This window comes from Hippoglossus stenolepis, chromosome 16 (genome assembly GCF_022539355.2).
Source record: "Hippoglossus stenolepis isolate QCI-W04-F060 chromosome 16, HSTE1.2, whole genome shotgun sequence".
NCBI classification, from domain to species: domain Eukaryota; kingdom Metazoa; phylum Chordata; class Actinopteri; order Pleuronectiformes; family Pleuronectidae; genus Hippoglossus; species Hippoglossus stenolepis.
In genome coordinates this window covers 6,597,641-6,669,729 of record NC_061498.1, presented here as the reverse complement: position 1 = coordinate 6,669,729, position 72,089 = coordinate 6,597,641, and the positions used below count along the sequence as shown (strand labels likewise).

The following is a 72,089-nucleotide window of genomic DNA, read 5'->3' as shown; positions in this document are numbered from 1 at the left end:
GTGTGAAAGGTAACATTTCCTACAGAACGCACACAAATCCGCGACATGTGTTTTGTCAATGCAGAACAGACAAATGACATGTCACATATTAATTTCTCATATTAACCTCCACCCAGGTTGGACCTTGTAATTGCAAAATCATTGTGGCTCAGAAGGTCGAGCCAGAAGGTTGATGGATTGATCCCCCGGCTCCTCCAGTCGGCATTCTGAAGTGTCCTTGGGCAAGATACCAAACCCCGGGGGAGAGTGGACGCCCTACATACAGAGGCTTGACTCCTCCTGCAGTGGCCGCGGGTTTGGTTTCGACCCGGACCTTCGCTTTGTGTCTTCCCCCCGTTCTCTGTCCCCATCTCATTAATATACTGTCCTGTCAATACAGGCGAAATGCAGAGCAAATACCCCAAATCACGGCATATAGAAGCACTGTACGTGAATTGGTGAATGCAACTTGTACTGTAAAACGCTTGGAGTGGTCAATACTGGAATAATTATATATACAGGTCAATTACCAGTGAACACATCAATGATCTTTACCAAAGATCTTAACCCTGCACATTCTTTAAGATCTCAGCAGTCGTGTGTAATGTTGTCAGCTTTGACATTAAGGCAAAGCAACACTTTTAAAAATTACCCTATAAACAAAGTTGCTTTCCCAGCAAGTCCATTGTCAAATTCTGCAGCCACATAGTGTATACACAGTCGCTGTGTGGTTTGCTAGCAGTCTTGCAAGGAAATGAAAAAACAACGAGGGGAAGATGGGCTTTGAGTGACTCTGCAGTGGGAGAAGAGATGAAGTGAAAAGCAAGAGGTAGAAAGGAAGGAGGTGAGATAGACCCAAAGAAAAACAGAATGACAATGGAACAGAGATTGCCCATCACTTCTTTCCTGCCTCTATACCCTTCTGTTATTACTTTGTTATACTGTGCACATTTTCTGCTGCTGTAGCAGGAGATGAAGCAGAAGGAAATGGTTGTAACACACGATGATATCTTGAACACACATCAGCACCTCACAGACACTCTCACTTGGAAACCCATTCAACAAAAGCCTGAAAATGTATCTCCCAGAAAGAGAAAATACAAAGAGACTAAATCGGTGTGAGGAGTTCATTCATTTATAAAGCAATAACATGTAAATCTTTAATTTCATCAGTCACATTTCACTGCATATTACTCCAGGCACCAGTCCTGCCATTTACAGCTCCGTGGCTTCCACTAAAAGCATTTTAGGACTTGTTTGCCCAGCACTTAACCTGTTAAATTTGACTCAACCACATGAGTTGGCTGTAAATGTATAGAAAGTGCATCCACCATATTCAAAATGCAGTATGAAAAAGTTAAGTATGGAAAAGGCTTTTGATTGTAACTGCAGCCCTGATTTCTGGCTGGATTCTGTAACCTGCAGGTTAAAGTTTCTCTTCGCACGGTCTCATTAATTTTCGACTACAAGACGTCACAGTTTTTATTCTCTTAACTTTACATTTTCAACACCAACCATCACTCTTTTCAATCGTCCTCCTAAAACACTCGGGCAGGTAGGAACCAAAAGCGAGGGAAATGCAAATAAGGAACTTAATTGCACTTAAATACACAAATTGATATATATATAAAATTATTTAAAACAAACTTTGTTCGCAGTAACTAAGGTCACATTACTATTAATACCAAAACTCCATATGCCATAGTAAAATGGTCAGTGTTTGATGAATTGTGTCGCTTATTCATTATATGGTTTTGCAAATTAATTAGAGAATGTGTATTAGTAGCCAAATTACTGAATGACATAAACCTTAGAAATTAATAATATTTTACTTTAACTGCTTCTAAGGAGTTTTAATCTGTCATCCCCACTTTGAACTTTAAATCTGTATTATAATTTACTTTTAACATTGTGTAGTTTTTATGCAACTTTTCAGTAATGGTGTGCTTCACATGAACTTGAGATTGGCTGGAAGTTAGTTGGCGTATCTGACACATTTCAATGAACACAGTGAGACAATTTGTTTTTAGGCGCCCACAGTTTGAACACAGTGTTCTCACATTTCATATCAACATGTTCAGGCACGCCCGCTGCCACTCACAGCACATTCTCTTTCAATTGTCCACAGCAATTATTTTGCACTAAGCTCTTGAATTACGCCTGAACACAATTTTCTTTGGAAAATCTGTCGCATTCTCGTGGCAATGAAAGACTTTTTTCTTGTGTTTATCACAAAAACAGTGATGTTTTTCCATAAAATATGAATTTGTGATTAAAAATGTAATTAATTATGTTTAATGACAGACAGTGTGATTAATCACAATTCAAAACAATTTGACAGCAGTAGATGAATTATGTGACTCAAAATGTTAAGCATGAGTAATTGCTCATCAGAGAATCAGAGCACAACACCCAACGCACTGACAACACGACTGCAGAGATAGTTTCTAAGGCATAAACACACTCTGCATCAGCGCTGAGTTTGGGTGCATATTGAAATGCAAATTTCCGTACATGTACACCAGCCCTGAGTGCGTTTGTGTGTGTCTGTGAACAGGTGAGAAAATGTGTGTGGTGCACTAAAGGCAAATCGGAGCTCTGCTGAGGGGAATCTAACCATGGTGTGTTAAATAATTAATCATCCTGGTTACTCCAATGTTTCTCCCTCCTGATCGTGCTCAAGACGCAAAGATATGTTAAAGGACTCGGGAGGTTTGACTGTGTTAATCACCAAGTCAACAAAAATGTTCCAATCTAATCCAACAGCAGGTCCACTGCTCCTGACACTTGGCGAACATGTATTGGTCCATCGCATCTATCCATATTCTGACGCTTATGTGAGATTGAATCGCGGAATTTAAACAGGATTTTCCAGACATCCCTCTCAGTCACGCTTTCCAGCTCCTGATGGGAGATCCTGAGGCGTTTCCAGGCCAGATGGGATATTTAGTCCCTCCAGCCAGTTGTGGGTCAACCCCTGGGTCTCCTCAAGATGAGTGTACCTCAACTGGCCCATGTCGACACGAGGGAGCAGCAGCTCGACTCCAAACTTCCTCCAGATTCCCTTACTCCTCATCCTATCTCTAAGGCTGAGCCCAGTCACCTGCTTGTGTTTGCATTCCTGTTTCTCTTTGGTCACAACCCAGAGCTCATGACCACAGGAGAGATACAAATGTATTCAAATGTATGTTACGATTATTTCGGCAAACAATTTATTGATTAATTAAGCTTTAAGAAAAAGGTTATCTATGTAATAATTGGCAATATGGAAAATAAAATTTCCTTGAATCTTCTTGGAAAAAAAACTAATTATAAACCTTTAACTTTAACAAAATGGACAAATCCATCTTCTACCTATAAATGCCACATGTCTTTGCCACTGAGGGAATGTTCTGGTTTTGCTTGGCTGGACTTTAATTTGACTTGACGTGTCTGCCTTCGGTGTCGAGGTTATATTGGTGTTAATGTGGTGAGCAGGTGGGGCACAAGAGTCCTGTTGGCAACAAATTGACTTTAATACCCCCATCTGCCCCCCCAATCCCCTATGTGAATTTTAAACCATGATATTCACATGCACTAAATTATTTATATTCCTCTCAAACCAACGCATGGTTTTCCCTTCCCTTCATTCAGCTCTTACTGAACTCTTCCTCTCACATCATTTCACTCTGTCTCTCTCCTTCCCTGATCTTTTAAAGTCTTCTTCATCTTTTCCTGCTTTTCAGTTAAGAATCTACTGAATAGGAAATTCCCTGGAATCAGTTCTGTGTGTGTGTCTAACTCAGCTCCAGTCTTAAAAACGTCCAGGCTCATTACTCAGCCTATTAATCATGATTAATACCTTTAATAGTCGTTGCTTTATGAAGTAATAATCTTTACACCTCCTCGTTCTAATGGTTTCTCCATTGACTCACAAAACAAAGTAGTTCTATTTGAGTGTCACTCTATATTTTTCATAGAGTATGTATCCTAGCAACAGCTTGTTCCACACCCTAAGTACGTTTTTCACACCTGAATGTCCGGACCAAGGGCCAAACCAAGGTCAATGTCTTTGTTCCATTGTTTTCATTTGTTCCAGTTTAGTATAGTCTTGTTTTCACGTTGTGATTTAGTAAGCAGGCTAAAACGTTTGTTTGACATACGTATGTTCTGTCTTCCATCACCTGAATGGGCTGTGTTTAACTATACTTGATATTGGTTGGCTTGTAGACGGGTGAGCATCTGACATCAGTGTGTTATCAGCTCAGCACGTAAGTAGTCTTTGCGTTTGAATAGAAATAATAAATGGAAATTTTGTTTTTTGGTATTATAACCAGCATCAACGACTTCAGGAGCAGGACTCAACACTAGTTTGAATGCGTTTGGTCCATTGGTCCTGACCGTGGTCCAAGGCACCTTTCACACCAGCTAGTTTGGTTTGAACTGAAATGAAAAGTGTGACGGACAGGACCAAACAAGGGAAGTGTGGAAGTGCCCTAAGACCATTCAACGAGGGTTTTCTAGATGAAATAATGGTATCACTTCTCAATCAGGTATTTATCTGTAGCTGAATGTAACTAGAATTAAATTTGGGATCCCTCTGTCTCGCCATGCAAGCCGCTGACAATGATGAACAAAATATCCTCATCTCTGCCCGCGGATGAAACGTTGCATTAACTTGCTAATGAGCGAAAGCCGATAAATCAGCTAAAATGCTAATCCCACTAAATCCACAGTGTTGTTTTCTCTTTCAGGCTCCCGTGTAGGTGGGCAGCAGGAGGTTCAGGCCTTCCAGGGGAAGACTGAGGGTCAAACTGAGGTAAAGGAAGAAAGAGGGAACGACTGAAGAGAGATGCAGATGAGGGATCCCAAGGACTCACGAGAGAGCGCGATCAAAGAGAGTGGGCCACATCGTGGAGTGAAGGAATACTCTAGACGAAAGGAGTTTGTGAAAGCACTGAAGGAGCGTGGAGGGTGCACATCTTGAGACACGGCGAGAGGACGTTTGAGACTTCAAAAGATAAAAGCTGATACATCGATTCAATTTATGGCCATGACACTTGCACTGTGAGCCGAACCCCTTACACTGCCCATTACTATCCTCAGCCTTTGATTTAAACAGACTTTATGTGTAGTACCAGATTAGGAGTCCATTTATTAGCACTCACGAGGTTCATACAATGAAAAAAGGCGTCCATGCTTACATCAACTCTGTAAAAGAGTTTGTGTTATTTGATATCTTGGTTGCATTGCTCGGTTGTTAGTCATTTAGTATCACTCCATCTTTAATTTGGATTAAAAATTCAAGATAGTCGTGAATCGTAATTGCAAGGCGTCCCCTCCAGGAGCACATGGGATATTTTTATAGTCGAGACCCTTATTTCTTTGTCTATAGGGCAATTTCTGGTGTTATTATTACGTGTCAACTATGAATTTCATCCGTTCCCCTGAACTACTCATAATGGCACCTAACTTTTACTAAGCCTTGATACAAGTCAGGCTCTTTCATGCTCAGGTGCTCATTTAGATGAATCATCCTTGTCCCACTTGCTCTGTGTGTGTCTGTTTGTGTGTGCGTGTGTGTGTGTGTGTGTGTGTGTTACATAACTTCAGTAACAGAGAGGATGCTGTGGATATTCAAATAGCAGGAATCAAAGTGAGATTCTCAGTGATTCTCTGCAGTGTCAATGAGCCAAACACAATTATTATTATTATTCCAGCTGATGGCGTTGCAGTTGACCGAGAGACAACGTGCAGTACTGTGCAAGACACAAAGGAGCAAACCACTAACCACTGCTTCACGTTCATCAAACATGGTGTCAAAGCTAAATCTTAGATTGTTTTATTTAAAATTAAGCAATTCTCATTATGATAGCAGTCATAAGATACTCTGAAATATGGGGAAGGAAACACACATGCAGTATTTTGCGATTACAGATGTTCATTCCTTGTTTTTTGACTTGAATAAAACCTTTTGGCTCGGTCTCTACAGTCGTACACTGTTATGAAGTAGGACTAATAGGACGAATAAAAAACAGCGTAACATTACTAGCTTAGTTTACTTATCGGTCGAGAGGGCATGCAATAGGTCAAGCTGACAGTGATCGCCCTCTGCTGGATCCGAAGAAAAACTGCCTCAGATTGTCTGATGATGTCTTACAGGTCGAACACGCATGTTCAAATTCTGAATAAAAACTGACGGTCTTACTCATGATTCAGATGATCTGTGTTTTATTTTGTCAGTTTTAACGCTGGTGTTATACTGTTGTTTACTTTTACTCCTATTCCATTCATTTCTGAGAGGAGAGGAGAACAGAGAGAGGCAGAGCGGGTGACAGGAACAACGAGAGGAGAACTAGAAAGGAGAGTTTAAAGAAGTCAAGGAAATGACAGACAGAGGGAAAGTTAGAAAGAGGGAGGGAGACGAACTGAGAGAAATAAAAGGGAGAGAGAGAAAGGCTGAGATATTGTGACGGCGGGCAGAGAGGCTGTTCCACACTGTCAGGCATCAGCTCCCTCGGGAGTGGTTAAACGCATTAGGGCTGTCCACCGGGAAGCAGTGAAGTGATTAGCTGTGCTTCAGCTTCAGGACGGAAACTAGTCAAGATTCAGGGCACACAGACGCACACAGACGCACACAGACACACACGTGGTTGTGCTAATTAGACTGAATTAGTTAATAAACTGATAACAAAGCCTTTCACATTCCAGACAATTAGGAATTCATGTACAGTAAAAGACACATTGAAATTAGTTCTAAATACGATGAGATTGTGTTATGACAGCCACCTAATAGTTTGAGCTACATGGTTATTAGCACTAGAAGATGTAGTTAAGGCTAAGTAGTTGGAAAGTGGCATTCAGGCAGCGCAGCAGATTTTTTTTCTCATTACAGCTTTGAAAGAAAAAGCGAGGAAAGGTTGCACGTAAATAGTTGGGAGTCAAACATGTTCTATGCAATATAGACTGGATGTAAAGATGGACGACGTGTCACCACTTCCTGCCACTATCCACAAATGGAGTGAAAATATCGAATGGTTGCCCTTGTGGTGAACGGGGGATGAAGCCGTGGTTGCAAGGTCCTGTCGATACACGTGCTCGACCAATCATGAGTCAGCCTAATCTGTCAATTATGGCATTTTAACAAATTAAAACCAAACTTACCAGAGAAATGATCTCTTATCAGTGTGAAAAGAACTAAAATGTATTCGATGTATACTTACACTTTATGGTTTGGGCACTGTCCCATTAAAATAAAATGGAAGAGGTGAGATTTTTTTTTACTTATACTGCAGCCAGCCACCAGGTAGCGATCAAGGTCAATTCCACTTCACTTATGTGATTTCGTCCATCTTTCTATACAGTCAATGATCTGTGCTCAAATGTTGCTTCAATCCGCTCAACCTCGGACGACACAAACAATCTCCGATATAAATCTCTGAAGACAAATGAAACACATGTGTATCTGGCTACAAAAAAATTGAGAACATGGATTTATCCAAAAGTGAGTAAAGCAAAGACAGGAGTAAAGAGTTCAGAGCTCTCAGCATCAGAACCACATCATCATATGTCATTTGTTATCGATCATCTCCGTATTTGTATCAGCAAGCGCTCAGTTCACATGGTGGTCTGGGGAACCTGGGCGTGTGCTCTGGGGAACCTGGGCGTGTGCTCTGGGGAACATGGGCGTGTGCTCTGGGGAACCTGGGCATGTGCTCTGCGTGCCCTGTAAGTAATCCATGGATGGCTGTCGGCAAAATAGCATCCGAAATTCAATTACCCCGGACTTGGCTGGGAAATCTGTTGAGCAATGACCTTACATAAATGTCAAACTAAATGTATGCAGTTTAATTTTACATAATATTGAAATCTCCCACAAGACCAAATTCATCATGACTTGTCAAAGAGCCAATGCTACCTAAGTGGACTGAGGTTGCACGCTGTGCATGCGATGTGTTGAGATGACATATTGCATGTCCTCGCACTGAATCGTTTCAGTGACCGCTAGTTTATGAACGTACTATATCACAATCTGAAAGTAATCCCTAATTTAATATATATTCAATATTCTGCTGATGAAGGTTTGGAAGTAAAAACCTAAGCGCGAGAAGAGATTATCACATTAGTTCCCTAACAAGATGCTGTGACTGAAGTGCTACAGACAAACGATAGAGTGCATCTCAGTTGGAGTTTCTAAAGAGTTTTGGCGAGTTGATGCTTTGGCCTGCAGCCGAGCTCTGTAACCCCGAGCTATCAACTCCTGTCAACCACGAAATGCTGCCAGTGATGGCTGCAGCGTCTGCTCCACTGATTACTGAAGGTGTGGGGCCCATTCCAACAGCCCCCACGTCAAAGTAGATTTGACCAGATAGGCAGCCACGTGTGACAGGAGGATATGTGTCTATACATGTCAAAAGAAATTCTGTAAATGCACACAAACTCACACGTAATCCAGCACGACCGTGTCAAATCATCCACAAAGAGCAGGGCTGAAACCCCCTCTGAAGTCCCCCAGAGGCACAGATTAGGCCCCTATATGTCACGCAGCTCTTTGACATATGAGCCATCACCATGGCTGCATCACATGCAAAGGAACAGTGACGTCCGGTGACACATGCACTGCACACACGTACACAACACGCCGAACGTACGTCTTCCCCGTTGTATTAAATCCGACAAGTGGTTTCAATTTAATGTTGCGCTTGCATAACACGTGTTTGTAAGTTCCTGTGGTGTTGCTCATGTGTGATCAGTTATTCAGAAGAGTCTTTGATTTGTGTTTATATCAGAACCCTTGCAGCCCCCAGCACCTGGTGATAATGTGCCCTGTGTTACAAATGGGCGAAGGAGACGCACACATGCAAGAACACCGTGTACCAACGCACAAACAAACACGCAAACACCGTTGCACCACAATGAACAGACGACGCCCTCATCAAAGGGAAGGTTCACCTGCTGATCTTCAAAGGTCTCCCCCTCATTTCAATGAACCAACCCCCCCCACCTCTGATTTCATCTGTCATTTCTGATGCTTCTCTCTTCCCCTGTCTCACAATCAATCCGGATCTCTTTTTTCCTTTGTCTTTCGCGTTGCCACTCGAGCTTGATTGCTTTTTGCATCTGGTGTTGGTTTGATGTTCAACACGCGGAAAACGTGATGTTGCCAGCGATGGCTGATTCAGGCGAGAGGTACTTTTTTTCCAGCCTCTCTGTGCTTGTGGTTTAAAGTTAAAGAAACCTTCCTGCTGCACCTTCCTGCTGCACCGTACTTTCCTGCTGTCTCTGTCACTCTTCTCTGTAGCCTGTTATTTTCCCTGGCTCACTTCTCCATGCACTGCTTTAAAATAAAAAACATTTCTTTAGGCAGACTTTTCCATAAAAATAGAATTGAACATGGGTTTTGGATGTTAGCATGTGGAAGATTGACTCTTACATTTGAAATAGGAATGATTCAAATGATGTTATTTTTTAGTTGTTTATTTATTATTACGGATGCTACAATTAAACATATAACTGAATGAAATGACTATACTATCAATCAAAGGCTTTAGGAATCCCAATTTTATTTATTTATTGAGAGCTGAAGAGTTTAAGTCTAGTGAATAACCTTGGATGGTACAAGGGTCATTGGTAAAATAATGTAAATTTCATAAAGAACTTAAAGCCATTAAACAATACTTCGTGCAATAAATTAAGTATATATATATATATTCTCAATGTGTATTGGTGACTTACAAACCCTGTGTGTAGCTGCACCTTCTGAATATACCGCACTGCAAGAAGTGGTACTGTGTATTTCTATCAGAATGGTAAGAAGAGTAACAGACAGAACAGGTCAGTTGTTCATGCTACAGAAAGACAACGGCAGAGAACTGTGGAACAAAACAACCAGATGAGGTTTCACATGATGGAGGAGCAGCCCAGTCTTCAGACGTAAACCCCACAGAACAGAACAGAGCTACAGTGTTTGCTTTCCATTGTAGAAAGAATGTCACAAGTGTGTTTGGCTGCTGGATGAGTCCAAATTTTGATTAAATATTGATCATCCTTGTTTTTTTAAAATCTCAGCTCTATGCTTTAATTTGCAGAACTGAGAAAGTGTGAAAGTCACTCGCAGCCACGAATTATCCCTCAGCGTTTTTCGATCTTCACTCAGTTTTAGTGTTTCGGTTTATTGTCACTGCTCTTACAGCATCAACAGGAGCAGGAGGCTATTTTTAGACAAAGAGCCCGAAAAACAGGCACTGACTCACTTACCTGTTGCTAAGTTAATCTGTTGCTTTCACTCGGGATTTTAAGCCATTTTACTGATGGTTTTATTAAGCTTCTGCATTTTTACAGACTTTTCACTTTTGGACAGACTTATTTACCTGATTCAAAGTAGGTCTGTCACCTTCAAGTGGGATTTTTAGCAATTTTACAACAGGGATTTCATGTAGAAAGATTCAAACTTGAATGTGATCCCGATACCTTCTAAACACCCCCACTACATAAGAATGAACTACTTTTTTTAGACGTCTCACACCGGGGCTAGCATATCTTCATTGGTTGCCGATAACGTTGAGGAGAGATTGTAAAATTCTCGTATTTGTTCTAAAACCCCAAAGTGGCCTGGAACCATCTTATCTTGTCACTGTATTCTGAACGTAACTCACACAAACTGCAAAGAAATATGGTAAAGAAGATTTGTAATCGTGCATCAAAGTTTTAAAATAATCTCCCACTACAGATAGAAATGCATCTTCCATCGTAACATTACAAAAAAAAACAACTGCTGGAACTGATTTTGCTTTTAATTAATGCAAATGACATTTTCTTGATGAAAATCTTGATATTGCTTTCACCCTTTCAAAGATTTTATCGTTTCAACATCTTTTATTATTTGTATCTGTTCTTTCATCTTTTATCTTATGAATTGACAAGTGATGTATAATAAAGTTTGATATTATTTATTATTAGACACAGCTAAGGCCTACACACAGCTTTCAATCACCTCAGTAACAGTGCACTTCAAGTTTGACTCATTTTCTACTCCCCCGTTTCCCTTTTTCTCGACCTCTGTGAACGTGTGAACGTGTGTGTGTGTGTGTGTGTGTGTGAGTGTGTTCCCTCTGAAGTTTCCCCCTCTCTTCCTGTCACACTCCCCCCTCACCTCCTCTGCAGTTCTCCCTAACAAGCGGCGCAGACTAAAAGGCAAAGAACTTACCAGTCACAAATCACCCTGTTTTCTGTGAAGCAAAGGGGGCTAAAAATACTAATGTCTCTCTGCTCCTCCTCATTACTGTCTGGGTTTCTTGATACAAGCACACACACACACACACACACACACACACACACACACACACACACACACACACACACACACACACACACACACACACACACACACACACCACACCCACACACACACGGGCTGAGCACCAGAACCTTGGTTCTGACCTTTGTCTTAAGAGTAAACGTTTTCATGAAGAGACGATGCACTGTCTGTATTTCTGTGAGATTACTTTACATGTCAGTATATTTTTTTTGCCTTGGGCACTTTCATACATTATGCAAATATACATTCTTTTTGGAAGGAAGTCAATTTTTCCAACTTTTTCACTGCAAACAAAAGCATCACTCAAACACTGCATTATTGTAGTTAAGGCTATTCTGCAACTGACCTCGGACAGACTGACTGACACAGTTCTGGGTCAACAGAATCTTGTTATGGTCCTCTGCCTCCGCAGATGAGGCACTTGTATCCCTAGTGGGACCTCAGACGTCTCCACTGACAACCTATATGTCTGGAACTGAAGCCGTGGTCCATCTCCAGCTCCTCTAACAGACGGTGGAACTCTCCCTCGCTCTCTGATGTGACGTTCATCATCACTGGATGCATATAAAAGCTATCGTTATTTCTGAAGAATGACCTGGTGTGACTGAATTCCAATATTGAAAAAATTATTGCAACTGTCACAACTTTGCATCAATGTGTGAAGGATTTTTCATTTCCGTGGCATTTATTCATCACGTCCATGGTGTAAAGGCCCTGAAGGCCCAAGTCAAAACACATTAACACCTCCTCATCACCACATGCACCCACACACACACACACACGTCGCTGTAAGTCAAAGGCTGCCTCAATCGAGACTCGTTTTCGTGTGAGAGCCTTGGATGATCTTAGGTGCATTCGGAGACATTACTTGTGTTTAAGCATCTCAATGACCGCTCATGTCTGTGTCCACCATGTCCAGCATTGCCTGGTATAGAAGATCCCTCAAGGGGAGGATGACTTATGTAAGTGAGTGTGCATTCCTGTGTGTTTCTGTATTTATCGTCTTGCATTTTTCAATTTGTGTTAGTCTGGGATAGACTCTGATCTGTTTGGCTGCTGACCACTGCTTTTTTGGGAATAAAGAAAAATCCAAACACATTTCACTTGAACATGCTCCCAAAGCACCTCCACGTGTAGACACCCCCCCTTGCGTATTTGTATGTCCTCGAACGACCTTGTATATAGCCTCCCACCTCTGTAAGTCAAGTGCCAGTGTGTTTGTGTGTGTCTGTGTGTGTGTGTGTGTGGGCGGAGTGATGCCCCAGGATGCTCGCTGCCTCTCCAGGGATGAGAGGTGTCGTCAAAAATAGAGAGCTTTCATGGTCTAGTTCACTGCTCGTGTCTGCATCCACAACAGATTAAACCGTCGTCGCTAATTGCTTGCTCCAGTTCTTACTAATAAGAATAGTTTAGAAACATTACATGACGCTTTCTCCATTATTGGGACACTGCCTGTTATTTGGAACATCTATCTCTCCATCTATCCATCTATCTATCATTTCATCCATCCAGTCCATTCCAAGTGTTTCCTTTGTATTTTTTAAGTGGTCCGGGCCTTTCCTCTGTTAGTGTGTGTGTGTGTGTGTGTGTGTGTGTGTGTGTGTGTGTGTGTGTGTGTAAGCCAGATGGTCTCTGGTCACAGTCCCGGTGGAATATGAACTCTACAGATGTTGCCACTGAGGTGTCTGCACCTTGTGTTCATTTTTCCCACGTTTCCTCAAGACATCAAACATTATGTAAAAATGATTGTCCCTGATGAACTTTATGGCCCCGAGAAAACTATCAAACACTTATTGTCTCACTTACACCCAGTTGTATCCATCCCAATAGAGGTGGTTAAATCAAACTATGCAACAGTAGGTGGAGTAATGTCTGTCTGTATTTCAATTCTCTCAACAACCACTCATCCAATCAACTCCACACTTGCCGGGTGTGTTGATATGGACCTGAGAAGTGTTTTGGATGAGCGAGTCATTACAATGCTTTATAAACGTCATGATTCCAGACCTGTGTGTTGCACGAGGGGAAGAAAAAAGTGGAACTCGCATGCCAGGATTTTAAGCACGTCGCCAAATGGCACTTTCTATTCCTGTTCAGTTTTCTTCTGCATTGTGCTCAGTCATGATGGGAGCTGTCGGGTTTCTCTCCACAATTTTCTATGGTCTTGACCTTACTGAGATAATGTAAGCTGCAATTTAGTGCCATATAAATGAATCAAGCATATCATTTATCGCCGCAATTCTTTACCTAATCAACCACAGTAATTTGACCAAAATGCCTGTGTGGATTCAGGTGCAGCAGAGCTTTTATCACTGGAGAAAGCCAAGGGGTGAGATGTCAGCACCAATCAGTGTCACTCAGAGAACAGCGTGTGGATTTTGATGTTTTCTTCCTCAGTCTGCCCTCATACCTCAGGGTGCGCAGCCACATGCAGACATTCTCGACACGCTCACCTCCATGCAGCCCACCCGTCCGTGAACTGAGCACTTAATATGCGGCTCGACTCGAATGCTTCACCGAGACCTTTCCTCTTCCCCTCCGTCTCGTCCTGGCATTACCAGGGGCCGACTTAATAGAATTCATAAAACAAAGAAGGGATTGATTGGTAAATGAGGCGTGTGAGGGGGGCCAGCGTAGAAATTAATTATTAGAGCAGCACAGTCCCGACTTGTGATCAACAAGCGTGGACCTGTGGAGCCTTCTCTCTGTGTGTGTGTGTGTGTGTGTGTGTGTGTGTGTGTGTGTGTGTGTGTGTGTGTGTGTTTTTCCAATTAAACGCAAGGAAATTGAGAGACTTGGCCTGTAGGAATCTAATTACCAGAATCCTTGGGGGGAAAGAGGACAGAGTGCCTTCAATGTGTCAGCACTTCTTGCATTGAGTGAGTGTGTGTGTGCAGAGGCGATGATATATGTTTATGTATTTGTGCAGGTGTGAGTGTGTATAAATTCATGAAAAATAATTTCTGCATCGATGATTGTGTATTTTATTAGTGTTGCATTTGGTGAAGTTGCGTGTTTCCTTGCGTACGGTGCATTCATTTAGTCACGTGTGCGTTTATGCTCTATAGGTTTATGAGCAGCCAGGGGTAATGAATTGGGGAGGGGCTCAAAGGAACCGCAGCGTCATCACCATCAACAACCACAATGGCTCCATACATCTGTCAGCCCCCCGCTCTGGTCCTTAGAAAACACAGCTGGCATAAAACAGAGAGATCAGACAGGTGAGAGAAGGAGACAGGAAGCCATAGAGGGAGAGATGAGAGGCAATGAAGGAGGTCGACGCTCAATTCAGACCTGTGACGTCACATTACGGACATGAAAGCTGTTTAATGTTTAATCCAACAGTGGTTGAGCCATTTCAAACTACAAATTTGAATCTCATGAAAAGCATAGAAGGACGACACGTCTCCACTTCCTCCCACCATCCAGAGATTAAGACAGAATATCCCGGGTATCTTTGCGAATTTGGAGTGAGAGTCTGTGTAGTAGCGATCAGGTGATAGAGCTGAGGCGATGAGGTCCCATAGATACACACACTGAACCAATGGTGAGTCCATCTAAGCTGTTTATCATGACGTTTCACTCCTTTCCTATAGCATAAAATAACTAATTAATGTAAATGAGTGCTTGGACATACATCCATGTGATAAGAACTAGCAAAAATTTAATATTTATTTATTTAAAAGGTACTTTTCACTTTGGCCCATCCACTAACATGGAGGAGGTGAGATGTATGACCTACACTGCATCGAACCGCCAGAGCAGTCATGTCGTAAATCTTTATACAAAGATGAGAAAACGTACGACCCGCGACTGACGTATTGTCACATGCCAGTGACACTTGAGAAGAGGGAGCAGGATTCAGACGTCACAGGAGGAATTACATTGTTTCCTTGTGATCAGGCTCAGGTGTGTGACTGGACAAGTTGTTAATCAAGGAATACGTTGCTCTGTGATTGGTGGGAAGTTGGAAATAACTTGAAAATAGCCAATATACAAAATAAGCACCATGGGGATATTTCTATTGGTCTGAAATTAATGACACCAAAACACTGTTTGTCACTCAGCTTGAATGAGTATAAGTCTGTGTTTGTGCTGTAATTCTCTCGCTCTCTCTCACACACACACACACACACACACACACACACACACACACACACACAACACACACACACACACACACACACGGAGAGTCCATGATCAATCAAATTTATCAACAAATAGCCAGTGAGTGGGAGCTGACATTTACAGCCCTGCAGCTCTCAGATTTATTTGTGTATGTGTGTGTGTGTGTGTGTGTGTGCAATGACTATAAAAACAGTATTTGTAGTGATAACTAAATGACGCTGCTGATGAAAATGTCTATGGTTCTACAAAGCTACTGTTTTGAAGCGTTGTGACCTTGAGGGTGCTCAAGAGATTAAGTGAATGAAGAAAGTCGTACGTGGCCACCACCTCTTCTCATATGTGAAAGATGAGAGGAGAACGGAGTTGGATGAGTTTAACGGCTCGACTGAAGAGGAGGGGAGGAGGAGGGGAGGAGGAGGGGAGGGAGCGATGTGGAGCAAAAGGAGAGAGAGTATAACGAGTTTCCAGCCCAAAGCAAGTTTGTTTTGTGCTCACCTCGTCTCAGATACATTTCTCATCTACACACACACACACACACACCCTCTGGCAATAGTTGACGTTAATCCATTTAATTTACAACCAACTAATAGAAAACATTAGCCACAGAGAATAGAGGATGTGTGTGCGTGTGTGTGTGTGTGTGTGTGTGTGTGTGTGTGTGTGTGTGTGTATGTGTGTGTGTGTGTGTGTGTGTGTGTGTGTCCACATTTGTACAGCTTGACTGATCACCTAACAAAGATCAAATCTGATTTTCATTCCACTGCAGAATGCGCTGCCGTATTCATCAGTTCAGTCACCGCGGTCGACAAAAGATCAATGTCGAGTCTGATCAGAAATATACACGCTGGTTTCAATCAACTATTTAATCTGTGAGTGGAAAACAAAAGGAATCGCTGGAATTTAAACTGCCACAGATTTGTCGGAGTTTGAAGTTTGCTTCAAACTTGTGAAAGATGCTGCATTCTAGATGGAATAGGAATTTGGTTTTATTTGTTTTTGATAAAAATCCTGTACAAACATCTTCATTCAGGTCTGACAATGGTTTTAGAGCGACATTTAATGCCTCTTTTAGGACTTAACAAAATACTGCCACTTTGTTTTAAACTCTGAAACCAAATTATTGCTAACTTTTGCTCTGTTTGGCTTCTGCCTCCTGGATCTGTTGCAGAATAATGCAGGGCAAGAGCCCAAGAGCCCAAGAGATAGAGACAGATAGAGCAGAGAGCTGTTTTTCACAGATAACTTGTATTATCCAGTCAAATGTCTCCTAAAATGATTAGGCTGAGATTCTATAAAATTGTTTGGCGTTTGTCCTGGTGACTAAATTGGCAGAGAAATATATAGAAAGAATGGATATCCACATTTATATTTTACAATTTAACGATGGAAATGTCAGAAGTTTCCTGATTATTCAATGTGAGTTATGTAAGGAGAGTCTGCACTGTTTTGTACAGGTGCTACTTTAAAAAACACTCCCAACATGCAGCTCATCATTTCATGGCTCGTTATTGTCGCTGATGCAAGTTCTGAGTTTCACAGTTTTGTCAACAATACAAAAATTACCATAATGCACAACTACAGTCGCTGTCAATCATTTTGCACGAACACCAGAAGGATCTAAAAGTCGAATCCCTCTTGCCACAGCATTACCTTGCGTTACCTCGCGAGTGATTAATGAACCGTTAATCATGCAGTCGGCCACGCAGAACGTCACCAGGCACTAATGCTGAGGAAGTGACACCCCCGAATCCAAAAGGTCACAAATCTTCGCGGCAGGGGAGCCGTTTGTTCACATCAGCGAGCAGCGAGCGGAGTGGGTTTGAACAGCAGGATGTGGTCTCCGTCAAAATGACTTAGTGACGGTGGAGTAGGCCGGTGATGCCCTTCTCCGCTGGTGTCAGACCTGACAGGTGACAAAACAGCTGCGGAAGAGGCACGCCACGGGACCACATGTGTGTCGGTGTGTGTCGGAGGGAGCAAGAGAGAATAGTGTCTGCGTGGGAGAGACACACATCACTGTATCACAACATGGTACAGTGTGTAGTTCAGCACCACAATAGATATGTGGCAATATTGTTTTTCTGGCACATTTTAGGCAATAACTTTAAATACCATGTAAATCTCACCAGGAAGGTGAGATTTACATGTTGGTCCGAGGAAACGGGTTCAAATTAAGAATGAAGGAAGTTTGGATGCAAATAAAAAATGGTGCCGTGGGATAAATGTGTGTTAGGTTTAGTGTCAGGGTGATGTAGCTGATCATTAATGTGGAGAGCAGGTGGGAGGGTGGATGTTTCTGGGGCAACAGAACAGAAGAGAGGGGCCTTCTGGGGGCGTTGTGGTCCACATTCAACCAAACACCTGTGAGGGGGGTTGCACTCACTCTCAAGACCTCAACAGTAGATCCTGTGTCGTGTTTAACTTCTGCTTGTTTAACAGAAGAGCAACAACAACTTGTGACCCACATAGCAAAATTGTTTTGGTCCAGATTTGGTGCTAATCCCACATCTGGCCCACATACTTCATGGAATGATGGCACTGGGGCAGTCCACTCCTGTTTGCTAGATCTGGGCCACAAGTAAACCATAGCAAAACCACATGTCAACCAAAGGTGCCAAAGGCGGCCCGAATTTGTTATATTTATATTCACCATTTACCACATGGGCCACTTTAGGTTCACATCCGGATTACACCTTGCAGAGTGCACCGCATGTTTACCAAAAAAGGCCCACATTTGATTTGGGCTATTTGGAACACTTCTGCTGTTTGACAAGGGCTCACATCCATTTGGTCCAGGCCACGAGAAAAACCGGAGGTGCCACATCCGTATGCTATCTGGCGACCATTTCAAAACTGATGACAATTAATCACAATTATCTGCAGAACTTCAGCTGCCTTTGCTCCAAGCAGCTAGTTTGCTTCTCTGAGCATACAAATTGAAAATGGGGAAACAGCTAGCATGGCTCTGTCTGAACGCACCTGCCTAACAACACCTTTGAAACTTACTAAATCACACATCAAGTTGTACAAAACCAAAATGTCATATTGAGAAGTTGGAGAACAGGAGTTGAATGTTTGCTGCTGTCCCCTGTTTTTATATTTTTGTGCTAAACTAAGCTAATAGCCAGCAGAAGATCATAGTCAATAAACAAAGATGACAACGCATCTCTACCTCATCCCACAATCCAGGAAGGAAGCCAAAGATATCCTGGATACAAACACTGACATCTCAGGGATGGAGCCACTGTAGCGGGGTTCTGCTAACGTGCTAAACCAATGGTGAGCCAGTCTCAGCTGTCAATCACGAAGTCACAAACCATTTTCATAGCATCAATAACGAATAAATAGGCAAACTGACCAAAAATATGAGCACTTGAACAAACATCCATGGACCATGTCCCATCCAGTAACGGGTAATGGAGGAGGCAGGATTTATGACCTATACTGCAGCCAGCCACCAGGTGTCATCAAGACGCTTTGGCTTCACTTTTAAGGAGCAGTCATGTCGTCCATCTTTATATAAAGTCTGATTATTACAAACTGCTGAGTATGTCAGTGCAGTAAATTTGGTCATTTTAAATGTCTTAATTATATAATTTGATTTTGAAGCTAATGGCTGATCGAGTACCAACCGATGAAGGAAAGTACAGTATGGATGAATGTAAATATTCAGTCCACTTTTATATAACGTCAGGACAAATCTGAATTACAAATCAGCCACTTTAACCTTTGCTTCCTGATCCAGGTGCAAATTTCATTTACAAGCTGATCTGCAGCTTCACCGGCGACTTTGTGCTGTCACGAGGAAGCTCAATAATCCCTGACATGACAAACACATCAATATAGATACATACAAGTCCAGTTACCATAAATCCACACCCTCACATGCTGCGCAGCACAATAATTGGGATGTTGTGTGACGGGGCAACGGCTGCCTGTCAACAGAGATTAGCTGCAGATGCGTGAGCGTATATGCGGGTCTGCAGCCATTGTTGCACCTGAGCACCTGGTTTAAATGTGATACTGTGAATGCACTTACACAAATGAAAGTCTCTGTAAACATAAAACAAATCCATAAAATAAAATGATGTAAAATATAAATCACCAGAATTTAATGTCAGGTTATTATATCAGCGCTTCAGAATGTTTTTGTCGTTTTTCCAGATGAGGAGTGATTCACTTTTTCCTAGACCAGGCACGACAGCACCTTTGTCAGTCCTGGTCTCTTCACCCTTTCCGGAAGCCAGAGTGAGGCTATAGAAAATATGGTAAACATATATTGTTTGTTTCAGGCTTACTGGACTATAACAGTGTCAGTGCAGGTCCACTAAAGCGACCGAGCTGATCCAGGAAGAAAAGAAATGTCCTGATGACGCCAAACCAGGTATTGATTCATTTTGTGTTAATATTTGAGTCTGTAAATTCTTTATCAGAAAGTCTAGTGTTTATCTGTCCCTCTGGTTCACAGCCAACCTGCAGCTGTTGTTCCTCATATCTGGAGTTTTATTCAGTGAAGAGTTTGTGTGTTTTTCCCCCTTTGAACAGTCTGTTAAATCTCCATTGTTTGAGTCCTTTGACTCACCTGAGGAGCTGCATGTGTAATCACGATTTCTTGCTCACAGTCAAAGAAAAACTACGGCTTTGTGAGGTGTTTTATATGCTTTTTGTTGACCCGCGGGTCTTTGTGCTTTGCATGCAACCTGTTGAATACACAAACACCCCTCTGGTCTCTCTCTCTCACACACACACACACACACACAAACACACACACCTTGGGTCACGTTCAGTATGAAACAATAGCAGAGCCTGTGGTTGAGTGTACATGAGTCAACAGCCTTGTCTGTTGGTGGCATCCGCAGTGACTCACATTGCCAGTACGACACACACACACACACACAGACGAATAGAGGCCTAATATCAAGACCTCCTGATTTTTTTAAATCATGAAAATTCTCCCAGGCTACGACTTGCGTTGTTTTCGTTTTTGCAGGGCAGATACAGCTAATCCCAGAGAATGTCGATGAAGTGAAAGACCGGGTGGAAAAGTCTCTGGAAACACACAGTCAGACAATTAAGATCTGTTTTCTCTTCCTCATTTTCACTCTCAGCCTCGTTTCACTTGCAATTTGAGCTCCTCTGTCATTATGTCTTCCCCGTGTCTTACTCTCGCTGCTGGCGTTCGCCCCCCTCCCCACCCCGTCACATTTCCTCCTCCTTTGTTTCCTATCACAGAATATCGACAGTCGCAGCCACTGAACCTCTTCTCTGCTGCCTCTCCCTCTCTCGCTCTGTCTCTCTGTCTGGAGCGGGAGGCAGCTCCGTCTGGCCCTTCACGGGAGGCTCTCAAGGCGCAGTATGTGGCTGCCCTCGCCGCACAGTTGTCGAGCATAAACCGATCGTTTTCACCTAACTGAATAATACCAGCAAACACTGCAGACCCACTACACCCCCCCCTACTCTCTCTTGCTCCATGTCCTCCCTCTGTTTCTTTTCTTTCTCGTCTTTTGCCCTGATGGTCAACTTGTCTTCTCTTTTACATTTCCTCCTCCCTCTCTGACTCTTTCTCTATCATTCCATCTCATTTTCAACACACACACACTCACACACACACACACACACACACACACACACACACACACACACACACACACACACACACCTCTATTTGTGTCACCCCCTGTTAGTTTCAGGGCATTGTGAGCTGCTGCTACGAAATAACTATAAATGCCCGCCCCCCCACAGTGAATCATTATACACAGACCAGACCTGACGTCCATTTGTACATTTGTACATGCATGTGTGTTTGTGTGTGTGTGTGTGTGTTTGTGTGTGTGTGTGTATGTGTGTGCACATACTCGTATGTGTCAATGTACGCAAAAAAGTATACCTTTATGTGAGCAGGATTTTTTTTTAACCTGGAAAATGCACCTTGACCCAGGTCCATAAATTGCACATTACCATCATGCATTGATCCGCCTTCACTTGATTGTAATGATTTTTGCATTGATTGCATTGATGTGGTGTTTGGTTTTTAAACAGCAGCACATTTTTTGTTTTGTACCACTGTCTTTAACTGGCAAAGACCCTGATCCCACACCAGCAGATGAGAGAGACTCAGAGACACAATCTAATTCCCATCCACGTGCAACTCAGAGTGCATACGGTAGTACTGGCATTTACTCAACAACTGGAATGTTGCGTTTATGAAGAGTGTGATCGAATATTAAACTTTTTTTACACAAATATACATACAAAAGCTTAAATAATCCTTTAAGAAAAGCATCAATTTGCTCATGCTACAGCCAGAGCTGAGCAGCAGCCTGAGGCAGACACAACTGCAAAAGCCTCCACAGAATGGGAAGGGGGAGAGGGTGGACACAAATGATCAGGTTTATTGATGCTCTGTTCCAAGGGTCAGAGTTTAAACAGCTGCGTCTCATTGTGCAGGTCTGTGGTATTTCACTGAAAAAGACTAATTAAGGTGCATCAGATTGGAGGTTTACTCCTCTTCAGCTGGGAGCAACACATGGACAATGTGTGTCTGTGTGCACGATCCAAACCCGAATTATACCATGTTGAAGACTTTAAGATGGCAGTCTTATGCGGAGTCACTAACAATGGGTGCAGCACATTTGGAGAAAAACATTTGCAAGCATATCACTGAAGAGGAGAGGAAGAGGAGAGGAGAGGAGAGGAGAGGAGAGGAGAGGAGAGGGGGGAGTGGTCTCTAGTGAGATCATAGTCTGATCAGATGTTCACACCGCTGTCTGAACTGGACAAATCTCTTTGAAACAAATAGAAATCTTTCAGCAGTGGAGTCTGTCACATTAAATGACATAACCCAACTTTGTGTGCATCAGTGCATGTGGAAGAAAAACTGTTCAGCATCACCAGCACATTGAAAACATAAAGGCAAAAACATATTTTGTCTGTATTTTCTGCTGATCGAAAATGTGAATAAATCATAGTTTTGATCATTTAGAATTGAAAGAATATTGGACATGTTCAACATTAACATGGTTGGGGGGGGGGGTGTCTGCCTGTGTCTGTCTGTGTCTGCCTGTGGCTTAACAGTGGAAATGTTTGTTCAAATTATTGATTTGAGAACTAAGAATCTATAAGGTAAATTTAAGATTAGAAACACACTGTGAGTATACACACTGTACACAATTACACCTGTAACAGGATGAAAAAAAAATCTCACTTTTGGGATTATTGAGGTAACAGGTCTAATGAATGCCTCTGCCTCCTCTGCGCACTTTCTTTCAGCTTTTTCTAAACCCTGGAAAATCAGGAGCCAAGAGGACAGCAACCTGAGAATAGGCCAAACTTACCTTGACTGACATTAAAAAAGGTGTGTCCAGGATTTTACTGAACCAAACCGCCGCTGTTTCGCCCTCTCTGAGACACCCGGCCGGCGAACACCATGGAGAATCAGTATCCGCTGGCCATTTACGTAAAAAAAAAAAAACGATGCGCAAAGAGGCGAGGAAACGCGAGTCCGTCTCGGCTGCGCCGCGGTGCGAAGCCCGGTTCCCCCTGTGGAAAATTGGGTTGTGCGTCGCAGCCCTGGCGACTCTGCGTGACACGCACTGGTCTGTTCTCCACTGGACTCACATTTCCACAGACAGACAGGAGGAAAACCAAGCAGAAATTCTTCCAGCGCTTCTCAAGTTTAGTTTTTTTTGGGGGGGGAGAGCTCCTACACGACCATTCCGAGCCAGTGATTGTCAATCAACATTTTCAGTTCCCATTCAAAGCTGTGTGCACTAAGGGATTTGGAACGTTGACTGAACACACCGCGAAATAAACGTCCTACGATGCAGGAGGAAAATATTTGTCCCAACTATCGCTTCTCAACAAGGTTCCCATCTTTCCCACTTCCAAAAAAAATGGCACGATGAACATTTCGCACCTTCCGGACCTCAACTTGATATTCCCAGATCCCGTATCCAAAAAGGCGTTTCTGTTTTCAAATAGCTGCAGCTGATAATCGCCTACAGGCTAAAATACTAATAAGAAAATACAGAAATCAATACGAGCTTCACTTCATCGTGCGCCCGGTCCTCCTCCTCCTCCTCCTCCCGGTGGAATACGCGACGGAGAGGGGCATTTGTCAAACCAGCCTCTTCACACAGCCAAAATATCCCACGAAGGTTTAGCCAAGGAAATCGGAGAGTGGAAAAAAAGATTCCTTCACTCAGAAAAAGTGGATCTTGTCTAATTATTCCCCAAAACACACGGCACGGTCATGTGCCTCCCGCGCGTCAAAACCTCATCCTGTGGTTGGATTCAGTGAGAAGAGTTCCGAGTGTGTGTGTGTGAGACAGAGAGAGAGAGAGAGAGAGAGAGAGAGAGAGAGAGAGAGAGAGAGTGTTTGGGCCATATGTGCCAAAACAGACTCCCAAAAGGGAAAGTAACACAATATTGATTTTGGTTCATGCTCCTGATTATGTAGGAAACGCAGTCATGTATTTAGTCCCCATCTGAAAGTGACAGTAAATCTCTCCCTCTCTATTGAACATCACTCTGCCTGCGTGCGCGTGTGTACACCGCGTGCGCGGAGGAAAATCTGTGGGAAAAATGGTTCATATATGGCGAATTAAATATTTGATGAGGCGTGCTTATATCCTCACCACCGGTTCACACCAGAGAGTTGCGCAGCACAAGAAGCTATACGCACACGCACACACACGCACGCACCCACAAAGGGAGGGAGACGTGCACTCGGGCCAGACGCGCACGCGGCGGTGGATAATCAGGCTGAGCGTCTCATGTCTTCATGAGATCGGACAAACGGACTCACCACCGCAGCGTGAGCGCGACACACACACACACACGCACGAGCAACTTCGATTCAAGCACCACGCGGGGCGGAATGGGTGTGTGTGGGTGTGTGTCTGTGTGTAGGGGGGTGCACTGCGGTTCGTGTCGGTAAGTGGGTGGCGACACCTTGGCATATGTTAAGATAACACACTGTATACATTACAGCATGCAGAAAGCGGAGTCAACTCTGGGTCTGTGTGTGTGTGCGTGTGTGTGTGTGTGTGTGTGTGTGTGTGTGTGTGTGTGTGTGTGTGTGTGTGTGTGTGTGTGTGGGGTCTCTCTCTCTCTGCAGCGGACTCTGCATTGACTTCCATTCATTGTAGAAAGCCTATAACCAAAATCTTATCTCTTACCTCAACCAGAGTGTTATGCTGGAAGAGGTCCTGAAGAGGGACCAAAAACAAGTACAGACAGACACACACATACACATACACGTATACGTATACGCACACCTTCTCACACACACACACACACACACACACACACACACACACACACACACACACACACACACACACACACACACACTGTGTAGAAAAAGTCTTTATTCGGTTATATTCTTCTTTCAGCACCATGGACAGCTAACAAGCGTGCAGGCTCTTTTCGGTCGGCGCTGTCCAGCGTGCTGAAAAGTTCTCATTTGGAAAGTCTCCCACTAATGTGGGTCATTACTGCCTCGTTCCCTCCATTTATCTGCCTTAACCTCCTCCAGAGAGGGTCAGGGTGCTCGGTCGACTGTCTCACCAACTCTCTGAGAGACTCCCCACATAGACTTCACTATAGCACTGTGAAGGCGAAAGACTTATTATTTCTCTGAACTTTCCTCCAAATTAGTCTGAATATAATATGATAATAATAATAATAGAAAATAATATCTGCCTCCTCCTAACCTCAGGGGAGGGACAGATCTCACAACTATTTCATGCCACCCATCACATGCTGTATAATTGATATGATGGTCGTTTATTCAACTGTGGTGAATCGGTGAATAGGTCAAAGTTGGAGATCTAAGGCCGTGCCACACTGTGTCCCAGATATACAGAATGTGTAGGACTACAACACGAGTGCTCCGCAAGCAAAAAAACGTCTCTTATTGTTTGTCGGGTCATTAGAAATAACGCTGATCCACACAACCTAAAGAATGAGGTTGCAGAGATTTTAGATCAATTAAACATGACTACATTCCTTCACATGCCAGGTCAGTCACACTTAGAGCTGGAGAGCTCCTCGCGTCGAAGCTGATGCATGCAGGAGACACTTTCTATATTATTATTATTGCACTTTTACACCTCACAAAAGAAAAAAAAGAGGCTGGAGGCATGGAAATTGTATGTTCTGCCATTGTGAGGTTATTACTAATTTAAAGTTCCATGTGCAAAAATACCCCCACTTGCCAGCTTGAGGTAAAGTGCGTTATTCATAAGTTGTGAATAATTGAGGTTTAGGGAGCACATTTGGAACTGAAGGGGGGGGGGGTATTTGCTGACTCTGTGCGGCTGGCACTTATGAGGAAACACACAACGCTCGGGTCAGGCAATTAGCAGAAAGAACAAAGAAACAACCCTGGGAACCCTGTGTGCTTTAATGATGAAGAATAAGCTACCAAACGTCTTTTTTTAAAAAACTAGTTTGGATGTTGTGAACAGCAGATGTGTCACTGACTCGAGATCAGTCCTTCCAGAATTTCCAGGAGCTTGTTCTGGTGAGAGCATGACAGTGTAACAACACTCATTAGATTGCATTAGCTGCCAAACAGTGTGGGAATACCTGGCAACATATTGTAGCATCATGTTGCACTGCATCACATCATCATGTCACCTCGTGTCACAACACATCAAGTCCGTCTTGTCGTGCAGCAATGCAACGACATTGTCAGGACAATAACATTATTGCATTTAGATTAATAGCCTATATTATGTGATATTAATATTACATCAACAGCTGTATTCCAACATATTATAAATATGGCAGCCCCAGTTGTGTAGGAGACTGATGCAAAATGAAAACATTTACTCAACTAGAACAAAACACTCCCACTGCTCTCGTTCACTGAGCGATAGTGATGACCTCTCTGTCTTTGTGTTGAGTCCACCTGAAGAAAAAGAGCATTGTGTGTGAGTGGTGGGATGTAACAAAGTACATTTACTTCATTATTGTACTTAAATAGTTTTGTCATGTATCTTTCCAGGAGCACTCGTGCTTTATCGTGGCAGAACCAGGATTACATGGGCTATACAAACTAAATTTGATTGATTGATATCTGTACTTTACTTAAGCAGATTCATTATCAGGTACTTTTCATTTTTAATCCACAACATACATCAGCAAATACATGTACTTTCTACTCAGTTACATTTTACAAGGCATTGTTTTCCAAAGTTTTTTTTATATACTTTTATAAGCAATCGCCACCGCTGAGTCTCAGTCATAATAGTTTAGTGGAATGTTACATTATAGGGAACAGGTTACACTCGACAAGTATTCAAAGTATATTAAAAAGATAGTTATTTTAATCAATTAGAAAAGTTAAGTGTTATACTTTTACTTGAATGCATTGTTGCCTATTCATTTGTACTTTTACTTAAGTGAAATGTGTGAATACGTGCTCCACCGCTGTTGTGTTCTTACCATAATTAAGATAACAGCTCCCCACTAGTCAACACAGCTACAGATTGTCAACAAATCGTACGACTCAGACTTCAGCCTCCAGTGCTGATGGAGTGCAGGTGGTGTGGTTTGTGCTATTATTAAATTTGTGTTTGACATTTATATTAGAGTCGTCTGGTAGGAGAAAGCAAACATGCCTGAAAAACTTTGTTTCAATCAGGTATTTGAGCTCGGATGACCTGAGCGATAGAGGCTGGTTTCCACAGAGATGCCAGATGTACAGAGCCTTCAGGGCTGCTGGGTAGAGATAGGCTGCATCCCAATGTGAGTGAGTGTGTGTGTGTGTGTGTGTGTGTGTGTGTGTGTGTGTGTGTGTGTGTGTGTTGTGAGTTGTGAGTTGTGTCTATACGTGAAAGTCTGGGTATAGATAAGGGGAAGTCCTGGAGCATGGAGGGATTTGGAGGGAAAGTGATTAGTGCCAGAGGCTGAAGACACACACAACACACACACACACACACACACACACACACACACACACACACACACACTTAAATACACACGTGTGCGGACGTTCAAGTAGCTTGTTGGTGTGTGTGTTACATATCTATATGCACAGGTGGTCGTGCACATGCTCAAACAGGCAGGTTAAGCACTTTGGATTCTCCTTGACACACAAGGACACGCACACACGTATACCTACCCAACTGAATCCTGAACTGTGCCCCCCTGTGTTCTTATGAAACATTCAAAGTCCCACTTGACTGGACATGTGTTCACCTTTGAGTGGATAAGCCCCCGAACGTCCGCGCCTGTGGGTGAGTCTCACATCCGTCATGTCTCTGGGTTATGCTGAGGAATCCTGAGAGAGAGAGAGAGAGAGAGAGAGAGAGAGAGAGAGAGAGAGAGAGAGAGAGAGAGCAGAAGCGAGCTGAGGAAGTTAGAAACAGGAAAATGACCAAGAAAGAAAACTCAAAGAAAACAAATCCCTTCCTTTATTTTGAAATGTTCACATTTAACAGACCTGAGTTCTCACATGTGAGCACCGCCACAACAAAAGCAATTTACACAACAACTCTGCTTCAATCAATCCCCAGCAGTGTTTTTTTGTTTCTTGCCCAGTGGACTGATGGATTGTTTGCTTTGCTGTGTGCTGTTAGTTTTGTGCTTTGGCAGCGACTGTTTTGTTTCAAACAGAAACAATACAAACCAAACAATATTTCTGACATTTGAATTGTTTCCTGCCAGGTTTCAGTTGCTGTGAATAAAACCTCATAATCTCCGGTGTTGTTTGAGCATGTTCCAGCAGGTTCGTGAAAACGTGTGATAATAGATTGTGTTTTTTTTGCATCGTAATATTTAATTGTGATATTACATGAAAGTAGCTTTTTATATTTTTTTAAAGACTTAATGCTGTAATTACTTGGCCTTTTATTGGGGAAACTCCCTATATCTTTCTACAGCTATGTGATATTATAAAACCAAAATATTGCGTGAACACGATTGAGAAATGTATGAACTCCGGTTGTCTGCAGTCACACTCATCAACTGTGGAAAAGTCCATTTACCTGTTGTATGGACAGCAGTTGAGGATTAGCAGCAGCTAAACCAATTTGACTCGATTTCAAGTCTGTTTACAGTATCGCCCTTCCCCTCACACACACACACACACACACACACAAAACTTGAACACGTACAGTCTCATTTCACAGTCTGCTCTTTACCTACCCAGTACCCCCTGGAGGGATTTAGTAAATAGAAAGCTAGTTTGTACTTTCCATTAGAGCCTAATTCTATTACGCAGCCGGCTTTTATCGATCCAAACATTCAGGCAGACATGCAAGAAGAGTAGCAGCCGAGCGGAGGCCACTGTGGTTTGAGGCTGAAGGTGAGAAAACGTTTGTGTGTGGGGGTTTTAGGAAAAGAAGGTAAGGAGAGAGCTGTACCAGCATCCACCTGTTAAACTATGTCACACTGATAGTACCTGTATGATAATACAAGAAGTTTGCCTTGATGTACAATATATTTGATCGCTTTATTATATTTAGAGGTAACGTTACACTTGTTGAAAGACACACTGAAAGATTAATGGCTACCTACACACTCACAGACACACACTTATTTTATGCTACTTCATTTTATCCTGTATTTTTCCAAGTAATACCGTGGACACGAGAGAAGTAAGAGTGAGCATGTGTGTTTTCTAATGTCCTGAGATTATACATACACGCTGACTGCAGAACAGAAAGCACTGATTCAAAGTGACAGCAGCATGCATGTCATTTGAACAATGCTGAGACCTGAAAATGCCTCACACACACACACACACACACACACACACACACACACACACACACACACACACACACACACACACACACACACTACACAGAGAGATTGGAAGGTGACCGCAGCACAGGAGATGTGGAAGCAAGAGTGGGAGAGATAGAAAAACCCATATAGCCGAGGAATGTGAGCTCTACGGCAAAGAGATTAGTGTGTGTGTGTGTGTGTGTGTGTGTGTGTGTGTGTGTGTGTGTGTGTGTGTGTGTGTGTGTGTGTGTGTGTGTGTGTGATATTTAACCCTGGGAGTTTTGGAACCAGAGTTGTGGTCACACCTGACTCACCCTGCCTGAGGGGGCAAGTGTAAGTAAACTGAAGGGAAAAAAAGACTTCTGGAGAGATGCTATGATATGGAGAGAAGAGAGAGAGAAAGAGAGAGAGGGGGGGCAGTGGCGAGAGGCAACAAAGTGCATAACAGAAAAGATGAGTTCAGAGAGGGTGTGAAGAAGCTATGGTGAAAGAGGGAATCAGGTGAGGCACAGAAAACAAATCATTTTGTCATCCTACCAATAATTATAGAATTTTTTATATCTGTGTCTGTCCGTCCTCTACTTTTCTCAACAACCTCTCATCCAATCATCCGAGTCCGAGGAACCCTGAGAAGTGCGGCGTCCACTGTGATGCGGGGGCCGATGACATCACAGGCGCTGCCCAGTGACATAGAAAGTCAGAATGTCGCTTTCTTTCCACACACCCACGGGTAAAGACACATTCACTATAATACACACAAAAATACACCACATGTCACTGCTACCTGCATGGACCCAATGTCCAGTCAGTCAGAAGTAAAGCACAAAGACGGGTCTTGAACAAATACAGGCTCAGTGACCACAAATAGCAAAGTGCACGGAGGATCACATATGAAGAATAGTCATCATTCAGTTTAAGTATTTTGATGAATAAGTAAGAGAAAAAGTTTCTATTTCCTATACGTATGAAGGAGACGTTAAAAGATTTTGTCACGGTATAGTTCACAGGAGCATGGGAGACGTCACACTCACAGAGCTCAGTGAAGCAAGAAGGAAGCAACATGTAAACATAAGAACCTGAACAAGATGCTACATAAAGAACGCTACTGTCGGACTAAACAGATGTGGAAGAGCTTTTCATTTGAAATTCATTCCCTGTGTTTATGGTCAACAGCAAACACACAGTAGACATCCTGGAATCGAACCTCTTGCACATTTGGAGCCAGAGTCTGCGCAGTAGCGATCAGGGGGAGGAGCCGCAGTAGCCAGGTAACTGCCGATACACACGCTCGACCAATTGCGGGTCAGTTTCAGCTGTCAATCATGAAGTTTCATCACGTTTTTTAAAGCGTCAAATAACTAATTAAAACCAAACTTAGCAAATGAACATTTCAACATACACCAGTGTGATAAGAGCTTAAAATGACAGCAACCATCTCGGAGAACGATTTATTTAACATGTTCTCTGACTTTTTAGTTTATTCCATGTCCCATCCATTAACATGAAGGAGGCAGGAATTATGATCTACACCACAGCTCAGCCACCAGGTGGCGACCAAGAAGCTTTGGCTTCACTTTTGTTCCACCTTCATGTCGTCCATCTTTTTATACAGACTTAGAAGCAAACTAAAGACCACAGCTTATGGCCTATATGCTAATCTAGTATCTATTAAACACCCACAATCCCAATGCAACTCGTTTCTCGTCAGCTCCGTCAGTGTAGGTTTGTCATTTAGAACAATGTGCTGCTCGTTGTGGAAGCATCTTCCTTTATTCTTGAGATGTTCGAATGACAGGAACCTTAGTGGAATATTCTTCTTACAAAATATGAATCACAGAACTCAGCGTCAGAGGTTTCACTTGATGTACGACAAAATGTGTGCGATATTTGGAGCAGTGAGAACTGATGGCTGCTGTGATAGATCAGTTCATTCCACCGGTATCTAGAAATGGGGAAGATTTAAAATATTATAATACCATGATGGTGCTATCCGGGTTTATAGGGACATTAAATGCAAATTCTGTTTAAAGGTGGACATGGCATTTAAATTGTGAGTGTGACTCATTATACACTTGCAAGAGGTAAATTTATGTTCCCACTAGATCGCATATAAACGTAGATCAATGCATTGTACGGCAGCTGGGACTCACACGGCCATTATTTTCATTCTGGGACATCGTTGCCAAATTAAACTTAAAACGTAACTGTTGGGCAAACACATTTCTCCAAAATGACCTTGTAAAATAAGTGTAGAGATAATTCAGAGTGACATGAAAAGGAAAGGTTTTATGATCAGGAGAGAAAGAACAATTGCACGTATCAGTATGAAAGTATGAAAGGCTAGAACTCGATTTACAATAGTTCATCTGGCTGAACTCGGTCAGTGCTTCCTGCCCTGAACAGTACGACATCACACTTTACAAATTGCAGCATCTGTAACTCACTGAAAACAAGAACTACCAGGTCGTCAGTCCACGTGTGTGTGTGTGTGCCTGTGTCTGTGTCTGTGTCTGTGTGTGTGTGTGTGTGTGTGTGTGTGTGTGTGTGTGTGTGTGTGTGTGTGTGTGTGTGTGTGTGTGTGAGATTCTTTGGTGATTAGCTTCACTCCTGCCCAGGAGACAACTCAAGCAAACAGGGTGCAGGGACTTTGACACCAAATGTGTGTGAGGTGCCTCACAAATCTGGTTGGAGTGTACAAAGGTGTTTAATACTGCATTTGCCGGAAAATTCTGTCTCACTCTTTGTCACACACACATTAAAACAAACGCACCCAGACACATACAATATGCAGTGCAGTTATTTTTATCACTTGCAGACATGGCAGCAATTGTACATCCATTGCTGTGCCTGAATCTCTGTGTAACAGGCTGCTGCAGCAGCAGGTTTCATAACTTTCAGATGTGACGTAGATATATGCAGTGCAGACGGATACTTGATGTTTGAAAGGGTTACTCCATGTGAAAGGTCACCTGTGCTGCTGTGCACACACGTGTCTGCACATGCACACGCACACAAAGAGAGAGGCACTATAGGGCAGATCAATGACAGCGTACTCTCCAAGCTGTCAGTGCTATGCTGCGGTTTACCTGCAGGGACCAAACAGAATTTTTTTCCCCTGGGTCTCCACCTCTGCAGATTGACTGCTCCGTGGAACAGTAATGACAAACAAACAAAGACAAACAGAGGCACCGACAAGACAGTGACAGAGCAAAGTAAACCTGAGGTGCTTCCACGTGACCAGACGATTATACAACCAATCCCTCTCAGTCTGATTTATAGATGTGTGTTTGTATGTCTCCTCTGAGATGCAAGCTGTGTGTCAGTGTCAGAGTTCAGCTCAGGTTAAAATTTGTATCTAACTCTGTTATTAATTAACAGAAAATATTCTGAACTCGTTGGGCGGCACGGTAGAGCAGTGGTTTGTGGTGCTGCCTCACAAAAAGGTTCCTGGTTGGAAACCGAGTTTGGCTTTGAGTCTTTGCATGTTGTCCTCATGTCTGTGTGAGACAAACACATGCACACTGAGGTTAAAAGAATTTGAGACTTTAAATTATCAGTGAGTGTGATGGTGTGTTTGTCTCTCCGTGCGTTTCAAGGATGAATATTCACTTTGTTTCACATAGAGCAGCAGAAACATGATTCAGTGACAAGAAAAAACACAAACATGCAGTGAGGAAACATATCGATCATATATACGTTACATCATATTCACCTTATTAAAACACCCTGTCACATACACAGTAAAGACATTAAGGTGAGTCAGTGTACTCCAGCTCTGGACCTCCACCCCTGCTTATAAAGCTGCAGCCTACAAACTACAGCATTCTGCACAACTCACCCTCAGCTGCATCGGATCCACACTAGACTCCTGCTGTGTTCGTTTTGTCTGTTTGTTTTGTGTGTGTTGGGTTTTCTGTTCACTCTCTCAGCTCTTTGGGGACAACTACTCCAGCCCTCCTGGGTTTCTGTCTTTCTCCCGCACGGCTGTGATGCTTTGTGTCTTTGTTTTTATGTCACGGCTTCTAAATAAACTATAATCTACATCTAAGCTCCCACGGTGACACAAGCATGACGCTGTTACCCAACAGGTTTCTTCGGAGTTTTGCATACGAGATAAAAAACCGAGTCTGAGGTGATGCATCCGTGCAGAATGTGAATCCAGGACCGCAGTCAGCGGGGCGGGCCCACGCACATTCTCAGTGTGTGGCTGATAGCTGCGGTGCAGAAATCTGGAGTCATGCTGGCGCTAAATATAGACAAAGGTTTTATGTAAGCTGAGGTGAATCATCCCATTCCACACGTTTTAGCGCATTTACTCGCGCGCACACACACACACACACACACTGCAAGAGTGACACGGCACAGGTGAAGACAACACAGGGATGTGTGAGACATGTCATGAAGTGGTTTAAAGCAGTGACGACACAGCATATGCCCGTTGTCTGCCTGCTATAAACATGCAATCACACAAACGAGTGTGTTTGCGTGCACATGTGCGTGTTCCTGCAACGAGCAAGGTTATTTGACGTGTGTGTTAATCAAAGCTTTCGCGGGATTTGATCGGATGTGTGTGGACTGGCCTGGAGGGTTTGTCCTTCACACCAGCATCCCGGGGTTTCGTAAAGAAAACCACACACAGCCCACCCAACATCTGTGTGGCACAGGTTATACAGAGGTTATACAGATGTGGTCGTCCTTTCAGTCGGGCTCACGCACTTCACTTTATCTTAGGGAGTGTCACCATGAGCAGGTGTAACGGGAACAGAGAGAGTCAGGTCGGACTTGATCCAGGCTAAAGATATGTGAGTGGTTCAGAACGAACACAAACACACACTGATAACAAAGCCCTGGGTATTGATCGTGTCTGCCGCAAAAATAATGAGGAGGGGAAGTGTTAAAATGTGATATTTCAAATTAAGACTGCGGGAGGAGGGATGGGGACCACAGAGGTGAAGAAGAGCAGAGAGATAAATACACAGACAATGAGGGGGGAGGGTGGAGAGTGCAAAAAGAAAAGAAAAAGGGAGGCAGAAAAAAGATGCAGATATTGTGAAGATGGGAAAAGAAAACGAGAAATTGGACTGTGCTCATCAAGACAAAACCAAATCTGCTCCTGCCCCCCCCAGCTTCACAACACTTTGTTACCACACACACACACACACACACACACACACACACACACACACACACACACACACACACACCTGTGTATGTCTTGGAGAAACCGCCTGATAACGTCGCACAGCCTTTATTTTCACTAGAACCTCTTCACACAGACATTCCTCACGTCCTCAATTCCTCTTCTCTATCCATTTCTCCTTATACACATTGCCCTCTGTTACATCAGATTAGATTATAAAAACACACAAGCCTCTCAAAACACACACACACACACACACACACACACACACACACACACACACACACACACACACACACACACACACACACACACACAAATTGTGCCTGGCTGGAACCACTGCAGAGATTTGCATCTCGTCCTTGATTTCCATTTTCCTCTCTGTGCCAATGCACGTGCTGAACACATTGTGCCGGTCAGTAAGAGATGAATAGAGCTGTCACATTATATCCAGGGTTTCTGTGTAAGATATCACTTCAGTATCTTCTTCAAAGTTTTTCGAGCTGAATCACCTTGAGCTCAATTCAAGTTTGTATTGAGTCATGTGAATTTACAGAGAAAATTCACAGTGAAGATTCACAGAGACGATCATTCGCTGAAGTGAAGTCAAAAGCAACAGTAGCCAGAGTGTGACCTGAAACATTTCCCCCCACAATCATCCGGCAAATTGCATTAATATAGCAATGGTGACATCTGGTGGCTAACACAGCTAGGCATCTATATTCTTGGGTCTATTTGGGTTGTATTGCTGAACATGTGCATCCATTTTTAGCCACAATTTATCATATTCTAAAGGATGCATCATCCAGCATGACGATGAAACAAGAAACGGTCACAGTAAAGGTTTCATGACGGTGATCAGAGCTGAATCCAGTGTAAGGCACCTTTGGGATGTGGAGCTGACGATTCTGCAGAAATCGTGTGATGCGGTCGTCACGTCAACATGGAGCAGAATCGATAAGAACAGTTTCCAACATCTTGACGAGTCCACGCCTCGAAAATGGAGGCAGATGAGAACAGAGGGAGGAACTAATTATTGACAACATTTTTGTTTGTCTGGGATTATGCGTAATTGTCACATGCCAGTTCAGAGCCTGTAGAATGTTTTAGTTAAGTGTTCTTGTCCATGCACTGGACCAATGTCACAGGTTGCAAATACTATTACTGGGTCAGGAAGGGACTTTTTCACAGACATCATGATTGTGTAACTGAGCAGAGGACACAGAATATACATGTAAATACTGTAAATACTGATGGCAGGGAGTCGTCCAGTAGTTATGACGAACCACCCAACAAACATAACCTAATGTGGCTGTTAAAGGAATAACCAAAGTCTGTTTTTTATTTGTATTTTAAAGCCGTGCTTTAATACATGTTGTTACAAATCTGGAATGTTTGGGAGGGAAAACAAAACCAAAAAGAACATGCAACATTTCAAGGCACCTTCAAGAAGAACATGGTCACATTTCAGCTAAACTCTGCAAAGTAAATAACAGTCAGATAACATTGGCTTGGAACTACTTTATGTTTGGCTTGTTTTTCCAATGAGTAGTTTAGCACAGTGACATCAAACTAAGTCAAGTAAGCTTGAAATGTGCAGACATGATTCACAAAATGTCCTGAAAGGGACTTGCTCTTCATACGACATCACATTGAGACGTTCTGTTAAATCATTTGTTCTACGATTCGTATCCGCACATGTCAACAAGCTAAATTCTTGCATAATGCGATAATGTGTGATGAGCATGTATTCAGGAGTTTAAAAGCTGGAGTTATATGTGACCAGATGTCAGAGAAATTGGAGGGGAAAAAAAAGATTCCTGGGATGGAGCAGGATTACTTGATCTCGATGCTCCTGATGCGAGCCTCCCCCTCAAAGCTCATGAAGGAGTACTTCTCCGCCCCGATGCGGTTGGGGAAGTGGATGTTGGAGCCATCGGATAAAGTCACCAGGAACTCCTGAGGGGTGAATTCAATGGTGATCTAGAGAGGAAGGCGGGAGACGCAGAGAAAAGGGGGAAGAATATGGAGACGTTACAATACGAACTTCTAATCCGCACCTGGATGAAGTATTTGGGTTTCGAATATTTCAACCCAAACACCTTAACACCACATCCTATCTACTACCTAAATGTACTTTATCGGATGGAAAATAAATGGGTAAAACTCAAGTTAACAAGGATTATTAATGTTGCCAGGCACGGGGGAGATTGCATATGACAGAAACACATGCAGGAATAGAGTATGTGTACACGCAAAATTCAGGCTCTGGATGACCTGCAAAGACCTGTCGGGATACACCACACACACACACACACACACACTGTCCCGCTCACCTTGAACTCCTGTCCTAGCTGGAAAGGAAAGCCTCCCTCACGGAGCTCCTCACACCACTGTCCTCCGATGTAAGAGTTGCACACCACTGCGTTCTCATCGCCGTGGGCGTTGAAACGAGGGTTGATGTGCATCACAATGTCCTGGTCAGAGGAGCCAATATTCAATGCGAAACTGCGGCACGGACAAAAAGAAAAAGCGTTCACCACATTTCATTAGGCTCCTCGTGTCTCAAATGGGTAAACAGCAGTCTTGTTTGTGGAATACAGTTGTTAACTAATGGAAAGTAGCCTGAACCCCAAAAAGACTGTGATTCATTTCTATCGAGATACTGCTTCACGTCAGCACTTACTTTGTCGCATCAGGTTTGGCAACTCCAACAAGGGTCAGGGTCTGTCCGACCTTGAAGGACATGTTCTTTACCATCATGTCCTGTGAAGACAAAGAAGCACAGGTTAATGATACAGTACCGATATTGTGAGGTAATACGATTGGATTTTACGAGAGCCAATTATTACTGCAACTACAGGCAGAAAAAAAAACACCAGCAGCAGCAGGAGCCTCAGCCAATTCTCTAATCCTCACTCCATCCTTACAAACACATGTTTTCAATTATACTCCCACCGATGGGGCTGCTCAATGATTCCACCTCTTTCCATTCCCTCTTTTCCACTACGCCACATTTTGGCAGAGATTTTGTTGGAAAACGAAAAAAAAAGGCTGAGAGCAGCAGGAATCCTTAGATGCTACTGTACATGTGGCAGGAGAATACTGAGCTTGTGCTGCGGTTAGGAAATCATTATTGAGCAACCTATTATTTGCTTGTGAGACACAGATCGCCCCTATTTAACAGTTTCGCAAAATGGGAACAGTGATCTGTCACCAAGTACAAAAACAGCAGCCATTTGAAGATTTACAAGTTTTCACAGTAATGTTAAATATCTGTGCTACAGTGGAGGGTCGACGTGACATGTGAGAGAAATCAGAAATCGGAAACATGAGCACAGCAATTGTTTATCCTGTTGTCATGGAAGCAATTCTGAAACATTCTTTACTTGCGAAAAAACTTGAAACTTTTGTGAAATGTGATTTTTTTTTTTTACTTGACAGCATTTCATCAGAGGTCGATCCTCATCACATCCCTTCAGGCAACAGGAGCAAGATTTTGAATGTGGGTTTTAATGCGCTGCAGCTGTTGTTAATGTTAGATACAGTAAACAGGAGATGAAAGTTGGAAAGGACTTCCTTCAGTTGATAGAGTTCAAGGAGTTGAGAGAAGTGAAATCACATAGTTCCCCAGTGAAAATGACTCATTGAACTCCTTTATTAAAAAGCCCTTATCCAGAAATAGTGTTGGTTTGTTGGTTCTGGCAGAAAACTAGAAGCTATATGTGGAGTAAAACTAAAGAAAATGAATTGAGAGGGAAGAGGATTGGATGACATGGGTTCGACATTCTTTCCATGCTCGAGTCCAGTTGTAAGGCGCGCGTATGACACATGGCACCAGGGTGGGAGCTATGTGCTGTGTGTGGGGCTGGGCTGCCGGTTGGAGTCAGCTGTCACTCTGCATTTCTCCCTGATTCTGCCATCTAAGGGGAACTGCATATTGGGAAAGACAGGAACAAAAACCTGCTACCAAGTAACGAGAAACACTCCAAGTTTCTACAAAAGGAATTGTGTTAATTAAGAGGCATTTGCTGACAGTGGCCTGTGTCATGAAAAAACGCCTCCACTATTTGCCACTCCTGATTTCTTTGACTCCAAGGGGGTAAACTTACACAACACAGTGTGGCAGCATCTATTTTAACCTCTGAATGATGACTTTATTCTATTTAACGCTATAATGTGATTTAAGCCTCCTGACCCTCGCTCCCCGGTGCCGTTTCCAAACACATGATCTGTAGCCAAGCAAGAAGCCGGAATGATACAGAGCTTTGGTTGTGATCCAAGAGAAAAACCACAATGCATTGCTCTAGATACTGAGACTGAGAAAAGGGCATGACTGGAATAATAAAATGGACAAAAGTTAACAATGTATTTTAGCTCTGTTGGTCGTGGAACCCACGTATGTTCGATGCATGTCTGAATGAATGAACTTTCTTTGTCATGCGCCTCTTTTAACACCACGTGCTCTGCTTTGTAGCCAAAGACACATTTCCATGCAAGTGCAACAAAGATTTTCCATTTCTTTTTCAGTGTGTTTAAGTTATCAGAGGACGAATATATCTCAACACCAGCAGCTGACTTTCTCATGCATTTGCAGTAGTTGATATCTCAGTCGAAAGGTGACTAATGTGCAGTGAATACTTTGACCATAAAAGGCAATGAAACGAAATCCGCAAGGCCAGGACTCTGAGAATCTCACTAAAAGCTAAGATACAATGAGACGCTTCTGTTAAAGCACAGTCCAGCTGGTCCGGCTACATCAGCAGGGCTCAGACCGAGCTGACAAATGTCAAAGCAGCTGTCATCTCCACTTTTAAAATGGGCCCTGACACTGCTTGACCTGCTGAGTCGTACAATACAGAGAGTGAAAGACATGCAAGAGCACCGTTCTGTGTAAATGATACTTACTTTCATTATTTCTGCAGATGTGGTCCAGGAGCTCGGCTGAGAAGAAATGACAGTGCTGCAATGAGGGAAGGCCTTGCCCCTCTGCAGCCTGAGTGGAGAATATATACGGAGTGGGAGGCTCCTTCGACCGGAGTGACATATTAGACAGTCAATGGAGTCCGGCCATTAGTGAACGTCGACAAATGGATTCAGAGTGAAGTTATCCACTGTAAATAACTAATCTACTGCTTAACAAGTGTTCGCAGACTTTGGTGAAGAGAGGGTAACTGGTGATGGATCGTTTGTTGACGTGAGGCTGCTACATTGGAAGTTTTAGGTTGTTGAGTTTGACTGCGAGGGGGAACCGAGGCCAGAGGGGCGGACAGAAATAGAAATGAATTCGTTGCCAGGGAGACGTGTAAATATTTAGCACACAGCCAGGAGCCTTAATGGCCGGTTAGTGGACATGGGCTGTAACTCACTGTGGGATCAGATGGCAGAGTGGGACCGCAGAGTAAGAAAACTTTACTGAGGAGATGAAGCAGACAGAGTGAGAGGAGATGAAACTGAGTCAATCACTCGATTTGGATGGAATCTCTGACTCACAGCTGGAAATAGATGGCACTTTCATCTGCTGACACACGCTGCTCTGACTCAGACTGACACACGTGCATGAACTACAAGCTTAAGATTACAATCATGAGGGAATTGCAGGTAAGAGAAGGATATAAGAGGAGGAGCAACTGTCAGGGAACAAAAATACACATTATTAGGACTTTGCATTGACTTACATTCCTTACCCCCCAACTTTAACCATGACCAATGCATGCCTAACCCTAACCATACCTAATCACAATTAACATCTTATCCCTAACCTTAACCAGGAGCTCAGAAATAACACTTTGCCTCATCAGGACCAGGCTTTGGTCCCCATGTGGTCCACTGGTCCTGACAAGGGCTGTGTTTGTGCTGGAAAAGGTTCTAGAAAGATAACAAAAGCAAGTACCCCACACACACACACACAGACACGCTTATTACACTTCCTCAGTCCCATCCCCTCATGCAAACTTGTGTGGTTGCTACATAATCACATAATCAATGCTGTTGTCTGTCTGTCTGTCTGTCTGTCTGTCTGTCTGTCTGTCTGTCTGCCTGCCTGCCTGTCTGTCTGTCTGTCTGTCTGTCTGTCTGTCTGTGTCTGTGTGTGTGTGCTAACCATTAGCTTACAAAAACTAAGCTACAATACATTATTCAAAGTCTCTGTGATTATTATACGTAAAATAACTTCAGAGGTTTGATATCCCCTCTGCTGATTAACAAAAGTCTCCTGATTACTAACATCCCATCTGCTTCTAGGTTCACTGACAGACAGGCACACACTCACAGACACAGGCGGGTTTTCAGCTGTTTGTTCTAAATGTTAACTCATGACCACAGTGTCTCTCTTTTTTATCTCCAACACCTGGCGTGTGTCACTGATCCATAGAATGGACACTATCCGAGCCACAGCTTGTTTTATGTTGACCTGGTCCTCAACACACAGAGAAGTGCCTCCCTCATCATATGATTTAATCTGAAGGGTTTATCTCTCCACTCGACGTATCTGGGAAGATAATACGCTTCGGTCACTACTGGGAAATGCAGTTCTTGCATCAGACGTTCGATGAGGCACGGAGACGTGTCACATTTCTTCTTGCCCTAAGAACTAGTCTATAGACAGTTAGTAGCTGCAATATATATACACATAGTACTTATGATTCATACATTATGATTTACCCTTTATCATAATACTCTTTGAAACACTGCATGTCAATAAATAGCCCATCAACATACCTTTGTGAATATTTCCACACATTTTTACATTATCAGCATGGGAGAGATGATGTAGAAATGTCATGTGCAAGACATTTTGAGGAGCTGAGCTGAAAACTACAGAGACGTCATGGAGGTCATGGAGAACTCAATTAAATCCAGGCCTTTGCAGTAAGAGTCAGCTGTTATAACACAGTAGCTTCACACCTTCACTGTCTCATCGTCATCATTTGTTTTACTATATTTGTGTGTGGTATGTGTCCCTGCTTTTATTTATATTGTAACTTTTAGTTTTTTTGGACTACACATCTTGACCAGGACTCCCTGGCAAAAGAGATATTGTACCTCAATGAGAGCTTCCTGGTTAAATAATGGACAAATCAATCAATCAGTAAAGGGCATTGTATCTGGTCTGGGTTGTATTTAGCAGAGCAAGGAGGGGACTTCCTGGATTGTTTCCCAACACAACATCGCCCACTCTGTTGAACAATATACCACTGGAGAAGGATGATGAAATTACAATGAGCAGAGTGTAATTCGAGTATCACTACATTTGTCTTATCGTTGATTCTGTTAAATTAAGTTGTTTTTGATCGTCAACTGAGATTCAACGCTTATTACATCATATTTCACTGTAAAATGTAAAATGTTTTAAAAGGACCGGTACCGACTGTTGAATGAGTCGACTTTGATATGAGCTGAAACTTAAATCAAAGTGACTAGATTACAGGAAAGTGTTAAGACGTTAGTATTTTATTACTATTTTATTACTACATAAGATCGTTACATCTGTTTCATGAAAGTTGCATCAACTGAAGTTACACTGTGCAGCATCGTTTATGCGGAATTCTTTCATCATGTTCAGCTTTTAAACTTAAGTTTGTTCAAAGTACAATTCGAGAATCCCTATATTTGTCTTATCGTTGATTCTGTTCAATGAAGTTGTTTTTGATTATCAAGTTAAATTAAACTGTCACTGAATCATATTTCACAGTAAAATATAAATGGTTGACTTTGATAGGAGCTGAAACTGAAATCAAAGTTATTGGATCAAAGGAAATTGTTATTGTTATTATTGTATTATTACATAAGTTCATTACATTTGTTTCAGGAAAGTTGCATCAACTGAAGTTTCACTGCGATTACACCTGGTCAGCCTGTAATCATATGAACCAGCCCCCTCGCTGGGATTGGTCCAGAGTTTTCATATTCACAGACACTGAGACACTATTGGGGGACAGACAGGACGTGGGCGTGTACACACGAGCCTTATCTATTATTATGAATGAGGCGGATTGTGATGTTTTTTGAAATGACTCGAACACAAACTGACTGAAACTGACGCACAAACAAACCGCGTGTGATTCCAAAAGGTAAATTCAGACTTGTGTGTTGACTCTGTGTCAGTTGGTGTGAAGCTAATGTTGGCTAATCAACGTTAGCGTGTGTGTGTGTCTGTGTGTGTGTGTGTGTGTTTGGTTGGCAGGAGGAAAAAACATCAACAGCTTCAGATCCAACACTGGCACAGACATGGCATCGCTAGCTGCGGCGGAGGAGCCCGGTGCGAGCCCGGTCTACATCCCGCTGGCGGACGCTCTGGCCCCGGAGAGTATATTCGCCCCGGACCGGGGAGGCTGCGGGGAGGACGCCGGGGACGAGAGCTTTGAGGACGAGGACCTGATCAACGGCGTGCCCGAGGACCGCGGGGTTGACTTCACCAACAAGGTAAACTAGGCCCCTTGGACGTAGCAGCGACGTGGGGCTAACGTTAGCTAGCTGCTGCTCACGAATGAATGAAACAAATACTGTGTTATTAGCAAACACTGGTCGCTGCACCTTAGTCATAAACCGCACACACCACTGGGTCTGTGGGCGGTGTCTGGAGTTTTGTTGTTGCACTAGCATAACAACACCGCGGCTAACGTTAGCCTAGCCGGACTGTTAGGATTACCCATCACTCAGGGAACAACCTGATGCTAACACAGCAGGTATATGTAAGCTTTTCATTGTGTGTCTGAGGGAAACGCGACCACAACACGATCGAAGCCACAGGCTGATGAAACACCCGAGGTGGGCTCTTCTCCAGCTGATGTTTACATACGTGTGTGTTTACGTGTATGTGGAAGGTCAGGTGACACATGACAGCGTTGCTACGTGTCCCATAAAACAGCTGATGCGTCAGGGAGGCCCGCTCCTTGTTCACCTTTGGCTCATCAACTTCATCAATAAACCAATAACTTTTAGTGTCCAGAAGAAAGTAGGTGAAACGAGAACGACCATCGGAGACACAGCGGGAGGAGGTGATGGTGTCAAGCATGAGGTGTTGGTCGTACAGGTGTAAACAGCACCCGTAAGATACTGAACAGGCAGATGTGACAGTGGAGCAGATGTTTTGAGTCTGTCCACAAAACCACAGACAGAGACAGACACTTAAAAACTTAAAAACTCACTCCAAAGAAAAAGTTTGGAATTAAGTCGAAGATAAATATTACAGAGGGACTCGGGTGATGCAGGATATAGGTCGATATTCAGGTTTCTAAAAAACACAGGACTCTATAACTGTATTTAGGCAAATATCCATTCTGACTCACAGACGGTGGCGGTAATGCGCCGATAAGTTGTTTGCCAACCGCCATTAAACGTCAGAAGAAGAAGAATAACTTTGATTGACGTACTTATATTGAGGTTATTCATGTGACACCACACTTCGGGCCTTTTAGTGTAATTATTTCGCATTATTATTATTATTATTGTACATAACACTTTTAAAGGTTATATCTGAATCGTAACCAGATTTTCAAGGGACAACCCTGTGCTGTTGATTTTAATAGAAAAACAAAATGTCCCACTACATTCTACTCATGTGATTTTTTGGTATAATTGTAGGCTTGATCTAGTGGTTTCACTGTTTTTTAGAAAAAAACACACTCTTTGGTTTTTGATAAAAACAAAACAACCACACAGTACGAGAAACTTTCACAGTGTTGAATCAAGTAGTGAGAGAAATGATTTTGGTCGAACCTGATCTTAGTAAAAACCCTGATACCGTTTTACTTTGGCAATGGTTGGAATCTATAGCTTTTTCCGTCTGTTAAAGCATCGATAACACTTGTGTGTTTACATGTAACCTTGAGGTGTGTAATGGGAAGAGAGGCAGCTGTGTTTGCGTGTGGAGAACAGCTTTCAAACTTTCTACTGCCGGGGGAAATGTCTTGAGTGAAGCCTACTCTGAAGTCCAGTCCCTGTTGGGAGCAGCCACATCTGATGGAATCCCCTCTAACGCTTGCATCAGTCCTTAGAACAACCATCTCGTCATAACAGCAGCAGTGTTCATTGTTCTTTTTTCTTTTCTTTCTGTGAACCAACAGCAGGCTCTTGTTAGCCCCAATGGAGAGCAGTATGACTCGTTACTGCGCCAGCTACGGGACAGGATGGAGGAGGGATGCGGAGAGACCATCTACGTGGTCGGGATGGGCTCAGGTGAGAAACACACTGTGCACATGACGCAAATTATTCATCATCCTTTTGACCTTATTTGGACAATTACATTTATATAAGTTTGATCAGTGACTTTGTGAATCGAAGTTCCCTCCTTACCCGTGTTTCAGTCTGTGCCGGAGCATTTCATAACAAATCACAGGGCTGTGTGTTGTATTATGTACTTACCTCTTGTTCCCCTCCCTCCTCCATCACTCTGTCAGATGGTGGTGACTGGGGTCTGGATGAGAAAGATATGGAGGCCTCTGTGGCCACAGTGCACTCGATGTGTGAGCAACTGGACGCCGACCTCATTCCACTCCGAGAGCGCAATGAGGCCGCAGGTTTGGTGCACGACTATCTGATCCGCAGGCGTGTGGGTGAGCTGGACTTCCTGGAGGTCAGGTGAGTGGTCAGAGAGCAGAATACAGAGGGTTGAGCGGATTCCACACATAATTATCCACAGCTATGGTCATAGTTGTTTTTCATTTACCAGTTGTACAGGAGAAGTCTTTCCTCCAGTTTTCCAGCAGTGCACGTATTACGTCTCCCCCCTCAGTCCTAGATTTTCAGATTAGAAATAAACTAAGTTGTTGAAAATTGTACAGTTGTGTTTTTCTCCATAATTTTCCATTCTTTTGATGGATTACAAACTTTTTCATGACATATCTTTTTAATGAGACATGTCTCAGTTATGTTTTCTTTGTTGAAATGATTGGAAATTTTGGTTCTCCTGTGTCCCCCAGGGTTGCAGTGGTGGGGAACGTGGATGCTGGCAAGAGTACTCTCCTTGGGGTGTTGACGCATGGAGAGCTGGACAACGGCAGGGGCTTTGCCCGCCAGAAGCTCTTCAGGCACAAGCACGAGATGGAGAGTGGCAGGACCAGCAGTGTGGGCAACGATATCCTGGGCTTTGACCAGGAGGGACAGGTTAGGGCCAGGGAGGTCGACTGGCTGGGTTGATTCTAAAAGAATTGTAATTGCTAAACATTTAAAGCAGTGGTTTATGTTATTGATTTGTGTGCTGTACAGTGAGGTGCTTGACTACACGTTGAATGGACTTTTGTGTGAAGCAGCATATGGACAGTGTGACTGCTGGGAATTGAACCCCTCTCCGTCTGTCCCTAGGTGGTGAACAAACCAGACAGTCACGGAGGAAGCCTGGACTGGACCAAAATCTGTGAGAAGTCCTCAAAGGTCATAACCTTCATAGACTTGGCCGGCCACGAGAAATACCTCAAGACTACTGTGTTTGGGATGACTGGACACCTGCCCGACTTCTGCATGCTCATGGTCAGCAAGGAGGAGCGAGCAATATTTTAATTTGGCTGAATCGTACCTGTTATTAATTCTTAATGTGGAATGAAGTCTATAAACAGTGTCTTTAGAAGCAGAGTATAGAAATGAAGTTCTCTGTCTCTCCCCCCCCCCCAGGTGGGCAGTAACGCAGGTATCGTAGGGATGACCAAAGAGCACCTGGGCCTGGCCCTCGCTCTGAATGTGCCCGTGTTTGTGGTGGTAACCAAGATAGACATGTGTCCAGCCAACATCCTACAAGGTCAGTCCCCTCATGTGAATGGAATAACTCACACTACACTACTGTGGATATTTATTTGAACATATCTTTCCCCCTCTGTTTTAAAAGAAATCGTTATTTGACAAAATATCTCTGTCCAAATGAAAACACAAAAACTAAAACAAATGCTTACACAGTCATGTCAGGCCAGCAGGTGGCGATAAAGTCTACACCAACAATTCTTCTAATACTAGGAAAGAGCTCTTTGGTCCAAGTAATATGAGCTTGACCTTCTGTGACAAGTCAAAAATGATATTTCATAAACACAGTGTGGCTGCTTCTTCTAACACAACCTGACTGTAATGTCTCGTTCTCCGTATCAAGCTTTGCGGTGTAATTCTTGTTTTTCTTTTCCTTCTAACAGAAACACTGAAGCTGCTCCAGAGGTTACTGAAGTCTCCCGGTTGTAGGAAGATCCCGGTCCTGGTGCAGAACAAGGATGACGTCATAGTCACAGCATCAAACTTCAGCTCTGAGAGGTTTCAAACTTTAATCGAGTGTAATAATCTACTGGAACTGGACTTTTAGAGCAATAGCAGTGAAAAGGCCCCTTTGTAACGTGTGTGTGTGTGTGTCTTTCCAGGATGTGTCCCATCTTTCAGATTTCCAATGTGAGCGGAGAGAACATGGACCTGCTCAAGATGTTCCTCAACCTGCTCTCCTCCAGGACTTCCTACCGAGACGATCAGCCTGCAGAGTTCCAGATAGACGACACCTACTCTGTGCCGGTGCTCAGACTAATCACAAACACAACACTAAATACACCTTACTGTGTGGTATTATTGATAAATCTACCTAATGCACTCTTTAACCATCAGTTTTGTTCCTTCAATATCTCAGGGAGTGGGCACCGTAGTATCAGGAACTACTTTACGTGGACTCATACGCCTGAATGATACCATGCTCCTGGGGCCGGACCCCCTGGGCAGTTTCATCCCCATCGCCGTCAAATCAATCCACCGCAAGAGAATGCCCGTGAAGGAGGTCCGAGGTGGCCAGACCGCCTCCTTTGCTCTCAAAAAGGTAGGGGGGGGAATCGTCTCCCACTGTAGAACTAGTAGTAGTGAAGTTTGGGATTGCATAGGTGTATAATGTAATGTTTGTTTTGCCGATTCTGTATCCACAGCATGGTCGCAATATAATCTAGTCTCAGCAGCAAGGATTTAAAATAATCTGGAGCAATAATTATTAAATGAACAGTTGTGTCTTCCTCCGTCTCCTGTTGTCTCAACCCGTCTTTTCACACGACTCTTTGCATAGATCAAGCGTTCATCCATAAGGAAAGGGATGGTGATGGTGTCCCCGAGGTTGAGCCCACAGGCCACTTGGGAGTTTGAGGCCGAGATCCTGGTGCTGCATCACCCCACCACGATATCCCCCAGATACCAGGCCATGGGTGGGTAAAGGCTCATTTCTGCTGCCTCTGCTTATGATAAAAGTCGGTTTTACTCGATGTCTTCGCCCACATGCTGCTATGGGTCCTTTACGGTTGGGATGGTTGTTAAGCAGCACATCCACTAGAGGGACGTGCAGAGTTTATGACAGTAACAAACATTCCTCTGCAGATTCATGGTCGTGACAGGACGTTAAAGTTTTGTATCTAGTTTTCCCCAATAACATTTCATATTTCTTCACTCTTGCTCGGTTTAAATGATAAAATGAGAATAGAACATTTGAACAAAATGTCCTGAAGCCTTGTGCACACTGATGAGAATACAGAGCAGTAGAGTGTCTCATTACTTGGTACACATGTGATTCATCGTTGCTCAATATGCATAAACTCACATCTCCCCCCTCGTCCTTTTCTCCCGTCTGATCAGTCCACTGTGGCAGCATAAGGCAGACCGCCACCATCTTGTCCATGAACAGGGACTGCTTACGAACAGGGGACAAGGCTTCCGTCCACTTTCGCTTCATCAAGACGCCCGAGTATCTGCACTGTGACCAGAGGCTGGTCTTCAGAGAGGGTCGCACCAAGGCTGTGGGGACCATCACTAAGGTAGCAAAGCCTTCTGGAAGACGGGCAAAGTTTCCCTGAAGGGAATCTGTAATGCCGATGATCCACAAATGTAGGATGTGCCTTGTTAATAATTATTTGACCTGCTGCCTTGTGAGACATGTTCCAGTGAGATAAGGCCTTGGACTGAGATATAGCTTTTTTTTTAATCTGATTTCTTTACCTCTCCGAGAGACTCACATATTTACTCAAATTCCTTTCAGCTTTTGCAATCCACCAACAACTTGCCGTCAAATTCCAAACCGCCACAAATCAAAATGCAGTCTACAAAAAAGGTGCCGCTCCGAAAAGAGGACGGCACCCCGGTGGCCGGCGATGACGTAGCGACGATAGCACAGCCAGCGGGACCGAACACTACACAATCAGTGAGTCACAAGTCAATGGATGTGCTGCAATTATACTGTACTGCACATCACTGTGGATTTCCTATCTTTGAACGTACTTGCCTTAACATTACCCCTCTCTTTCCTTTTCCATCCTTTACTTTCTGCTTGATTTTGCCTCATTTCATCCCATCCCAACCTCTAATTTTGTCACGTCGCTCCCTCACACCCTCTCCTCTGCTTGCCTGACTGGCTCCATAAGGGAGAGGGAGAGGAAGACCCTCAGATAAAGGAGGGCAACAAAGAGAACAAGGTAAAATGGGTGAATTTAAAACGAGCCAAAACAATGGAGAACCTGAATAATGGGAGTTTTTTGTTTAAAAAAAAACAAGATTCTGGAGTTGGTACCTCAGCAGTCTTGATCCTTCGTAGGTTTTGAAGGTTTGGGCGGTGTCTGCTCAACGTCTCCATCAGCTGCAGCTTCTCGCTTTTAGCTGCGGGTTGCTGGAGATTCATGGTTTCAGCTGTAACCAATAAACTTGATGACAGGCCTAAATTAGATTTGTCTGCTCTCCGCGTGTCGTCAACTTGTCAGAGATTATTTATGAGCAAAGAAACGAGACTCATTCATACAACGTCAACAAAGTGAACATATAGATTTTAACCATAGAAATTAATTATATTAAGGTTGGGATCAGACTCGTTTTTAGCAGATATCCAAAAATAAAGAGCAGAATTTGGGCCAAAAAAGTCCATCAGGACACAGTACAGATTTCTACATTACAGGACTTTTGAATTTAACTGTGCGTCAGCCATCAGTCCAACCACAGCTCGAAGAACCAGTTAAATGTCAAACATTTGAGTTCGGCCGTAACAATGTTTGTCTTTTGTTCTCTCTCCTTCGTAGCCAAAGTCTGGAGGAGGCGGGAGGCGACGGGGGGGCCAGAGGCACAAGGGAAAAGGCCAGAACAGCAGCGCCAACCCGACAGCAGCTCCGTCCTCATCGGGGACGGGAGGCTGCTGAACTTTCCTCCTCTTCCGCGCAAATCTCCCTCTGCGATCACTCCACCAAGTGTCTTCATCCCACAAACCATGAGAGAGACGTTGGCATAAAGACACTCCTTAGTCAAACTACTTCTTGCCTTTTTTTTTTGTATTTAAACCAGGTCTTATTGTTTTTAAAAGGGAACAACAAGAGAGTTGTGTCCCAAACTGGAAGGCATGCACCCTTTCTGTATTTTAATGTCCGCCGCCTTTGCGTTTTTGAATGGTTTGGATAATGGCAAACAGTGAGGTTTCTGAGGTTAGCCTCACTCAGGATGCTGATTTATGTAATTTTGTTGTTGGAATCTTTAATTCAGTTCTCTGGCTCAGTGTCAGTGGTGGGGAGGGTCTAGTACCAATATGAGCAGCTATAAATACCCCCCAATGCATTCCCTGTGTATTTGCAATGAAAAACAATTCATGTTCTATTTATACTGCATATGTTAAATAGCTGTTAGTAGTGCTCTGTTTGGAACGATGCCACTGTACAAATGTATGCAAATCTCAAATGAATGTAGCAGAGGGCACAGTGATTTCAAATTCTAGATATATATAGAAAATATAAGCTGTTACGTTTTATAATTGTCAGTTATTTATTCAGCAGCATACATGCAGAACGTTGGCTTTCGGATGGTCTCGAGGTCTTTCCACCTGCTCTCGTCTGCGCTTTTAAAACTCAAGTCGTATCTGATGCTTCCACCGTCCCTCATATCCACGCACACACACCGTATTCCAATAAGTGTAAGTACAAACAAATACAGCACATAATCCCACAGGGTTCCTACGGTCATGAAAAACCTGGAAAAGTCATGGAATTGTGAAATGTTTATTTCCAGGCCTGGAAAAGTGCTTGAAAAAAATAAAATCCCAAAGGTTTTGGAGAAGTCATGGAAATTTGTTATATTCATATTTTCATGTCGTTCATTTACGCTGAGTTTTAAATAATTCATATGCCTTTAAAAGAAGTACGCTCAAAATATAAGCAAGCATACGCTCTCATACTAATTGAAAAGTTCGGTGGGGAAGCAGGCGGGATAATGCACTATGCCAGGGAAGTGTAGACTTAACCATGCTTGGCTGCAAATGGAAAAGTACATGCCATGGGTTACAACAGACAAAGACCTCAAACTATTGTCTCTCATTCATTTGCGCCATTTAAGGTATACTGTATGCTTTGGAATTCTCATTGTTAGCTTAAATACACTTTTTCATGTATACACCGAGATTTCACAAAATGTTTGGTCATGGAAATTTGGTTTAAAGTTATTGAAAAGTCATGGAAATCCATTGGTCAAAATGTGTATGAACCCTGATCCCAGCATTCCAACAGTTGTTCATGATTTGAGAACATGCAGTACTCGCAGTGACGCCTGTAACTCTAGTGCCCCGTGCGTTAAGGCCGGTTGCTGTTAACATGTTGTGACATTTCAAACTTTGCCGCTATAAAACCTGAACGTTAATAAACAGGCTTTACTGAACTTTTCAACAGCGTTTCTTCTTAAATTTGGGCATCTAAATATTTCTAATTATGTATTAAAATAATCTAAACATGCATCGGTCAGAGTGAAAAAATTATTTGACTTCAACTAGAGAAGGAATGGACGAGTTTCTCAAATGTACTGTGACACATTTAATTTACCTTTATAAGTATATTTTGATTTACAGGCTACAATAGCTACAATCTTGTAAAAATAATTATGATTGTGTTTTTTTGCACATCTGAAAGTAAAAGAAATCACTGAAATTACACAACAGTTTCAAGCTTCATGCCAAGAACAGCAACACATTCAACTGATCTGTTGTTACCTCCGCCAAGGAGTTTGGTTTTCACACGTTTGTCTGTTCGCAGGATTACGAAAAAACAACCGGGCCAATTTACATTAGACTTTACGGAGGGCATGGCCACAACTGAAGGAAGAAACCATCGAAATTGTAGATCATCTTTTCACCTTCTCCAACATTGCAAGAAGGTGTTTTTCAACATGTTCATTGATTTCTCAGAAAATAATTAATAGATCTTGATTTAAAAAAAAAAAAACTGGCCTGATAAGAGTGTGTGAAATTTGGTTTCAGAGAATTTAAATGTGGTTTCATGAGGGGACTTTGGGGCCTTGGCGGAGGTTTGTGCACTACTGACTGTCATTCTAGTTTCTGTATGTAGCAAGAATCCAAAAATGTACCTGCTGAAAATGAAACAAGTGAATATAAAGCTTCATTTAGCATTACAAAATAAAGTAATTTAGCTTTGTTAACATTAACTTGCTCAAGTCCCCACGTTCGGTCCACAAGTTACAGGCAACCTGCTGTTTTTTAAAGAACTTTTAAATTAAATTGGATTAATTAAATCCTATGTTGAATTTCTTAAGCTTGCAAGTACACATTTAGTTGACAGATATGTTTACACACAAAAAACATTACAAATTGAATTTAGGACCCCACTGTATATACACACACATACATATATACATATACATATATACATATATATATATATATATATATATATATATATATATATATATATATATATGTAACATTTATTTACTGTAGATTTTAACACAAAAGGCATCTGCTTCATTTACAACATGTCATACAAGTGCAGACTGCACACTACCACTGTTCAGGTAGCACACATTCCCATCGTCTTGTATCACAATTTGAAAAGGCTTTACTTGGTGTGTGCAACTTTAGTGTTTACTGGAATATTTTGGGGAATTCATGATATTGAGGTAAGTAACTTTACGCCTCCGTGTTCAGGAATGTTCTGTTTTGGTCTTCATTTAGGGAAGTTTACAGGAACACCAAGGGGGTTGTGTCCCAAACCGGAAGGCATGCACCCTTTCTGTATTTTAATGTCCGCCGCCTTTGCGTTTTTTGAATGGTTTGGATAATGGCAAATGGGATGCTGATTTATGTAATTTTGTTGTTGGAATCTTTAATTCAGTTCTCTGGCTCAGTGTCAGTGGTGGGGAGGGTCTAGTACCAATATGAGCAGCTATAAATACCCCCCCCCAATGCATTCCCTGTGTATTTGCAATGAAAAACAATTCATGTTCTATTTATACTGCATATGTTAAATAGCTGTTAGTAGTGCTCTGTTTGGAACGATGCCACTGTACAAATGTATGCAAATCTCAAATGAATGTAGCAGAGGGCACAGTGATTTCAAATTCTAGATATATATAGAAAATATAAGCTGTTACGTTTTATAATTGTCAGTTATTTATTCAGCAGCATACATGCAGAACGTTGGCTTTCGGATGGTCTCGAGGTCTTTCCACCTGCTCTCGTCTGCGCTTTTCAAACTCAAGTCGTATCTGATGCTTCCACCGTCCCTCATATCCACGCACACACACCGTATTCCAATAAGTGTAAGTACAAACAAATACAGCACATAATCCCACAGGGTTCCTACGGTCATGAAAAACCTGGAAAAGTCATGGAATTGTCAAATGTTTATTTCCAGGCCTGGAAAAGTGCTTGAAAAAAATAAAATCTATTTTGGGGAATTCATGGTATATTGAGGTAAGTAGCATTCCTCTAAAATAATAAGTAACTTTACGCCTCCGTGTTCAGGAATGTTCTGTTTTAGGGAAGTTTACAGGCTGATGTGGAATTTGGGACCATGTTAAAAAGGCCCAGTGTTTGGGATCACCAGCTGCTGCCTTTAACGTAGACGGAGAACGGACTGCATGTCTCGCTCCAGCGTAAAACTCAGTCAGCTGTAAAAAGCTGAAAGCTCAGTGTAGTCAGTTCTCCAGAAATGTTCCAGTCCAGTGAGTACAGACTATTCTGTACTAGAGGAATGCCTGACCTTTTTTATATAGAGTTTTAAATATGAAGGGAAACCTCCTATAGAGGGTCTGAATAAAAATAAAGTATGCACCTTAATGCACACATGCTTCAGCTCATACAAACCAGTCGACCTTGGTGGTGACGTGAGGGTTTCAGTCGTCAGTATGGAGTGTCTGTGAAGCGGTCACTTCACGTAGCAGACAATAGTGTTGCGTTTATGATGGACAGTCTGTAAGAAACGAGTGAGGAGACATCAAATATAAACGGACGCACAGGACACAGAGGACGGGGTGGGACTCAGCCATGTCTAGCTGGGTGTCTAGCCATCAATGTCCCAGCTGAAGAGGTGATGTTTCACCAACATGTCCTGCACGCCTTCTTTCAACGGCCTCTGCTCCTTCTCCTGGAAAAGAGAAATGTCATTTAGCTAAACCCAGAATCAACACCACACGGACCTCTTGCCAGACTCCTGTCAGCAATTTTAAGGAACTATTTTCTCTTTGACAGCTAATGCTGATTAGAAAATCCTTATGGCTTCACCGACTGGAGTCTTGCAAGAGACTAGTTAAATATTTAACATATAGATAGAGTAGTGCACTAATGTTGTTTGCTATAGGACAACGACTGACACTTTGTCGATTGTACAACAAATCCACAAAAATACAAATTTGAGACAATTTGATTAAAAGGAAGAAACGACAGAAACTGAGAAATTATTTGATTAATAGGAATTCTTGAATCAGTAGGTTGACAAACTAGTGGAACTAATGACTGCGCTATAGCATCTCTTACTTTGTCTCATACGCACGTTACCTAGAGATCCCAACTAAAGAGGTGATGCTGAACCAGCACATCCATAACTTCTGCTTTGAGAATAGTGGATTTCTGAAACAGTATAAAGTCACAGGGGGTTTCCTCTCTCCTGAATACTAATAAGTTGTCTTTGAATAGTGAGACGTGCTCACTTCTGTTCGCTAAGATGATACTGAGGCAATCTGCTTTGCTCACCTGTTTTTTGTCGGGTAGCTCACAATCCTGGGAAAGACTGAAGGCAAACTTTGAGAGGACCCTGAGGAAACAACAACAACAGCAGACTAGTCTTTATCTGTTTTATTGGTCTGATCATGCGTCTTGCTTTTGAAACCATATTTTCAGACTACTGAATAGTGTTGTACAGATATATAAAGATAGTGGGTGGACACAAAAGTCGGGAATTCAGAGCTGAGTTAGCCAGCACCTTCTCCTGTTGAACCATCTTTAATTCGTTCAAGTTTCCACATTCTACCACTTTGAATCCTCTCGCTGAGATTTAGGATTTTCTTACCTGAGCTCACATTTGATCTGAACCCATCCAGGACTGCGCAGGAACGACCAGGGGTGATACCATTTCTCTACAGCAGCCATGCTGGAACACAACACCTCCAGCCACAAGTGTAGCACCTGCTCACTGGAGAAACAGACACACGTGTACTCAACATGTGTAGATCTGCACGTTTTAAACCTGTACTAACTGATATTCAGTATAGACTGACATATGATTTCAGTCTTGTGAGTTTGGAAAACTCACTTGAGGCCGACGCAGATCAGAGACCTAAACTTGACATCCATCTGAGCGTGTGCCGTGTCGTGGCTCATGTTGACTGACTGTACTGCCTGAAAGAGTCAACAGAGGGCGCTCATGTACTTTCCACTAACCTTCACCAACTACCTTAAAGAATAATACTAATTGCTGGAAGCTGAGAAAAAAACTTTCATGTACAAAGAAAACAAATGACAAAATATTTTACTTTCATAGACTTGATGCATTTTACATTGAGCAAGATGAAAATTGCATTTGTTTTACATATTGATGACTCACTCTGTATAGCAGCTCCTCTGGTGTTAGTACTTTCCCATCTTCATCTAATCTGGTAAATGCCAAAGACAATAAATTGTTACTTTATAATATTAAACTGCTGAAGGCGAATTTCTCAAAAGCGAATTTCCCTTGTCAAACCACATTCACCCTGTGCATGTAGAAAAGAGTCAGTTCTCTATTTATGTTCTTAACAGACAATATCATCTCATCTGAATTGAGTCAAGTAAATCACTGATCACACTTGACAGAGTTTTGATGATCTGGACTCCAAACATTTTTTACAATGTGTTTCTTGCAGATTCAACAGATTATATTAAATGCTCCTGTTAATACGGAACTAATGAAAACACAATGAGTGTCTGTGTTCTACCTGTAAGTTTTACAAAGCACCAGTCTTGAGTAGACAGAGTTGAAGTCCCTCTCCACCTCTCTACTGGCCGCCTGAGAGAAAACCAGAAGAGGAAGAATGATAAATATGAAATTTAAACAACAGTGTGCAATATGCTTCCATGTGCACTAAAAAGAAGTTCTCCTACCTCCTCTATGTATAACCAAGGGTGACAGGGCCCTCCCAGTATAGACGGCTTCTTGAGACCATGCTGAAAAATGGCCTTAAGTGCCGGACACAATGTGCCTCTGGCCAGGTCTGTCACTGCCTCTGTCACAGAGTCATCACCTGCTAATGAATACTGGAGACAGATGAGAACACCAGTCAACGATTAGGACACTTGAATTTGTATTCAGGGTGTTGGAATGTGGACATGAAGAAATAAAGAAGAAAACAGACAAACATCACATGGTTCAACGGAAATGAAATGGCCTGAAGCCAAATGCAGAATCAAGCTCAAAAGTAATTTGTTCTTTACCTCTTTGCTTCTTTCATCAAGGATCTCCACAAACTTCGCTGGAAACCAGCCTGTTACAAAGCATACAAATGTAAGTCAAATGAGCTGCATCACAGAATATACAAATCAAATATCCGGATGGCAGTAGTTCCAGACGAGGAGGACACACACCTCTGAGGCCGTTCAGGTCCCCAACCCAACAGTGTTCATCCTTTTGTGAGATGATCTGAGGGAGAAAGATAAAAACCCTCGGATAAGTATTAAGGTGATGAGTGTCATGCACAGTTGTCATGAGTGGAAACATCAAGACATGTATTCTGTGTAAGTAAAGACTCACAGTGATGATGTCATTCTTTCTGAAGCCCAGTTCGTCGTCATCGTGTCGCTCGAAATCCAGCAAAGCCTTTGCCCGTCTCCGCCGGTTACGGGAAACAACAAGGAAGTTTTCATGGTCTCGCTGGTGGCTCTCCATGGAGTAATCAGGAGTCAGGTCCTAGAGAGACAAGGTGGGACGTCAGGTAACAATGAACTCAAATAATTCAGGATTAATAGGCATCTTTACTAATAGCTATAAGAGGTAGGTTTTCCTATTTCGGTTGATTCTCAGTCCACAACAAGACACACTGTTCTCGCATTGACGTGTATGAACTCACAGTGCTGGAGTGACGCGGGTCCAAACAGTGGAAGTGCTCTGCAGTACGGGTTATGGCCTCTCGCAGGGCAGCGACCAGCTCCGTCTGCTTTATGTTCTTAGATTTTAGAGCATCTGCCTCATCCTCCCCAAACAACAGGGAGCTCAGGGTGGACTTCCTGCGCAGCGACTGTCTTCTCACCACCTGCTCATAAACAAATACAAAGTGAATTATTTGTTTTGTATTACTTTAACAAATTAAATAAAAAAAAGTTTTTATCACAGCTAGAACAGAACCTTGGCACCAACTGACCTTGTTGAGATTTGTGTTGTGTGTTGTGTTGTTCCCATTGCTGAGCTGCGCCTGTTCATTTAGGATATAGGCTTGGTGCTTGTGTCGGTGGGCGTCCAGAGTTTCCTGGGACAGTGTCCCTGCGAGCCTCATAGCTTCCCCAAGTACTGCAGGTCCATCTCTCAGCTGGCTCGGCAAGTCCGACAGAGTATTAAAAATGGAAGCAGAGTTCTCTGAGGATACAAGCTCCTCCTCCTGGAGTCGGGGAATACATTTAAATGGATTAATAGTGGTCATTTACACGTTTTGTAAATAGCAGCTGGTGAAAAGTTGGCCTCATTAGCATTATATACTTTACTGTATATTACAAATATTAGAAACTATTAACATAATCAGTTACTGAAACAAAGTAACTCTGAAGCAGGAAAGCACACATAGAAGGTAAATTGCAATAGAGAGTTAAGACTCAGGAAACGGTTCAGAGCAGATACCTTGATCTTGAGCATCCCCAGTGTGACCTGGAAGAGCACCAATGAGCCCTGGTAGTAGAGCAGATCCCAGATCCTAAGCAGCAGACGGATGTCCACCACACTGGCAAATGATGTCAGGAACCAATGGAGTGTGATCAGCGACAGCTCTGGGTGTGTAAAGAGGAGGGGATAAGATATTGTATGCTATTGACTGTTTATACTAAATACTTAATTTGTTTTCAATTAGTGACTGATTATGCACCATATTTTCACCCTCTTTCCTAATACCCATCCTGACCTATGTCATGCTCCTGCAGAAGGCGGTCGAGGGCTGGTAGGTACTGAACAATGAGCTGGCGGAGAACCCTCTGGTCCGTTTGGACACCGAGCAGAGTGGAGGAGAAGTAGGATGGAGGGAGAAGGTCTTCGATCAGGGCACACATCATCCACAGGACATCCTCTTCCTCAAGAAAGAGCAGGAGACAGGAAACCACCTGGAGCGAACAAGCGGATAGGCGTGGGGAAAAAGGCACAACAATAAACTAACTGGGGAATTAAATATACACTTAAAAGCTTCAGTATGCACAGTAGGTATTCTCACCATCCCAGTACCCTGACAGTACCCGATGTCCGGGTAGAGCCAGGCGAGACCTTTCAATACCCGTCTCAGCCTCGGCACTCCAACACTGGTCATGGTGTTGAAACATGCATTGGTTGGCATTGTCCGTAAGAGGTCCTTCTCTATCTGAGGGACAGACGTAGAGACAAGGAATAATTACGTTGAAATTATAAGGATCAATAAAAAAAAGGAGGTAATGATTATAAAACTGAGCAGTGTATAACTGTACCGAATATTAAATTCCACTGAAGTAATTTCAAGAGATCTTAAGAATACTATGCTTCAGTGCTTTGTATTATACCCAGAGAGATTGTGTTTGTTACACGTGGACATGTAGTTTGGGATTGTACCTGTTTGGCTGTGGAGGAGTCTTCATTGGAGCTGTTCTTAATGATTTCTCTGTAGGAGATCTCAGTGGTCCTCTTTTTCTGCAGCGCTCCAGACAGCCGCATCCAAAGCTAGCAGACAGAAAACCTTTCAAACTCTACAGCTTGTTTTGTGTCCTTGGAAATTACTAAAATCTAAACAGCCCAAGGTAACAGGAGCTCTGCAGTCGAAATAAGTTCGATTTTTATGTATCCTCTATGACAATTTTGGGCAGTATTTTCCCCCCAATATTTACCACTGCTAGTAAACACCACAAATAGCTCACCCCTGCTGTGCAAGTTCACTTACCTGTGGCCTCATGCTGTGAGGTATGCCACCGAGCACCAAGGAACGCAGACGCTCGGAGCGTGGAAGCACAGGATCAATGAGCTCCCAGGTCAGGTCACCCACCGTGTGGTTGTGGGTGAACTCCAGGTGGGCTTGCCAGCGCAATCGCTGCTGTGGATCTTCACGCTGGGGTGAGCCTTCGGTGCCAAGCCAGGACCTGGGTTCCCCACCGTCTGGGGAGTGAGAAGAGAGGCATCAGGATTTGGTTTGTCTGGTTCTAAGACTTCTTTGGAAATATAATGTTAACACAGCTAGGCACCATGTGAACTCTTGAATTAACGAGGATGGAATATTGGAAGATGATAGCAAGAAGAACTGTAATGTAACCGAACATGATAGAGAAACAAGAGAGAAGAGAGAGAAATGAATGAAAGTCAGTAGGTGATGCAAATGTCTGTTTTCTGCAGGTTTCAACAAGTTAATTTAAGATTTTTTTAAGATCTTTAACCAGTACGGGAGAAAATAAGGAATATCCGAGTCCCAGAGGGTATGAAAGAATATAACAGTCCCAGAATAACTAAGACTTCCTATATAGTGCATTAAATGAACGTGAACATAATTTAGACCTACCTAAATGTATTTGAGACCTAGTGATATTTTAATATATTTAAGACTTTACTCCAAATTTACATGATGGAATTTTCGACTTTAGATTTTTGAACCCAGATACCAAGTTTCCCATTTATGTTTCTTCACTGGGTTTTAGAAATGTTATCATTGTGGAAAAAGGAAAGAGTGAAGACAGAAGAAACGGGTGCATGTGTGAACAGGTATTACCTTCAGTGTTCACTTTGAAGCCAAACTCATCGTAATGGAGTTCGGGCTGCTCTGATGAGGTTTTCTGTGGAGACAAACACATAACATGCGATTCATTAGGCCACGTGTCATAGAAAAGAGGTGACAGTGAAAAATGTGGCTAATGGCGGCCACAGCAGCTTTTATAAGCATCTTAAATGCCAGTTAGCAAACACACCAGATGTCAAAGTGTCACATGAAGGCGAAGCTACTGAGGCATTTTTGTTCATCTTGATATTCTGTCGGGCTATGCAGATGGGTCGTTCCTTCAAATATAATTTTTAAGTTTGGCGTCTCATATTATTGTCAATCTGTATTTAATGTTAGCAAAAAGAAAAACATGCTAATAATGCTGTAACAACATTAAAAGTCATCCTCACTTGATGGTACTTGGCCAAGATGTCCTGAGGCCACATACTGGGAGTGAGAGCAGAGAATGGCCCCCCCGGGGCGGGTGTGTAGGTCCCTAAAACACAGAATCGTGTATTAGAAACACAGTCATTTAAACTGAAACTAATATAAAGACAATGAGGGAATTTTGAAAATAACAAACCTGGATAAAACCACAAATTAGAGAAGGTATAAGGTATAACTTTTGATGAAATTTAATACAACAAATCAAATACACTGTTAATGCTGAATAGTCTGAAATCCAAGGTCAGTGGGCATTTGTGAACCTGAACTGAAGTCTTGTTGATTTACAGAAATTCACAGGCACTCTCTTTAAACTTTAAAAATCCATACCGGACATTTTGTTGGTAGTTGAGTGAGTGGCTTCTAGTTGTGGAGAACGCAGTCACTCCGGAGAAAACAGGTCAGCCGATGGTATCTGCTCTGTAGACAGAACAAACAGAGGAGGAGAAAAACATTTGGTGGTTAAATCCTTGACTCATTCTAACAACATGTTAATTCTCTCAAGGCACTAGAGCCCCAGCTATTAATACTACATGTAAATGATACTGAACCCTCTATAAACCTGCCTATCCAAAACCTAAGCACTACTGTGGCTCTTAAAAATGTTTTTCCAAGTACCTTAACAGTGAAGAAACAGAGCATAGTCTTCAAACAATGTTGTACCAAAGCACTTCTTCATGAGTGAGGGCAAAGACTCAGGGGTAATAAATGTTAGGAGGAGAGGAAAAGATAGTGAGAAAGAAAAAGAGGGACATTCCTTCTCAAAGCCATATGACTGATGTACTTCCTAGAGGCTGTTTGCCTCACTTGACTTCGTACGTGTTTTCATACTCGAATTTCCAGCGAACATCCTGGGGCTAAATTAACAAGTGGTCTTTGAGATTACTCTCAGAGGACTCTGAACTAGAAATTTAGAATAAAGAGTATACTCACTATTCACTATTGTCATCTCAGTGAACAGCTTGTGCCGGGAGGATTTGATCTTATCTTTTTAGGAAGGGAGGTGATTCAAAAACAGAGGCCCTGACAACTTTTCTTGTACACTAAATTAATGAAGGCCGTATACTATACGTGGTCACCAAACAATAGATGAATAGTGTTATACTGGCAAGCATATAATTAAAAAAAAAGAAAAATCACATTTATATTTATATATAGTTAATTGTTCCGGTGAGTTAAACACACAAACTTGTGCATACACAATTATTTATAGCTTTCATCTACTCTTTTACATCTAATTACAAAACTAGTTTTAATGCATGCTATCAAAACCCATAGACAAAATATTTGTCTTTGCAATTCTAATGATTCAATTAAGAAATAACAAGCATATTATTAGAAGAGTAATGAAGTAAACAATGAGGTTGATTAAGAGAATATAAGGAATCTAACCTTTAACAATACTGTTATCTCTCCTCTAGATACAGTGCAGCCATCCAGAGCCCTCACACTTTTATCTTTGGTAAAGCCACATTTAAAAAGCATTTCTCATAACAGTCAGCCAGCACTGCCTAAAATAAAATAATTCTAAATGTTTATAGTTGCTTCTGTGAGTATTTCTCTGGCCATAAACATTCATTTAAAACCTACTTCTTATAATCCTTACAATAAATTGAAAAGTGTTTTTATGTTCCTGGATTTTTTTTAACCAATTTCTACTATATAGAAGGCTATACTGTTTTACATGATACACACAGAGTGAGTACAGATTGGCATAGCTACAAACATGCGGTGCATATAAACATGTTAAATCTTCAAGCCTGAGCTAAATAAAGCAGATCTAAAATATTCACAACAAACCTGTTGCCCAAATGAATTCGGAGCACACGGAATAATAACAAATCCTTTCATGATACAACAACCACACAAATATATTAAAATCAGAGCCAAAGCGCTGATCAAGCCATGAAGGAGGGGGGGGACTTTGGATTATAATAACATCAAGACCTCTTGTTGTCAGTCATATCACTAACACTTCTACAGTGATGGTAATAATGTCTCTGGTTCCTGCTGTAGACTGTGTGTAAAGATGGACGACACAACAGCTTCCAAAAAGCAAAGCCAAAGCATCTTGATTGCCACCTGGTGGCTGGCTGCAGTATAAGTCATTAATACCGCCCCCCTCAATGTTTATGTATGTGAGATGGACCAAAATAAAAAGTCCAAAGAAAGACCATGATTGACAGTAGAGACTCGCTGGTGATTGGTCAAGAGCGCGATGGGATCTCGCTACCAAGGCTCCATCCCCTGATTGCTACTCCACAGACTCCACAGGATCCAAATGTGCAAGATGGAGGCGTTTGTAACCAGCGTATTTAGGCATGAATTCTGGGTAATGAGAGGAAGTTTTTTACACAGTATATGGTTCCTGCTCAGTCCCTCAGTTCCTACCCATCTATCTCACACACCAATGCATCGCTATGAAATCACTGACACATGTTGAAGTGTAAGAAAAGCACAGTACGGCAGCGAGAGGGGACAGTATTTGGAATCAACACGCGCAGGCAGACACAACAGCGTAACAGCTATAACCTATAAAAGAGGCTCACCCGCATGCAGATGCTCTGCCAAAGTGATTCATTCCAGCAGCAGGCTTGTGGCATCTGAAGAGGGATTTAGGACTTAAGAGAGATGAGAAATCAATTTGAGGTTTGGAGGGTGGCCAAGTAGTTTCAGGCTAGCTGTGCTGTGTAAAGCTCAGGGGAGAACTGGGATGGGATTTTGGAGCAACTCCCAAAGAACACTAACAGTTTTTTCACTTGCCAAGTAAGAAGAAGCCCCTCCTGCACACTGTTGCATCAAACTGTCAAATTTCAGCACAGCGTGAGTTGTTGATGCAGCTTTATTGTCACTGACGCTGTCACAGTTTTACGGTAACAGCAAGTACAGGTGTTAACAGATGGGAGGGTTGTGGTCTCGACAACTGCTTATCCAAAACTCCTCAAAGTCGACAATACACTTCCTAAGGTCCTAGGAAATACACTGGGCAAGTTTGTGGTTGATCCGAAGAAGAACTCTACGGTCAGAGGCTGATTGCTCGGTTAATTAGCAGGATTGTTCATCTGTTCCAATACATCTGTTAAAAAAGGTTTTGTTTTTACATAATTTGATGGTTTCTTAGCAAAAATGCTTGTGTAATATAAAATATCAGCTGAACTTTTACCATCTTTTTTTTTTTAACTACCAAATTGCAAAAATGGCTTTGACTTCAAAAGTCCAAAATCAGATAAGAACAATAAATCATTCAATATACTATAAAAAGGTGTATTGTGTGTATTGTCCACATATAAGTTATATTCGTACTTTATATAATATCTAATTGTGGTGTATTTAATTCCCCACTATGGTAAAATACAACCAGATGTATTGAAGGGAGAGAAACCGTGGTGCAGATTACAAACTCTGACGTTTTATACATTTGAATAATCTCCCAGTATACGTCAAACCCTCTAACAGATTAGGCAGATACGCATCAGTGGATTTTAGATAAACTAATGTTTGGAGTGAAATCTAAACCGTTTGCAGGGAGAAGTCAGTAGCTGTCAGCTAATGAATAGAATTGACGCAGCTCAGCAAAAGCCCATCAATGGTAAAAAAAAGAAACAATCTCCATTCCTTTCAGTTCCTGCTACCAGCTTCATTCAAACTCAATCTCTGATATTATAATCTTGTTATAATCTTGCATAATCTTGTTAAAATCAGCCAAGGATTAAACTCCCCAGAACACAAATGAGGAAACCAAATTCATTCAGGTGACTTGGCAAAACTGGAGAGACTCAAACAGTGAGTCTCTCCATCTTACTCTAAAACAAAAGAAGATCTTTTCCCATTGTGGAGGTGCGGCAGTGTTCACCTGTGTTTGCACACACTGGTTAACACCCTGCTGCAAGAAAAGCAAAGAGAAACATCCTGCTCTCACGTCCAGTCACTATCACACAACTGCCTGAAGGGGCTTTGCAACCCTCTGTCCTGTCAATACAAACCCACCCACCAGCAGCCATGTACGTCACTGAATTATAATAATAAACAATAGTACTGTTTTATGTGCTTTACAATTAAAAAAAGAATGTGAATAAAACAAATACTTCATGGAAAGTAATGTTCATCCAAAGGATAAGTAAAATAGGAGCAGATGACATGATTACAATTGAAAAGGAGTTCAAGTCAGATCATTTATTTAACGAATAAACCCCACAGTCGAATGTGTGTGTGTGTGTGTTCCTGTACTTATACCTTTGTGAGGTACAGTTTCAGCATAGACCCTACAGAGTGAGGACATTTTGACCGGTCCTCACTTTTGCAATGGGCTGTTTGAGGGTTAAGACTTGGTTTTAGGGTTAGAATTAGGTTAGGGTTAGGTTTAAGTTAGAATTTGGTTTTGGTTAGGGTTAGAATAAGGTTTAGGCATTTAGTTTGGATGGTTAATGTTTGAATAAGGTGCTAGTGGATGTATTATGTCAATGAGTGTCCTCCCTAAGATAGAAGTACAAACGTGTGTGTGTTTGTATAAAAGCTGATGTTGTGCACAGTTGCACATCAGACACACACACGGGATGAATCAAACCACAACACTGGGTGTAACGAAATTTTCTGTAACTCGTGTTAAGTGTGTACACATGACGTCACTGGTCTCCTATGGACGATAATGTAATTTAATGGTTCATTAATCGCCTGCTGACGTCAGTTGGGGGGGCTGTCAACACGTCATCATGTCGGACTGAATCTCTGTTTATTTTACACGTGTCACGACATAAAAACAATATGACGTGTCAACCAACACAACCGCTAACATGCGTTAATCACTCAGGAGAGTTGTCAGCTGTTAGCAGCGCATGCTAACTTTAGCCTTTAGCCAACCGGACACATCACGGCTTCTAGCGGCCCCTTGCTCAACGGACTTACCGTGACATTATTCCGGTGAAAGCGCGGGGTTCCGTTGCGTGGTTTGACGTGACTTCGGTGGTTTTAACGGTAAAAACACCCTCAGCCGCGGATTCGCTCCTCCCGTGTTATTCCTCGTTTCCCTGCGCAGTGCACCTGCTAGCGACGCGTAGCCCCGACGTATCCTTACGCCCCTCAACGTTATCCCTGTCCAATCCCGAGAAGTAGTCCCACATCCCGGAACTACTACTCGGGGGAGAAAGTATCCCTCCGCTGAGGAATAGATGACGTAGGCTGATGACGTCGGTTTGTTCCACTCATTCATTTTTATTTTTTTCTACCTCCGTTTCCTCACGCGCCCCCGGGCAGCACAAATGTCCCGAGACACAACGTGAGCGGAAAACATGGAGCACGATCTGTGTGTGTTCGTTTGAACCTTTGAGTTTTTTAAGAAGCCCATAATAAACTGACAAGAAGAGGAGGAAAGCTGCATGTCATAATAATAATAAAAATAATAATACCAATAATAATAATCATCAGAAGAAGAAGATGAAAAAGAAGCTGTCAAAAACAGTTACAAAGTGCTTTACAAGTCAAAAAAAATGAATGCAGACAATAAGAAATAATTACAAAGCAATTTGAATATAATAATAATAATAATAGTAAACTTTATTCGTACAGCACCTTTCATACAAGAAGTGCAGCTCAAAGTGCTTTACATACAGTATATGGATAAGAATAAAATCCTAAAATGTAATTCATATAAAAGAACTGATTTTAAGTGACAGAAGATGTTAACATGACTTTCAAAAGATAAGGGAAATAAAATTAAATAGAACAGAAAGAAAGTGATAAAAAGTGCGGGCAAGTGCAAGATCTAGTTAAAGGCTGAATAAAATACACTATATACATAATACATTTTCTTTTGGTTTGATTTAATGATACTGGCATGAGACACAGTTAGTCAAACATAAGAAAATAAACCAAAATGAATTAATTGTTCCAACATTGAATCTTTAGCCTTGTGATTATTGTGACTGTTCCCACTTGTGCTTTCACACTCTTGCCCCACAAGATGTCTGTAGTGTGTGTAGTGAAGCTTCTGGGCACCGTCGTTACAGCTCAGCCATCAAAAGAAAGACTTTATGTTAGGTTTCTTTATTACAGCCCCCACAAGCTGTTTCCTCCCACTCTACACCCACACCACACACACACACACACACACTCACACACACACACACACACACACACACACACACACACACACACACACACACACACACACACACACACACACACACACACACACACACACACACACACACACACACACATACAGATGCATACAAACATTTCTGTGTTATCTTATACATTAGTTGGTGGAATTTGGTATTAGAATGAAATGACATGCCATTCTCCTATCTCTGAGAAGATTCATGTGTGGCAGGAGCTACTGTTTTGACACTGCAGTAGAGAGAGAATTTGTCAGTGTGTGTGTGTGTGTGTGTGTGTGTTTGCACTCATTGCACAGCCTCCTGACTGCTGAGGAGCCAATAATCCTTGAAAATGTAAATCACTTTCCCTCTCCCTGTCTTTATTACACTTACACTAATCCATCCCTTCCCTCACTTCCTGGGTCCCTCCTTCACTCTTCCAGCGTTCTCTTGCCACTACACCCTGCATAGGCCTACACACAGTGAAAAGTTACAACGTCCTTCTCCCTAAAAAGTCTCTTTCACTTCACATACCCTTCCCTCAGACGATATCTTCCTCTAACCCCCTCCCCTCGCCTGCCTCTGCCCTATGACACATCAGTATGACGCCACTCTGTCTCTAACCCTCTCGCATGCTCAGTTTGCTGCACCATGCCACAGTGAGTCACATCATTAAAAATGCTGCAGCCTAAAGCCGACCTTGCCAACAGCATGCCGGCCAAATAGCCTTAAAACTGCCTCCACCCTACATATCACAGTGACGTGGGTGTGGCTCAGCCTCCCTCTGCCACGTCTTCCCCCCCCCTCCCCTGCTTCACCTGCTACTCTTGTGATCACTGGTCAGGATTGATAGAATGACGTGCACAGTGTCGAGCAAGCCTCTGGCTCGCACACTGCTGTTGCTATGATGTCAGACAGTGGCTGAGGGAGGCAGGAGGAGATGTCAGGGGGTGGGGGGAGTGAGGAGACAGACAGAGATCATGAGGTGCAGAGGGTGGGAGGACACATGGTGGGAAAACACATGTGATCAGGGAAGTGTGTGTGAGAAGAAAATATATCTAAAAAAGGATGAACAAGAGAATAAAAAAGGAATGGGGAGGGATTATTGGTTGAGGTAAAGGCAGCAGAGAACATAAAGGAAAGATGTGGACTAAAAGAAGATGTATGACTATGTTCATATCAAGCAACAGAAGCCTCACGGCCTTGTGGGTGGTTTTCTATTCGGCTCAGAAGCTTGTATGCACACACATCCGCGTGAGAGAATTGGTACTGACGTGCTCATTGGAAGGTGAAAGAGTTTATCGACCCAGATGAACCAGCAGGTTACACCATCAGACAGATGGGGAGAGGAAGAGGAGAGACAGAGAGAACCACTTGTTCGCAGTGGATTCATTTGCTGCAGTGTTGCATTCTCTGCTCACGACATGAGATGGCGCTGTTGCATTACATCAGGCAGGACACATTTAATCATGCTCGTGGGCCATATTTGAGTAGATTATTGTAAATGTAAATGTGAATGTGCATGTGTGTGTGTGTTTCTGTGTGTGGCCACATGTGCGCATGCGTGCGAGCATGCAGTGATGCATATAAAAATGAGCTTGGGTTCATGTTTATTCTCTATGTGTGTACATGCATTACACATATGGCTGTCTTTACCATATGTGTATATGTTTTTCAAGCATTCATCATGAAATCCCAATGGGTCGTAAGTGTCTCTTGTGTCCATTGATTTTTCTCAACTAACTTGAAACCACTTAAGCGGAACACATTAAGTCTACGTGCCATATAGGGGGCTCCTCAAGCAACGCCGAGCACACAGGTTTATGTAACCTGCATGATGTGGCCTCTGCCTTTGGGATAATTTACATCATTTATGCGTATAAGGATAGACTATAGGCAAGGCTGCGTCTCTTGGGCTAGATCATGGGGCTCTCGCTCAGCTGCTCCCCCCAGCCTCAGAGGAGCTCTCCTGTGATGAGGAGGATTGGCGGTAAAGGGCAGGGGGCTCTGAGGCTACCCATTGCGATGGTAAGTGATTTCTCCCGGGTGTTGTGATGGGAGTGGCAGGACTCTGTATTTATGACTCTGTGTTTTAAGATCTATGCGGTGGAGCAGAGAGAGAGAGAGAAAGAAACCTGTTAAATATCTGTAATGTATATTTAAAAGAAATGAATGCAGGGAGAAAAACACATATTTGAAAATCATGCTTCTTCTTTTCTGGGTCATGGGAGGGCAGGAAGTGTGAACGAGAGAGGGGTTGACAGGAGCCTCATGAATCATGACATCTTTAATGCACCTCTATACCAACCACATATTCTCCTTTTTATCTGTCTTAGCTTGTTTGATCATTCATAGAAGCCCGGTCATTGGGGAAATGCGGCACTGAGCTGCCCCGTGTGCACACATACAAACCCATTCACACACTGTGGGTGCCGACGTGTGACACGTGATGATGCACCCAAAGGTCGAAAGGTATACCAGCATACTGAGTGTTGGACTGAAGGAGAGGGAGGCACAGGGGTTGGATTTACAGCACGAGATATAAAATGCAGAGCCAAAGAGAGAGAGAGCATGAATTTGTTATTTTCACTGCAGTGTAAAAAAAAAAAGAAAAAAAGACACGCGCTAATGCATCACTGCAATAAAAACTTGCTGCCCTAATAAAGTGCTGCAAGAAACCTCAGCTACTGTGGTATCACCGTTAAAGTAAATCTGGATCCTGCAATACAACAACAGGACGATGTATCTGTTGTATCATAGCAACTACTTCATTTAAATGTGTTACACAAAGTTATATAACCGTGTGCATCCAACCATTGTTAATACCCAATGTACATTTTACAGCAGTCATATATTATGCATATGTCCCCACTGTGCAGTGACTTTACTTGTGCGGTTTGTGCAACAATTATGTCACTTGGTTCCGTTCATCTGCTGCTGCCATTTGTTGGGTGGGAGGCCGGTGATTATTTGTTTAAGTGGTAGACACAGTGGAACGGAGCGCTGCCGCTACATAAATCCATCTAACCTCTTCCCTCCCCTCTTGTATTTATGACTGTGAGTGTAATGCCTGTTAACCCTTGAACCCCCTCGCCCCGCGTTGCAGTGTCAGATTAACTCACAGCTGACGGAGACGACTAAAAATAGTGTGGATCACAATCCATTATAAACTAGCAGATTTAGCGTTTACTCACTTTTCCTTTCTGCATCGTTCTGCAGCAGAGTGCAGTGTAGCTGGGGGAACGAAGGCATGAACACCCAGCGTTTAATCTTCACTCACTTATTGCGCAAAACTGTTTTGAATGTAATCGCTGTAAGATGATCAGATCGGTGTCTGTGGCTCCTCATAAAACCTCCATAACTCTCATCCTGGGCGTCACTGTTTCTCAATAACTGTGAATTACTTCTTGTCACTGCTGAGCTTACTTTTTTTCTGCTGCCGCATGTACCTGCATTATGATGCTTTCACGATGTTGCGTTGAAAAGGGTCTGACATACTGTAAGAACCAATTTTTCTTAAATATTGGCAGTGTTATGGGCTGAATGGGTTTTGTTGCACCTGCAGGTTTCTCACAATGATTCTGTAAATTGAAGAAAGAAAAAATAGTTTAAACAGTAGGAACTTGTTAAGTAATATGATGATGGCTATTGATTAATGCATAATACAGTGATTTGTTATGTGATTTGTGAAAAGAAAATCTGAAATGTTAAAGTTTTAGGTAATATTAATCAAATTTTATTTTTTCCTGTTGTTAATATAATGTGTAAACAAGTCTATTGTTTTTTTTACTCTCCTGAAGTGATTATTATTATTTTCTTCTTCTTATTGTATTCCACTGCTGAGCTCTACACTGAGCTTAACACTGCTGCCACATTTATTGTCAGCAATCAGCTTCCATGTACAGATGGTCATCTGCTGCTTCAATGATGAAGTTTAATTAAAAACTGATGTTTACTCGTTTGTTGTTCTTAAGTTAGTAATTATCAGCTGCACAGCGGCTTGTCTTCGCCTTCTGCTGCACTTTTTTCAATGCAATTCAGCAGCAAATACAAAAAGAAAAGAAAAATGATTGGGATAAATTTGTTGTAAAACTTTGATCTGCCTGAAACAACAACAAGCTTCTGTTTTGTTCTGCTCGCAGCAAAAAAAGATGTGCATGCTAACGGCATCATTTATTGAGATGGATTGTGATGGTCCTCGCTGAGGCTCGTCTCCGTCTCCCCCATTAGTCTCTGTCAGGAAAGGAAAAAAAAAAGGAAGGAGCAGCCACAGACTCGGGAGGACAGTAAATATCACAGAGTAAAAATAAAGGGGGTGGAATGTAGATCGTGACTTAAGTCAACACATCTGTCTGTGTGTGTATGTATAGATGTGTGCACGTCCATGTGGTTTATATCCCTAAGTGCAAGCTAAGAGGATGAAGGAGCGGCGTCCTTGATGTGTATGCTGATCTGTATCACAGTGGTTATAACAATGGGTACACACACACACACATTGTCTGCATTGACAGTGACGACTGTAATCACATTCAGTTGTAAGGACGCTGAAATGGGTGAAAAGAAAAGTGATTATAGAAAATGTAAGTGAAAACATTCTCAGTCAATGAAGTTGTTCCAAAAACTGAATGCATATCTGTGTGTGCGTGTGTGTGTGTGTGGGTGTGTGTGATTGCAAATTGCAGCTTTGAACAGCAGATGCTCATTCATCACAATTCTCCTGAGTGCTGCTCCTGTAATTTCATTTCATTTCTTTAAGTTGGTGTCAGTTAACAATAGTATACACTATAATATACAACATATCTCTCTTCTTCATTTTTCATTCAATTTCCTTTTATTTTATTTGTTGCACAAACTTTTTTTTGGTCTTTTCCTCACGCACTGTCAGCTATAATCAGATCAGCGTGTCGGTCTCATCGACCTGACCCGCTCTGAAAGATCTGTGTCGACGTCAACATTGCTGCAAGAACATCAGACAGAAAGAAAATGTAATGACGAGAGACAAGTTGACTGTAACGTTCATACAGACAATCCCATGTCACCCATGACATATCAAAACCCTGTTGATTCATTTACATGCAATGCAGTATCATGAGGTGAGTGAGCATTTCATTAGAAAGCATGACAATTAATTTCTTTCTCAAAACATATCCATGGCCCCAGGTAATCAGTCACAACTACCCTCTTCCAAACTCATTGGATCCAATAGTCCTTGGGCCAAATGCTCAATACACCCAATTATCCTTGAGCTGGAAATAGTTTGAGAGCAGAAACAATTTTTCTCATTCGACAAGTACTGTAATTTAACTGTGAAATAATCCAGATACTAATCTAACAAGGTGTACAAAGGTCCTGCAAATGTCCACAGCTATAAGTCTAATTCTAGGCAAGTTCTCAATTTCAGAAAAGTAATGGAAATATGAATGTTCGTCACCTCATCAGCGGCTGCAGTAGCGTCTGATAGAGATCTGTTGGCCTGCTGGTGCAGATACGAATCAGGAGCAGGAGGAGCACTCAGTGGTGGTAATCACTGATAATAGGAATGAATGGGGTCCCTGTAGCACTGATACACATCGGCTGATAGAGACACTGCTGTTTACTTTCTGTCAACACTCGGGCTGCTGATAAATGCTGCTGGCTCTTTGTGTGCGTCTGTGCATGCATATTTGGAAGAGAGAAAGAAGGGGAGAAAGAAAGAGTGTAGCAGAGAAAACAGGAGCACAAAGGAGTGTGCACGTGTGTCAGAATCATCACCAGCAGCTCCCGAAGCGGATGAGAGGTCATGGTCTTGTGTATATGCACTTGTGGGAGTGTGAGCGTAGGAACAAAGCAGGGTTTGTAACCTCCAGTAAAAATGAACCCGGGCCTTTCGGGTACAAGATCCCAGCAAAACAGTCTGGTCCACCCGTAGATCATGGAAATGAAACTCTAACAGCATAAAGAATAACCCTATTCTCATTGGACATAAACCAAAAGACCCGGCGCAACTTTGATGCAAGTACCATCTAAAATGCTACCACTGAGACCTCATTAAAAACCTGTTTTGGAATAAATGAATCCTGGTGGTCATTGAATCAAATGAGTGTCTGTGTCCAAATTTCCAATGACTCCATCTGCAGATATAAAACATAAAAACAAAAAT

General features: G+C 42.5%; 3 protein-coding genes across 5 annotated transcripts; 1 reads left to right on the top strand and 2 right to left on the bottom strand.

The window, feature by feature from the left end:
- Positions 1–35,623: 35,623 nt before the first annotated feature.
- On the bottom strand, positions 35,624–39,359 carry lgals2a (lectin, galactoside-binding, soluble, 2a; the record flags this gene model as incomplete). The annotated part of the gene is made up of 4 exons (XM_035179966.2): positions 35,624–36,269; positions 36,623–36,794; positions 36,973–37,052; positions 39,195–39,359. Coding segments are annotated over 4 exons (564 nt in total), but the record flags the coding sequence as incomplete, so codon positions are not given.
- Positions 39,360–42,206: 2,847 nt separating this feature from the next.
- On the top strand, positions 42,207–50,298 carry gtpbp1 (GTP binding protein 1). 2 transcript variants are annotated; one of them, XM_035179964.2, is made up of 15 exons: positions 42,207–42,358; positions 42,472–42,710; positions 44,354–44,465; positions 44,687–44,867; positions 45,209–45,392; positions 45,591–45,755; positions 45,897–46,020; positions 46,403–46,517; positions 46,622–46,766; positions 46,879–47,061; positions 47,299–47,434; positions 47,859–48,037; positions 48,259–48,420; positions 48,641–48,691; positions 49,286–50,298. In XM_035179964.2, exons 2-15 carry the CDS (start codon positions 42,516–42,518, stop codon positions 49,400–49,402), a joined length of 2,049 nt encoding a protein of 682 aa, XP_035035855.1. In that variant the 5' UTR covers positions 42,207–42,358; positions 42,472–42,515; the 3' UTR covers positions 49,403–50,298. The 2 variants fall into 2 exon arrangements, with proteins under 2 accessions (XP_035035855.1, XP_035035856.1); XM_035179965.2 differs by lacking the exon at positions 48,641–48,691.
- Positions 50,299–52,624: 2,326 nt separating this feature from the next.
- On the bottom strand, positions 52,625–64,931 carry sgsm3 (small G protein signaling modulator 3). 2 transcript variants are annotated; one of them, XM_035179962.2, is made up of 22 exons: positions 64,758–64,931; positions 60,186–60,275; positions 59,822–59,907; positions 59,424–59,487; positions 58,608–58,819; positions 58,283–58,390; positions 57,915–58,058; positions 57,612–57,807; positions 57,335–57,480; positions 56,865–57,098; positions 56,574–56,756; positions 56,258–56,413; positions 56,092–56,146; positions 55,942–55,991; positions 55,612–55,764; positions 55,446–55,516; positions 55,076–55,124; positions 54,785–54,870; positions 54,542–54,664; positions 54,226–54,286; positions 54,010–54,102; positions 52,625–53,620 (listed from the first exon to the last, which is right to left on the bottom strand). In XM_035179962.2, the coding sequence occupies exons 2-21, from the start codon at positions 60,190–60,192 to the stop codon at positions 54,031–54,033; spliced, it is 2,256 nt and encodes a 751-aa protein (XP_035035853.1). In that variant the 5' UTR covers positions 60,193–60,275; positions 64,758–64,931; the 3' UTR covers positions 52,625–53,620; positions 54,010–54,030. The 2 variants fall into 2 exon arrangements, with proteins under 2 accessions (XP_035035853.1, XP_035035852.1); XM_035179961.2 differs by lacking the exon at positions 54,010–54,102.
- Positions 64,932–72,089: the final 7,158 nt, after the last annotated feature.

Bases quoted from the DNA above. Each gene is read 5' to 3' on its own strand.
- gtpbp1 (XM_035179964.2), top strand. From the start codon at position 42,516: ATGGCATCGCTAGCTGCGGCGGAGGAGCCCGGTGCGAGCCCGGTCTAC. The intron at 44,868-45,208 runs GTGAGTGGTCAG...TGTGTCCCCCAG, and splicing joins CTGGACTTCCTGGAGGTCAG to GGTTGCAGTGGTGGGGAACG. The intron at 47,062-47,298 runs GTAGGGGGGGGA...CTCTTTGCATAG, and splicing joins CCTCCTTTGCTCTCAAAAAG to ATCAAGCGTTCATCCATAAG.
- sgsm3 (XM_035179961.2), bottom strand. The intron at 57,808-57,914 runs GTGAGAATACCT...TGTTCGCTCCAG, and splicing joins ACTGTCAGGGTACTGGGATG to GTGGTTTCCTGTCTCCTGCT. The intron at 55,125-55,445 runs GTAGAACACAGA...GGCATTTACCAG, and splicing joins GTGCTTTGTAAAACTTACAG to ATTAGATGAAGATGGGAAAG.